Source organism: Dasypus novemcinctus, chromosome 31, assembly GCF_030445035.2.
Source record: "Dasypus novemcinctus isolate mDasNov1 chromosome 31, mDasNov1.1.hap2, whole genome shotgun sequence".
Taxonomy (NCBI): domain Eukaryota; kingdom Metazoa; phylum Chordata; class Mammalia; order Cingulata; family Dasypodidae; genus Dasypus; species Dasypus novemcinctus.
This window is the reverse complement of record NC_080703.1, coordinates 13,553,135-13,625,223: the sequence shown is the minus strand read 5'-3', so window position 1 is coordinate 13,625,223 and position 72,089 is coordinate 13,553,135.

Genomic DNA, 72,089 nt, shown 5'->3' with positions numbered 1-72,089 from the left:
CCAACAACACATTAAAAGAATTATCCTTCTTTATCAAGTGGATTATATACAAGGCATGTAAGTCTGGTTCAACACAAGAAAATCAATCAGGGTAATACACCACATTAATAAGTCAAAGAAGAAAAATCACATGATCTTATCAATTGACACAGAAAAGGCATCTGACAAAATACAGTATCCTTTCTTGAGAAAAATATGCAAAGAAATAGGAATTGAAGGAAACTTCTCAACTTGATAAAAGCCATAGAAGAAAAACCCACAGCTAACATTGTATTCAATGGTGAAAGACTGAAAACTTTCTGACTGACATCAGGGAAAGGACAAGGATGCTCACTAACCCCATTGTTCTTCAATGTAGTGGTAGAGTTTCTAGCTAAAGCAATTAGACAAGAAAAAGAAATAAAAGGCATACAAATTTGAAAAGAAGAATTATAACTTTTACTATTCGCAGATGATGATTATATATCTAGAAAGTCCTGAAAAATCTACAACAAAGCTGCTGGAGCTAATAAATTATTTCAGTAGAGTGTCAGGATTCAAGATAAATAAGCAAAAATCAGTAGTGTTTCTTTACATGAAAAATGCACAATCTGAGGAAGAAGTCAAGAAAAACACTCAATGTACAATAGCAACAAAAAGAATTAAATATTTAGGAATAAACTTAACCTAGGATGCAAAACACTTGTATTCAGAAAACTATAATGCGTTGCAAAAAGGAATTTAAAACACCTAAATAATTGGAATAACATTTCTTGCTCATGGATTGGAAGACTAAATATCATTAAGATGTCAATTCTACCCAAATTGATATACAGATTCAATGCAATACAAATAAAAATTCCACCAGTATTTTTTTTTTAGCAAATGGAAAACACAATTATCAAGTCTATGTGGAAGTGTAAGAGTCCCAAAATGGCCAGAAACATTTTCAAAAGGAAAAATGATGTTGGAGGACTCTCACTTACAGACTTTAAATCATATAATTAGCTACAGTGGTAAAAACAACATGGTATTGTCATAAACATAGACACATAGACCAATGGAACCGAATTGATGGTTCAGAAACAGACACTCACATCTATGGCCAAGTGATTTTTGACAATCCTGTCAAGCCCTCCCAGTTGGGGAAGAAAAGCTTATTCAAAAAATTTTGTTGGGAGAACTGGATATCCATAGCCAAAAGAAAGAAAGAAGACCCCTATCTCACATATTATACAAAAATAAACTCAAAGTTGAGAAAAGACCTGAATATAAAAGGAAGTACAATAAAGCTTCTAGAAGAATATGTAGGAAAATATCTTCAAGACCTGGTGGTAGGTGAAGGATTCATAAACCTTACACCAAAAGCACGAGCAAAAAAAGAAAGCATGGATAAATGGGACCTCCTCAAACTTAAACATTTCTATGATTCAAAGGGCTTCATCAAGAAGGTGAAAAGTCATCAAGACAACGGGAGAAAATATTTGGAAACCAATTATCTGATAAGGGTTTGATTTCCATGCTATGTAAAGAGATCATACAACACAACAATAAAAAAGCAAGCAATAAATTTAAAAATGGACAAAAGATTTAAATAGACATTTCTCCAAAGAGGAAATACAAATGACCAAAAAGCACATGAATAAATGTTTCATATCACTAGCTATTAGGGAAATGCAAATTGAAACAACAATAAGATATCATTTAACACCACATAGAAAGGCCATTATTAAAAAAAATAAACAGACAACAATATGTGCTGGAGAGGATGTGGAGAAACAGGAACACTCCTTCACTGTTGGTGGGAGTGCAAAATGGTGCAGCCTTCATGGAATACAGTTTGGAGGTTCCATAGGAAGATAAATATAGAACTGTCACATGATCCAGCAATTCCTCTACAAGGAATATATCCAGAAGAACTAAAAACTAGGCCATAAACAAAAATCTGCACACCAATGTTCATAGCGAAGTTGTTCACAATTGCCAAAAGATGGAAACAACTCAAGTGTGCCTTCATGATTGAATGTATAAACAAATGTGGTCTATACAAAGGAATATTATGCTGCAGTAAGAAGAAATGAAATTGGGACATATGTGATAACATGGATGAGTCTTGAAGACATTATACGAAGTGAAGTAAGCCAGACACAAAAGGACAAATATTGCATGGTCTCATTAATATAAACTAAATACAAATAATAAACACATGGAATTGTATATGTTATTAGGAGATAAGAGGAGTTTTGAGAATAAAGATGCTTAATGTATGTAGAAGTTTTTTTCTTTATTTTCTTTTACATGTTACATTAAAAAAATAACAGGCCCCTTTATACCTCCCACCACCCTCACCCCACTCCTCCCACAACAACAACCTCTTGCATCATCATGGCACATTCACTGCACCTGGTGAATACATTTTGGAGCACTGCAGCAGGACATGTACAGTGGTCTACATAATAGTTTACACTCTTCTCCAGTCCACCCAGTGGGCCATGGCACGACACACAATGTCCAGCATCTGTCCCTGCATCATTACCCAGGACAACTCCAAATCCTGAAAATGCACCCACATCATATCTTTTCTTCCTTCTCCCTAACATCAGCGGCTACCGTGTCCATTTTCTTCACATCACTACTACAATTTCTTCCCTTACTAATCACAATAGTTCCCCAGCAGAACACCAGTAAGTCAACTCTAATCTATATCCTACTCCTCCATCCTGTAGACCCTGGGATGGTTCTCTCCAGTCCACCTCTACATCAAGAAGGGGCTAACATTCCACATGGATGATGGATGCAATTCTCCTGCTTTCAGTTGTAGGCACTCTTGGCTCCCTGGTGTGGTGGTTGACCTTCTTCACCTCCCTGTTAGCAGGCCAGGATAAAAGCAATAATCCAGAGGGTAAGAGTTGCAAGCCTGCTGAGGCTCAGGGCCTGACTGTCACATGGACAGTCCAGAGATTCAGGCCTCCTGAGTATACCCGAAACCCAAAGCCAACTACAGGTCTGGTAAAAGTAACAGAAGAGGCATGTGTAGAAAGATCACATCTGAGTCTAACTCCATCTCACTCAGGAACGCAAACTCAAAGCAGGGCCAACTGACATGGCACTGAACTGCAGAGCCATCTGCCATGAACATAGGGTCTCTGTAGCCCTCAGGAGAACCAGTACCTGGGTTTCTATCTACTTTGGCTGTCTCTGGGACCCTTCTGAGATGTGCATAAACGTTACTCCACTGATGACCTCCCAACTGTTTTTGGAGAATCATAGCCATACAAACTCATTTGTCCTTTCCATTTCCCCCTTTTTTCCAAAGACAAAAAGCAGTTTTAAACACTTGATATTACATGTAGGCTGAGATATTCTGCTGGTCTGAGTTGACCCTTTTATTTAAGGTCTTTTTCTAATTACATCATCAAATGGTGCTTGGTAGTAATGCCTTGGCACCAGGGAGGTTCATCCCCAGAAGTCATGTTCCATGATGGGGGGAAGATAATGCATTTACATGCTAAGTTTGGCTTAGTGACCACATTTGAGCAACATGGAGGTCCTCAGGAGGTAACTCTTCGGCACCTTGCAGCTCTACGCCTAGTTCATATTTCAGGCACACAAGCTCATAATCATAGCCATCATTATCAAGGGCTCATTGCTGGGCCACCCATCTTTATTGGTTTTTGACATTGCACTTGGGGTATTGTTGCTGTTCAATTGGGAATGTGATAAGAGCTCCCCTGGATTGGAACTCAGCACTCCCTCAGTTGTCATTTTTAACTGAAACCACTACGAAAATATCCAAACATTTTCATGTACCCTGTGTAAACCCCATGGAGAACTCCCTCCCAATCACGTGCCCCCGTTCAATAACACACCACACCAGTATTCCTCCCCTGCCATAGTTGAACCCTTCTGTACTCCAAAACTTCTTTAAAAAGGAAGCCTAATATATTGCCAGATTCCATAAATAGCAAAATGGGATATAATGATGGGTTTAAAGGTTAGATATAGAATATATACTAATTTAGAAAAATTTTAAAAAGGAAAAATAAATTGGAGTATCAAAAAATGAAAAACTGAAAGTTTTGTTTTAACATTTTGCCTTTCATCACTGCTGTAGGTGTTGCCCTGCATGTACCGTGGCAAGGCAATTTCTTCAATTTCTTCCTCAGTGTCTACATACTTTCTTTTTTTTTCTTCTTCCAGCTATTAAGTTTATCTTTACATAAGTTTTAGATCACAATAATTCACATATACAATATATGGTACTCCCACATATCCAACATCAAACCCTTTGTCCCTTCACAAATATTGATCTTTCTACATGTTCATATTCTATTTGCTGCAGTTCATGTACAGATATTGAAACAATAGCTTTCAAACATGATTCTATTTGAGTTTCCATTATGGTTTATATTTTAGACTATACAATTTTCTAAATTTTTAGTTATCTTATGTTTTACATTATCATTTATATTTTAGCCTATAGATTTTAATACATTTTTGGTGTAATTTAACATGTCCTATATCCATCACTGCATGATCTTATGGAATACTTCCATTGACCCACAGTTACACTGATTCCATCTATTCAACACCTTTTTCCCAATCCTCTCAGGGCCCACTGTGACATTCAATCTTCATTACATGAAGGACCATATTCAGAGATACTTGCAACAATGTTGAGAGCTTGACATACTTGACTGCCCTAACCCACTGGGAGCCACCAATTCTCTCAAGAGGTAAAATTCCCTCTATTTGAGAACATCAGTTCTCCCCAGGATGTGGGTATACTTTCACCCTCATTGTATGGGTCTCCTCCCAATAGTATAACCTATTATGACACTCTCCCTAGAAGCTTTCCATGTGTCAGAAGCCCCCCTGCCTTAAGCATCTTAAAACAGGTAACCTTCCATACTATATTTTCTAGAGTTTTCTCTAATTTATAATTTCAACCACATATCTGACAGTTTCCTATGTTCAAATGTTCTGCCCACCGTCCCCCCAAAAAATTGGGCCATCTGTTCCATCCTTTCATCTCCAGGCCCCCTCATGCTCACAAAGCCCTGCCCCGAGGTATCCTTATGCCCCCATTTTATCCCTCCTCTGTACAAATACTTATCTTCAGCTTATCATAGATTTCACCCATGCAGGTGTCAGCTTGCACACTTTCTCTACTCCCCAACTTCCTTTAAGCATATCATCCAGTCACTCTGAAGCTGTTTCTATCTCTCTGAAACAGCTTGGTTTACTTATTTCTTATCAGAGAGGTCATGTAGTATTTGTCCTTCAATGCCTGGATTACTTCACTCAACATAAAGTTCTCAAGATTCATCCATGTTATCAAATGTGTTTGTAGTGTATTTGTTCTTATAGCTGAGTAGTATTCCATTGTATGTATACACATTTTATTTATTCATTCATCTCTTGATGGCATTTGGATTGATTCCAACTTTTGCCAACAGTGGATAGTGCTGCTATGAACATTGGTGTGTGTATATCAGCTTGTGTCCTTGTTTTCAGATCTTCTGGGTATATACCCAGCAGTGGAATTGCTGGTTTATATGGTAAATCTGTATCTAGTTTTTTGAGAAACTACCAAACTGTCCTCTAGAATGGCTGGGGCTTTCTGCATTCCAACCAGCAGTGGATGAGAGTTCTCATTCCTCCACATTCTCTCCAGCACCTGTAGATCTCTAATTTTTTGATAGCTGCCAGAATTATGGGAGTAATATTGTATCTCATTGTGTTTTGACTTGCATTTCCCTAGTAGCTAGTGATTTGGAGCATTTTTTCATGTGCCTTTTAGCTATTTGTAAAACTTCTTTTGAGAAGCATCTGTTAAAATCTTTTTCCCATTTTTAAATGGGTTGTTGTGTTTTTATTTTCAAGATATAGGAATTCTTTATAAATGCAGGATATTTCTCCCATAAGATATATGGTTACCAAATAATTTCTCCCAATGTGTAGACTCCCTTTTCACTTTCTTGACAAAATCCTTTGAGGTGCAGAAGGCCTTAATTTTGAGGAAGTCCCATTTATCTATTTGTTCTTTGGCTGCTCATGCTTTTGGTTTGAAGTTCATGAAGCCATTTCCTATTACAAGGTCCTGTAGATGCTTCCCTACATTGCTTTCCAAAGTCTTTATGGTCTTGGCTCTTATACTTAGGTCTTTCATCCATCCTGAGTTGATTTTTGTAAAAGGTGTGAATTGGTAATCCTCTTTCATTCTTTTAAATATGGATATCCAGTTCTCCAGACACCATTTGTTGAAGAGGCCATTCTCTCACAGTTGAGAGGTTTTGGTGGCCTTGTTGAATACCATATGGCTGTTTATTTGAGGATCTATATCAGAACTCTCATTTCAAGTCCATTGGTCAGTATGTCTATCCTTCTGTCAATACCGTGCCATTTTCACAACTATAGCTTTGTAGTATGTTTTGGAGTCAGGTAGTGTGATTCCTCCAATTTCATTTTTCTTTTTCAATATGTCTTTGGCTATTTGGGACCTCTTTCTTTTCCAAATAAATATCATAGTTAGTTTATCTAGTTCATTAAAGAATGCTGCGTGGATTTTTATTGGGATTGCATTGAATCCATAGATCAGTTTTGGTAGGATAGACATTTTAATGATATTTAGTCTTCCTATCCATGTGCAGGGAATATTCTTCCGTTTATTTAGGTCTTCTTTGATTTCCTTGAGCAGTGTTTGTAGTTTTCTGTGTATAAGTCCTTTACATCTTTAGTTAAATTTATTCCTAGGTATTTTTTTTAGTTTAATATTGGAAATGGTATTTGATTCCTGATTTCATCCTCAGATTGATCATTATTGGTATACAGAAATGGTATTGATTATTGCATATTGATTTTGTAACCTGTGACTTTACTGAACTCATTTATGAGTTCTAGAAGATTTCTTGTAGACTTCCCAGGGTTTTCTATGTATAGGATCATATCATCTGCAAATAGTGAAATTTTCACTTCTTCCTTTCCAATTTGTATGGCTCTTACGTCTGGTTCTTCCCTCAGTGCTTGAGCAAGTAGTTCTAAGACAATGTTAAATAGAAGGGCTGATAGTGGCATCCTTCTTTTGTTCTTGATCTTAGAGAGAAAGATTTTAGATCTTCAACATTGTAAATGATGTTAGCTGTGGGTTTTTCATATATGCTCTTTATCATGCTGAGAAAGTTTCCTTCTATTTTGATCTTTTGCATTGTTTTTATTAGGAAAGTGTGCTGTATTTTGTCAAATGCTTTTTCTGTATCTATAGATATGATCATGTGATTCTTTTCCTTCAGTCTGTTTATATGGTGTATTACATTAATTGATTTTCCTATGTTGACCCATCCTTGCATACCTGGAATGAATCTCACTTTGTCATGGTGTATAATTTATTTAGTGTATTGTTGAATATGATTAGCAAGTATTTCTTTGAGGATTTTCATGTCTAAGTTCATTAGAGGGATTGGTCTCTATTTTCCCTTCTTGTGGTGTCTTTGGCTTTGGTATTAGAGTAATATTGGCATCATAGAATGAGTTAGGCAATGTTCCTTGTATTTTTATTTTTTGGAAGAGTTTAAACATGATTGGTGTTAGTTTTTTCTGGAATGCTTGGTAGAATTCACCTGTGAAGCTGTCTGGCCCAGGGCTCTTTTTAGTTGAGAGGTTTTTGACTGATTCTATCTCTTTACTTGTGATTGATTTGTTGAGATCATCAGTTTCTTCTTTCATCAATGTAAGCTGCTTATGTGTTTCTAGGAATTTGTCCATTTCCTCTAAATTGCCTTTTTCTTGGAATATAGTTTTTCAAAGTATCCTTTTATAATAGTCTTTATTTCTGTGGGGTCAATGTTGATATCTCCTTTCTCATTTCTTATTTTGCATATTTGCATCTTCTTTCTTTTTTTCTTTGTTAGTCTAGGTAACGGTTTGTCAATTTTATTGATCTCAAAAAATCAGCTCTTGGTTTTGCTCATTTTTTCAAGTGCTTTCTTTTTTTCTATTTCATTTAGTTCTTTACTGATCTTTGTTATTTCTTTCTTTCTTCTTCCTTTGTATTTAGTTTGTTGTTGTTTTTTCACTAATTCCTCCAATTGTACAATTAGTATTTCAATTTTAGCTCTTTCTTCTTTTTTGATATATGAATTTATGGTTATAAATTTCCCTATCGGTATTGTTTTTGCTGCATCCCATAAGTTTGGATATGTTGTGTTATAATTTTCATTAGTTTTAAGGTAGTTATTAATTTCTTTTGTGATTTCCTCCTTGACCCACTGTTTTTCTAAAAGTGCTGTTTAACTTCCAACTCTTGGTGCCAAATCTCGGTCTCTGTCCCTTGAAGATTTCCAGCTTCATTCCACTGTGGTCAGAGAAATTATTTTGTAGGATTTCAGTCTTTCTGAATTCATTGAGCCTTTTTCTGTGGCCTAGCATGTAATTGGACAAGTATATGTCTTGGGTAGGCCTGTTGGAATTTATGCTGTTTGGAGTGCATTGTGCTTCCTGGACATGTACATCCATCTCCCTCAGTAGATATGGGAAGTTTTCAGCCATTATTTCCTCCAACACCCCTTCTATCCCCTTTCCCTTCTCTTCTCCTTCTGGGATGCCTGTAATGCATATGTTTGTGTGTTTTCCATTGTCATTCGGGTCTCTAAATCCCTGCTGGAATTTTTCTTTCTTTTTATTGATCACTTCTACTATCTGTTTGATTTCAGATATACTCTCTTCCACACCACTAATTATTTTCTGTGCCTCTTCGAGTCTGCTGTTATTTGTCGAGAGTGTATTTTTGATTTCTAGAATTGTGCTGTTCATCACCATCACAGCTGTTACCTTTTTGTGTATGATTGCAATTTCTTCTGTATTCTCTCTAAGTGTTTTCTTCATATTCTTAAACTCTTACTCCACCTCATGAAATTTGTCCCTAATATATGTTTTGAGAGCTTTAATTACTTGTTTGATGTTCTGTTACTCTTCCTGGTTTTAGTTTGTTCATTGGATTGGAGCATGTTTTCCTGATTATTATTTTGGTTTGTAATTTTTTGTTGCTGCCTTGTCATCATTTTATCTTGATGGCTTTAATCAGTTGCTTAGCTTCTTTGTCTAGTTTGGTGTTTAATTGGTTGTTTTTGCATATGTGTTAAGTCTTCTCTTTGTCACTTTGTTCTTCTTATTCTATTTCCTTGTTGGCTAAGTTCACTTGAAGGAAAATATTAAGGTCAGGGAAAGCCAAAGAAGTAAGAGAAGAAAAATGAACAATAGTAGCATTGATAATAAATATTAAGAGGAACCATGTGTGATCTAGGAGAATGGATATTTGACTTATGTAAGGTATGTATACTTATAACAGTATGAAAAGTAGTGTATGTATAATGAGACAGCAAACTAAATATGGGGAGGAATATAGTGTGAATTAAAAGGCCAGTGTGTTCAGGAGAGAGGGAAAAAGAAAAGAAAGGACCGTAATATAAAGAGTGAATATAAGACAGAAAACAGTGCAAAGGTATTAGAAATAAATTCAGAAAAATAAGGGGGCAAACAAAGAGATGTGTAATGTAAGAGAAACAATAAATGATGGAGGATAGAAAGATGTAGAGGAAAGGGGATAGAGTTGGTGGCCCAAATCAATATACACACAAAAGTGGAATGGAGAATGAGGAAATACAGCAAATGTGAAGCACTCCCTGCAGCACCTAATATTTTAAAGAATTTAAAAAAGAAGAGATGAAAGAAAGAAATGGAAAAAACGGGACAAAAAGGAGGGGGTAAGTAAGCAAGAAAAAGAAAAAGAGAAAAAAGAAAAAAGAAAGAGAAAAAGGACCTTGGGGGATAAAGAGGAAGAAAACAAGAAGACAACCCAATAAAATGCCAGACAAAGTTTCAAGCAAGGTATCTCTTTGCAGTTAAATAAATTGCTTAGGGATTTGACATTCCCCCCTTTTCCCTTCCTTACATCCCTGTCACCCAGGGCAGCAGGAAAGCTGCCTGAGAGGTCCAGTAGGAGATTCAAGTGGGTTGAACCAGCTCTGCACAGAAAACAGTGACTTTTGTTTTCCAGAGAGAGAGCACTCACAGCTCAACTGGAACCCCAAGTATGCTATTGGAAGCTTGGAAAGCACCTCCTACATTCCCTCTCTTTTAGGTGTGCTATGAGTGGGCTAGTTGATTTTCTGACTCCACCTTCTCCTAGACCAAGTTTCATATCACTGGGTATTTAGGTGAATTGGGTTTTGTCAGCAGATTCACTACTCCTTTCTTCCCAGGCTCTCCCCAAGCCAGCCGGTATGCTCCTCGAAGCACAGATACACAGAAAAAGGAGGGAGGAAGAACCAGAAAATTGAACCTGCACTCGCTTGGCCCCTTTGCTGCACCTCCTACCGAATCCCTCCCACTCATGGAGTCAGTCCAAAACTGGAGGGCTCCGGCAATCCCGGAACTCCAGAAGTGCTGGACTTGGGAAAGGGAAGCCCAGGACACTGCAGACTCAGAGTATGTAGGTGTGTGGAATGTGGGCTATGGAGCTTAGGGGACACAGACCTGGGGACCACGTATCTGGGGATCATGGTGCCCAGGGACACCACCACACAACTGACAGTTCTCAGGGAACATTGTGGCCACCAGCCATAAGTGGAAGGGTCCTGCCTCCCCACAGCTTTCAACCTCTGTGCTTGTAATCTGCAATTCTACCTTTAGCAAGCACTACTTCTGTCACTGTCTCTAAAAAACAGACGTCCATACACCACCTGCCTTGCAAGGTTCTGAAACAGCCTGCTCTGGCAAGACTCCAACACCACTTTGCTGCTTCTTTGCAGTTGCACTCACTCAGACACCATCTTGCCCTGCCTCCTCCTGTAGAAGTTTTAATTAACTGGACTTAAAAGTGTGGTGATGGGTAGAGTTGATAATAACACATTATAGTGAGTAGTAACTGGAGTATAAATGGGATTGTGGCTGAAAAATTTAGTCTGGGGAAGTAAATGTCAATAGAAAGAAAGCTAAAGAATAACTGAGGGGGAAGCAGACTTGGCCCAGTGGATAGGGCATCCATCTACCACATAGGAGGTCCGCGGTTCAAACCCCGGGCCTCCTTGACCCGTGTGGAGCTGGCCCATGTGCAGTGCTGATGCACGCAAGGGCATGCCCACATAAGGGAGCTCCATGCGCAAGGAGTGAGCCACATAAGGAGAGCCGTCCAGTGCAGAAGAAATTTCAGCCTGCCCAGGAATGGCAGGCAACACACAGCAAGATGACGCAACAAAAAGAAACACGGATTCCCATGCCACAAACAATAAGAGAAGCGGACAAAGAAGAAAACATAGGAGATAGACACAGAGAACAGACAACTGGGGCATGGTGGGGGGGAGAAATAAATAAATAAATCTTTAAAAAAAAATAAAAGAATACCTGAAGGACTGAAATACACAGTAAACCCAGAGGCAGTTGAGAATTGTGGTTAAGGGTGCAAATACAAGCAAGTTCTTCTGTGAGCTAGAGCAGATGTATATCACTATTGTATATACATGGAAAACTACAGATGGCGTGACCTATAGACTGTGGTTAACAGCAATACTATAATACTCTTGCATAAATGTCAAGCTGTACTGTGTTGATAAAGGAGGTGTATGGAAAAAGTGTGCTAAATGTATGCTATGGGCAGAGGACGTGGCCCAGTGGTTCGGGCATCCATCTACCACATGGGAGGTCTGCAGTTCAAACCCTGGGCCTCCTTGACCCATGTGCAGCTGGCCCATGCACAGTCCTGATGCACGCAAGGAGTGCCCTGCCATGCAGGGGTGTCTCCTATGTAGGGGAGCCCCATGCACAAGGAGGGCACCCCAGAAGGAGAGCTGCCCAGTGCGAAAGAAAGTGCAGCCTGCCCAGGAATGGTGCCACACACACAGAGAGCTGACACAATAAGATGACACAACAAAAAGAAACACAGATTCCTGTGCTGCTGACAATAACAGAAGCGGACAAAGAAGACACAGCAAATAGACACAGAGAACAGACAACTGGGGTCGGGCTGGGGAAGGGTAGAGAAATAAATAAATCTTAAAAAAAAAGAGAAAGATAAAGGTTTGCATGACGCTAAAAAAAAAAAAGGATGCTAATGGACCATGATTGGTAGTAATAGTCTGGTCATATTGTCTCATAATCTATAACAAATGTTCCGTCAGGGTGTGGAATTGTATGGGAAATTTACACATCTGTATGATTGCTTTGCAAGTCCACAATATTTGTAATAAAATATATTTTAAAAAATAGTATGGGTTGGGGAAAAAATACACCAAATGTAAGATAGTAACTATAGTTGGTAGTAATATTGTGATGATGTTCATGCACAGTTTGTATCAAATGTTTCACAATGCAAAGAGTTGGTGGAAGGGTGATGTATGAGACACCTGTGTGATGTTATGTATGTATATTTTGTAAGATCACAATCTTTAGTGTGCATGTTAATGTATGAATGATATACTTCCATAAAATATAAAAAGCTTTTTAAGAATAGAGTATTCAGAGATGAAGAAAGAGTTGGCCTTGCTGATTCTGAAACTTCAAGATTGAGAGCCACATACTCACACATTGTTGTGACTGGTAATGGAAGAAATTGAGCATTGATGTGGAGTAAGTGGCCACAGTAGTTGCTGAGGGCAGGGAGAGGGAAGAAAAGAGGTGATGTGGGGACAATTTTGGGACTTGGAGTTGTCCTAAATGATATTGCAAGGACAGATGCTGGACATTATATATCCTGCCATAACCTACTGAATGGACTGGGGGAGAGTGTAAACTAAAATGTAAACTATAATCCACGTGGTGCAGCAGCGCTCCAAAATGTATCCACCAAATGCAACAAATGTACCACAATGATGAATGAGGTTGTTGATGTGGGAAGAGTGGGGTAGGGGGTTTATGGGAACCTCTTATTTTTTTTATGTAATTTGTGATCTATGTATCAATACAATTAAAAATGATGCAGTTGGGAGTGGGGAGTGGGGTGTAAAGGAATTTCTTATATTTTTCAGTGTAACATTTTGGAAAAAAATCTACTCATTCCCTATAAATGTGTATTATTTTCATAATTAATTATCTTTAAAGACATTTTCAATGATATGTTTTAAACTTTAAAAAAGAAGTAATAGTGGATATGAATGGACTCTGTAAAATAAAGCCAAAAGAAACTATGAAAGTATAGTACTCTAATTAACAATGTACCAACCCACCATGTATGGATTAACAATTCTAATACTTCTATGCATTTGCACTGGAATCAAGTTTCATAGACAGTTGACAGATGAGGGAATATTTTTCACACTGTGAAATAGGTGATTATAGATAAGCAAGGGAGGAGGCTAGAATGTTCTATATGCTAATAGTTTAGATTTATTAACTCATGTATCGGTAAATATAGATAGAGTGTTGTATGTAGGCATGTTTATAAATGTGTATATACACACATATGTTTCCACACATTCTCTTCAGAGAGGCCTTAGAAGGCACAGTACCATGGAACTCAGAACATGGAATTTATCACCATTATCCAATAAGTGTCTTCTTAGAGAAATTGTTGACTCTAGGAGAGAAACGTGCAAGAAATGACTGGCACAATTTATAGTACCATAGAGTAAATATGTGCTAAAATAAAACTCTCAATGATGGGGTTGTACTACAGATAAAGAGTACAGCTGACAATTCACCCCCATGGCCAAAAGTGGAACAAATTAAACAACAAGAAAAGTAATATTGTATCACTACTAAAAGTATCATATAAATTTCATGAGTTCATCCTGATATTAATAAATAATTGATTAAATAAATAAGAAGAGACAAATCTCTCTTGCAGGAAAAAAATAAATAATTTATGTAGATATTTCTTTTTCAAGGCCATGGAGAAAAATCCCACTCTTGAAGTATGGGTTTCACTTAGTGACTTCTTCCCAAAGGTGATATAAGGAAGGTTAGAGAAATGAGGAACTTTATGCTGGGGAACCACAAAACATTGCTGAAAGAAGTCAATATCAACAATGATAAGTCATGTTGATAGGATGCACCCTGGTTGTGATGGTATGAAAATGATACTTTATTTCTGGTGCATTCTTCCCAAAACCCATAAACTCAGTCTAATCATGAAAAGAACATCAGAAAATTCAAACTGAGGGAAACTTTACAATATACCTTACCTACACTCCTCGAAAATATCCAGGTTATCAAAACCAAGAAGAGTCTGAGAAGCTGCCACAATCACAAAGTGACTAAGAAGTTATGACAAATAAATATAAGGTGTTATTTTGGATGGCAGATGGTACGAACAGGGGAAAGGAGGTAAGAGGTTCTTGGAAACTATCTATAACATCCTTACAGGATTTCTGCAACTCTAAAACTGTTCTAAATATTACAATTATTAAGAAGTAAAATTTTTAGTGAAATGCAAATTCCTGGGATCATAAAACTCCAAGATTCAATACCGACACAATTATATGCAATGGAAAATTACTCTGATTTCACAGAGTAATTGGAATAACTAAATAAAATGATAAACATGAAATGACTGACATTATGCCAAGCATTAATAGTGAATACTTTATGATTCAACCCCACATGTACTAACTCATCACACCTCCTTCCATGCATCCACTCTTCTATTTTCATCCCTTATCATCTTTCCAAAGTTTTTACAACAGGTAGAGTCATATTAATCCAGAGAAATATTTCTAATTGGCAAGGGCTTTCATGAACATCACTGTCTCTAAACCATACACAGATTCCAATAACCTAAAACATAAAGATCCAATTTGTGGACAGAATACAAGACTCTCTTTTACAAGGCTCATTTTCCACTTTTCATGAATGCCCATCATTGTTCATCAGATATTCAGAACTATTTCTAAAACTGCACCACATCCTATGGTTATACTGAACTCACATTTGTGTCCCTCTTATCTCTTTTTGTTGTGCTTCTACCTCCACTTCCTCATGGAATTATTCCAATTCCTCCTTCAAGGCTCAGTTCAATCATGAGGTCCCATATGATTCCTTCATTAACTCGCACAGCACAGGATGAGTCCAAAGTTCTAGACCCTCTTCACCAGGAATTAAGAGCCAGCTAAGGATATTGCATGTACTCATTTCTATGTCTCTTAAACTGTTTAGATATAATCTTTTTGTAAAAGAAACAATGTGTCACTCACTTCTTCAATCCCAAATTCATATTTAGTTCTTCACATTGTTTGATGACTAAATGTCAGTTGAATTACTAAAAGAAAAAATGGGTGAATGTGTTGAACCGGATTCTTCCCAAAATTTTAGAAAAAGAAAAAGCAGTGAAACAAAAATCTCTATCTATGAAATTATGTTCCAGTGTGTGTCTTCTCCTGTGTATCTTCATGAGTGAGTGTTCATTTATATAGGACTCCAAGGGGGCAGGGACTCAACCCTGAGTACCACCAGTGATATGATCAAATCAAAGCTCTAATCTTGATTTAATTAAGTAAATGCAAAAAAAAAAAAGGATTTAAATCAATCAAAGGATATGATATACAGAGGAACAGACCAGTTTACAATCATAATTGAAATCTCTTCTTGGAATTCATAAATAGTATCAACCTACCACAGAGACCTTTAGGGATTTCATTCACATGAAACTCATTAATGAATTATTCTTTTGTCTCTCTTCTTGATAAGATACATACTTCTCTGGAGGTAAGAAAGAAAACCACAAAGCAAACTCGTGCCAGTTTTGACCCTCAGAAGACAGATATGGAGAACCATGTCCATCTCTTATCCCACTGAACACCTTCCTTCCCTGTAGGAAGTCACCTTTCTTTAGATGTGAACTCTAATATTACAAAGTTTCCCAAAATGTTTTCTCTATCACTGATAGTAAAAAAGATTCTGGGTACACTAAAATATCTTGTTTCAAATCTGTCACCTTTGGAATCATGGGACTTCCCTCTCTTAACAAGATTTTCTTTTCTCTCCCTGCTTCTCCATTCTCCCCAAAACTTAGCAATATATGTGCAACTCACTCAATCATTTATTTCTTAGTCATTTGACAAATATTTATTCAACAATACTGTATGGTAAATAGTAAGTTATGTTCTGGGAATGAATAGAAGAGTGAGATATTTTGCTTCTGCTCAAACAGCTCACAGACTTTAGAAGGCATGAGATAAGCAAATAAGTAAATGAAACATAATAAGATGGTACTGGAGCCCTCCTGGAGTGTATTTCCATATAAATCAGGATCAGCTTTTCCATTTCTGCTAAAAAGGCTCTTAGGACTTAGATGGGAATTACATTGAAGCTGTAGATAACTTTGGGTAGTACTGACATCTTAACAATATTAATTCTCCCTATTCATGAACACAGAATACCTTGCCATTTACTTAGTTCTTTTATTATTTCATTCAACTTTTTTTTGAAGTTTTCATTGTGCATCCTGTTTAGTTAAAGTTATTCCTGTGCATTTTCTTCTTTTAGATGCTATGGTGAGTGGATTTTTTTATTGTCCATTTAAGAATGTTCTTTCTGTTGCATAAAATAAAACTTTTTTTTTCATGTAAACCTGATAGGTTTCATTTGGTTGAATTCATTTATGATCTCTAGGGTCTTCTTGGGGCAGCTTGTCATGATATAGATAAGGATCACCACATTTCTTAAAACAGATGATTTTACTTTTTCTTTCTAAATTGGGTAGACTTTATTTACTTTTATGGACTAATTTCTTAACTTCCAGTATAATACTGAATAGCAATATTGAAAGCAGTCATCCTTGTTTTGTTCCAGATCTCAAAGAGATAACTTCCACTCTTTCAGGATTGAGGATAAGATTACCTGTGTTTTCTTATATATTTTGTTTATTCTGTTTAGGGAGTTATTTATATTCTTATTTTTCTAAGTATTTTTATCATGAAAAGGTGTTGGAATTTATCATTCACATTTTCTGCATCAATTTAGATTTTCATGTGATTTCCTTTTCCTTAGGTTAATGGGTATATTACATTGATTTTCTTAAGTTGAACATTCATTTTGAATCCCATTTTGTCTTGGTGGGTAATTCTTGTAATATTCTCTTGGATTTGACATGCTAGTATTTGTTAAGTGTTTTGCATCTATATTTATGAGAGAAATTGCTCCTTGCTTTACTTTCTTTGATATGCTTTATGTAGTTTTGACATCAAAATAACTTTAGTCTCATAGAATGGGTTTGGAGGCTATATGTATCTTGACTTCAAGTTGGAAGGTTATGAAAAATATTGTCATTAATTCTTCTTTGAATATTTCATAGATTTCATTTTGGAAGATGTCTGATCCTAGACTTCTAGTTTTGAGAAGTTTTTGATAACTAATTGAATTTCTTTACTCATTATGTTTTTGTTGAGATCTATTTCTTTTCAGTCAATTTAGATAAATTGCATGTTTTTAGGAATTGTTCCATTTTCTTCTATTTTCTAGATTTTGGTAGACAATTATTCATAGATTTAATTCATAATCCCTTTAATGTCAGCAATATTTAGCAACATCCCCGATTACATTTTTTATTTTGGTAATTTGCATCCTCTTTCTTGTTTCTTTTTCAATCTAAATGAGCCTTTTCTATTTTATTGATCTTTTCCAAGAAACAATTTCATTGGTTCACACAATTGTTTTTTCTATACTCTAGTTCATTTCTCTTCACTGAAATCTATATTGTTTTTCTCCTTCTACTAGATTTAGGTACAGTTTGCGCTTCTTTTTCTATTTCCCACTAATCTGTAGTTAGGCTTTTTAAAAAAAAAATTTCTCTCCCCTTCCTCCCTCCCCCCTCCCCCCAGTTGTCTGTTCTCTGTGTCTATTTGCAGCATGTTCCTTGTTCACTTCTGTTGTTGTCAGCAGCACGGGAATCTGTGTTTCTTTTTTCTTGTGTCATTTTGCTGCGTGAGCTCTCTGTGTGTGCGGTGCCATTCCTGGGCATGCTGAACTTTCTTTCACACTGGGTGGCTCTCTTTATGGGGTGCACTCCTTGTGCATGGGGCTCCCCTATGCAGGGACACCCCTGCGTGGCATGGTATTCCTTGCATGCAATAGCACTGTGTGTGGCCAATTGGACACAGGTCAAGGAGGCCCTGATTTGAACCGCGGACCTCCCATGTCGACCTCCCATGTGGTAGACAGATGCCCTATCCACTGGGCCAAGTCTGCTTCCCTGTAGATAGATTTTTGATGTGTTGTTTTTTAAAATATGAGGATTCACACCTACAAATTTCCCTGAATATTTTAAATTCATCCCAAATCTGGCCTAACAGAATGAATTAGTTTAGCCACAAAATAAATAATAAAATGGACTGTGATGTGTAGTGGATTTCAAATGCCAGCTGCAGTTTTGAAAGACTGTCCACATTAAGGAATTTGAGATTCCATATTACTAAATATGTTCTATATGAAAATGAATTAAAAAATTCTCCTAAGTGGAAACTCTGGTAAGAGATTGCTGTATAAAAGATGGATCCTTAGAATTATAGTTGCATTGTAAAGGTTAACAAAGTATAAATACATTAATCAAGTATGTGTATGAAGAGACACACTTCTCCTGACCATGGTGCTACAAGTGCCAAAGCTCTCTGAATGAGGATCCAGCATGCAGTCTGAAATCACAGAACCAATGTGACCTTAAAGGCTCAAAGTGAACAACTTAACATTAAATTGTTTTAGCTTGCTAATTTCCAAATAATGTAAAATGTGAATATTCTCTTTTCCACTGAGACCTCCAAGAATTCACATAAATATGTACTCAAATTAAACAGCACAATTTTAAAACTCAGTATAACAATGGGTAAATTCTTCCATTGCTAGAATCACAATAAGTCCATAGTAAGATACCAGTAAATCTACTTTAGTCCAAATTTCATTCCCAAAACCAGAGGATTCTGGGATGGGGATGTCTACTCCACATCTAATAGAGAGGGGCTGTTATCCTTTAGAGCTGATGGATGGGACTATATTGCTTGCAGTTTTAGGCTTTCTCAGTTACTTGGTATGTAGTTGTCCATCATCACCCCTTGCCTGTTGTCTTGGGTGAAAGCAATGAACTGTAGAGTAGGTGTTGCAAATCTATTGAGATTCAGGGCCCAGCTGGCACATGGGCAGCCCCCAAACTTAAGTCACTTGTACATAAACCTACAAACTCTAGTACTAATTACAAGTACAAATGAAAGGACTGAAAAGCCACATGTAGGGAATCTGAAGGTAGTGGTCACTGGAGGTTCTGAGGGTAGGAAACAGTAAAAAGTGTTATAAGACAGGGGCATTTTTTGGAATTGGGAATTGTCCTAAAAGACATTGCTATAACAGATGCAAACCATTATATATCTTGCCATAACCTATGGAATTATGTCGAAGAGAGTGTAAACTACAATGTAAACATTTGTCCATGCTTAGTGGAAATGCTCCACAGTTTGTTCATCAATTGCAATGAATGTACCTCACTAATGAAAGATGTTGTTCATGTGGGAAAATGTGGGAAGTGTGGGGAGTGGGGCATATTAGAATCCCCTATCTTTTTCATATGATATTTGTGTAATCTAAGTATCTTTTCAAAAATTAAAAATATCTATACAGACCCTAAGAAAGCAAGTTATCATGACTAAAAGACAGAAAAAAAGACAGACAATAGGAATAAAAGCTTTTAAGTTTTTCAGATTTTGAAAATATTCAGAGAATATGAAACACTTTTTAATGAGTTTTAGAAGATTAAAAAGAATATTGCAATTATATAAAATGGTATATTTCAATAATTAAATAAATAGAACCTCTGAAGCTAAAATGTACAATGATGAAAATGTAAAATTTCCAAGTAGGAATGGGAGAAATTTATCTACAATGGAAATCAAAGACCCACTAATCCTGAAACAGAAATGGAAAATAAACCAAATTTATATCTGTGGACCTTCTACACTTGACATTTTATCCGTGTCCCTCCATTTACTGCCAGTAAAACATTCCCTTTCATATTTTCTTTGCACAGTGAAACAGATCTACAGGTTGATTTCAGTGATTTATTGTTCCACTGATGTTTTCCTTCTTGGATAATAAATAAATACAAAATATTTTCATTCAGGAAGCTTCAGGAAATGAAAAAAATATATATAACCACAGTTAGGGTGATGTATCTCAGAGCTATTAATATGCAGGTGCTTCCAATGACATTAGAATGTGAAATCCAGGACCCTCTCATTCAATACTGTTACTCTAGAATTTGCTTCTCTTGCAAACTCGGTTCTTGGCAGTGGAGGAAGGAGTAATTGCTCCTATGTTTGAAATATATTCACTTAGACATGGGCTACCTTATTACAATGCATTATAATAGGTAAGCATTCTGTTACAGTTTTCTACTTTCTCTTGGTTTAAATGATGTTCCTTGGACCTGGGTGTGTTTATTCTCACTTCCCCACTCTGGACAGTAAATCTTCAATTGGCAGTATTCATCTTTTCTAAATTTCTCATGTTAGGGTCCCAAAGTATTTATTCTACTCATACAACATTCAATTAAACAGAACAGAGCTCACGCAAAATGTATCTTGCCCTCCTTCTATGTAACATATATTTCATGGTTTTCAGACAGCAAATAAATCCCCCACTTATCCAGGAAAAAAAAACAGTTTTTCCCTCTGTAACTTGGTGTTTATCTCTCACTGAAATTATGGAAGTGTCCTTCAATGAAATCTATATTTTAGGAACTCTCTTCAAGGTTTCCCTTTTTTAAAAAAAACCTAACTGTACTTAAGTTTCACTGATAAAAGACAATATGATGCTTTTTTCCCTTATAGTCATTTATAGACTCTTAAGGAATAAACTTTGTTTAATATGAGAAAAAATTTTACCCTCAGTTTAGAGTGAAACATTGTTTCCACATATTTTAGGATCCTGGAGAAGAATAAAATTCTACTGACAAAACCAGGAATACTTTTTTATTTTAAAGGAAAAGAGAAGATGCAGGAATGGGGAAATAAGAAAAGATCTTTGTAATAACATAAGTTCTAGGAGAACATAATAGAGTTGAAAAGATCTCCATCACTCATATATGATATTTGCTTAAGAAAAATGTTACCTTATGAATCAGTGTACCAGTTAAATATTTAGAAAGGAAACAGGAAGTTTCTTAGGGGATTTTGAAAGATACCAATCACCCTCTCTTCATAAATACAATCAAAGTGTAAGTAAGTTTGGCATCCACAACTGAGTCTTCTTAGGGTGTGACATCAGTAGGGTAGGTGATTCTTAGCAGTCTTTTCTCCCTCTTTCTGGTTTGTATTCCTGTCCTCCAGATGGGGAAACTGCAGGTGGTGGTGCCTATTTAATCAATACTGAAGACATGAGCCTGCTTCTCCCTGACTGCAGAAAGGGGGCATATTTGTGTGGTCAATAATTCCAGTGGAGTCTTCTTGATTATACAGTGTCCCTGATTATAACAGAAGTATCACTTTTCTTAGCTGGACTGTTTTTCACTCTTTTCTATACTTCCAATTATTGAAAGACATAACTCTAGTTTCTTCAGTAAGATTAGTGTTCATGACTACCACGTTTTTTCTCAAGATTCTTTTTCAAAATTTTCTTAACGTTTTTATTTTTAAAGAAGCTTTAGATTACATAAATGTTACATTAAAAATACAGGAGATTCCCATATGCTCCAGCCCCTGAAGATCCCACACTTTACCACATTAACAACTTGTTTCATTAGGGATGTACATTTGTTAACATTGAAGAACACATATTGAAGCATTGCTACCAACCATGGACTACACTGTAGATTATAGTTTACCCTCAGTCTCAGACAATTTTGTAGGCTGTGACAAAATGTATAATGGCCTTGTTTCCATCATTGAAAGGTCATGTAGGAGAATTTCCATGTCTCCAAAATGTCTCCATATTACTCCTATTCTTCCCTTCCCTCCCCTCAAAAACTCTGTTGGCCAATGCCTTTATTTCAATGATAAAATTCTTCAATTACTATAATAATACATGTATAATAGAATAATAATGTCTAGTTATTATAATGTACAATGGACTAAAGTCAAAATTCTTAAAAGCTTTTATTTGGAAAGAGATTTCTGTTCAAAAATAAGCCTTTCATGTAAACTATTTTGTACAAGAACTGATATCAAAATAGCAGTCTTGTAGGGTAGCAATTGGGAACTGATACGTCAAGTTGTTGGGAGTGAGAAGACCACTGACACTATTTCCATGTGATAAATGTACATAGTTGCTCTTGTATAGCTTGGAAAAAATGATTCACAATATATTGTTTTCAGTAACATTTAAAGAAACCACCTAGGAAAGGTATTGACAAACTGGTTTATGTGAAAAATGATTTTACTGAGAATCCTAATTCAAGTTAATGTGGAATAAGGTGGGGCTCTTACTTGTACTGGAGAGAATTCCAGAAAAAAGGGACAAGGTGAGGATTTTTAATTTTCAGATTAAGGTGTAAGCAAAACATAGACTTTTTATAAAACTGCATGAATGAAATATCTTTTCCTGAAATTTGCAGTTCTGATAAGTGTATGACTCACATCAGAGACTGAACCTGTGTGTTAATAAATTACAAGTGAAAATGAATTCACAGCTTTGCCAAAGAATTTGAAGTGAATACAAATATGTAAGCAATTATTAACATCTTCAAATATGACCATTAGCTCAGAGAAATCATTAATTCCAAAATGCCGCTCTGGTTTGCCATTTGTAGTGATGGCAAGGAAATCAGTTGGTGAATGAAGTATTCACCTTAGTCTACCCAGAAGAAAACAGCAAGCTTACATAAAAGTCTGAAATTATGTCCTAATATCTGGGTTTAATATAAGAATAAGATACAGTAGGAAAGGCAGACAAACACATATTTGCTTTTTATGATCCATATATGAGGACTATTGTTTTAGGGAGTGCTGAAAGAAATTTCCAGAAAATATCCTTCAATATGGAAATATTTTTTAAAGGGCAAATTTATGTCGCTGGAAGAATGATAGAAATTATTGAAACCATCATTGTTTGAAAAATCAGGGAATGTGTTGTTGATTACAACCTCACTTGAATTATAATTTTGAAGGTGCAGGAGAAAGGCACATATTGGAGATAGAATGTGGATTACTATAAAGCAGTCAGATGACATCTCCAGTTCAGGATGTGACCTCTTTCAGGAACTAATGAATAAACCTTGGTAGCTGGTACAGAGCCTTTGCTAGGAGAGCTTATTTTTCACTAATACCATAAAACAAAAGCAGTTTCTTTCATCTGGGAGTGACTGCAGTACACTTTCATCCCTCCAGCACCTGCTATAATTTTATACATACAGAATAAACTGAATGAAATATTTTACTGCTGAAAATCCAGGATGCAGTTTCTATCTTCAATCCTGAATCCAGGAATACAATGAGAGAACACATGATGTAAAATAATACAAAAGAAATAGGAATCCGTGATATACCAAAATGAAACAAATGTAAATTTTTATTAGGCAAATGCAAGATTATCTCTCTATACACTTACAAAGTACCTAGATTAAGATCTCCTCTAATCCAAATTTTATTCCTCCACCTTGTGTACCCTGGGATGGTGATGTCCACTCCACCTCTAAATTGAAAGTTGGCTTAGATCCCACATGGCTGATGGGTGGAATTCTCCTGCTTGCACTTGTAGACTCTCTCAGTTCCCTGGTATGGTGGTTGACCATCCTCACCTCCCTGTTAGCTGACACTGGCAAATCCAATGAATTGGAGAGCAGGTGTTGCAACTCTCCTGAGGCTCATTCAAGTCTCCTGACCATACAACAACCCCAGCACCAACAAAAGGTTGAGTAAAAGTCACTGAGAGGCACATGTAGAAAGATCACATCTGAGTCCAACTCCATCACACTTCAGGGTACAAATTCCAAAGCAGGATATTCTGGCAAGGCACAGAACTCCAGAATCATCTGCCATGACCATAGGAATGAAGTGTCCCTGTAGTCCTCAGGAGAACCACACTACCTGGGGTAGTACTTACTTAGGCTGTCTGAGATCCTGCTGAAAGGTGCATAAGTCCAACTCATCTGAAGACCTGACACATTTTGAAGTCTCTTAGCCATATGAACTCATTTGTCATTCCCATTTCCCCTTTTTGTTCAAGGTATTTTTCTAATTGTATCACCAGCTTGTGGTTGGTAGTAATTCCTCAGCACCAGGGATTCTCAACCCAAGGAATATGTCCCATGCTGAAGGGAAGGTAATGTTGAGTTGACTTAGGGAGTGGCCACATTTGAGCAACATGGAGGCTCTCAGGAGGTTACTCTTAGGCACCTTGCATCTCTAGACCTAGTTGAAATTTCAAGCACACAGGCCCATAAGCATAGTCATCAGTATCAAGGGCCCATCATTGGACCATCCTTCTTCATTGGTCTTTGTTCTTGCATTTGGGGAATAGTTGCTCCTCAACTGGGGAGTGCAACATCGTTTCCCAGAATAGGAACTCAGCACTTCCTCAGTTGTCATGTCAAACTCTACCTACTATGACAATTAATATCCAAAATATATTTATATACCCTGCATGAATGCCCTGGAGAACTGCCCCCTGCCCATGCATCCCCCATCAATGACATCCCACACCAGTACTCCTGCCCTGCAATTGTTGAACCAGTCTGTGATTCAAAACTTCTTCAAAACTATATGCTAATATATTTCTAAACTCAATTAACAGGAAAATGAAATATTAGTGATAGGTTTAAAGATAAAAAATAGAATATTTTTATTCTATATTTAAGAAAAACTAAAAGTAAAAAATAAATCAGGGTATTAAAATGCAAAATATCATAAAATATATTTTACATTTTGCCTTCATCACTGTAATAAGTGTTGCTGTGTATGTACAGTAGAAAAGCTCTCTCTCCCATTCTTTTCTCAGGGTCTTCATCCTTTGTTTAAAAAAAATTATAATGTCTTCAAAAAAGTTTTAGATCACAATAAAGTCACATATACAATATAAGGGAATCTGATATGTCAACATCAAACACTTTTCTCTCTTCCCCCCGCAATTATCTTTTTAATGTGCATATATTTGCTATAGCTGATGAACAGATATTGAAACATAGATACAAACCATGGTTTCACTATGGTTTACATTATGGTTTATATTTTAGATTGTACAATTTTATAAAAATTTGGTTGTACTATGGTTTACATTTAATTTTTTGGTGAAATTTAACAAGGCCTATATCCATCACTGCATAATCTTGTGGAACACTTCCACTGTCCCCAGTTGCCCCCTCTTCCATCTATTCTATTCCTCTCTCCTCCACCCTTTGGGGCCCACAGTGACAACCAAGCTTCACTGCCTGAAAGACACGATTCACAGATACTTGCGACAATGCTGAGGATTTGACACACTACTCTGTTTGGAGACAGTGGCCGTGGGAGTTGCTGAGTGATGGGAGAGGGAAGATGTGTGATATGGAGGCATTTTTAGGACTTGAAGTTGGCCTGAATGATATAGTAGGGATAGATGAAGGACATTACATATCATGCCTTAAAGCATTGAATGGACTGTGGGGAAGTGCAAACTAAAATGCAAATGATAATCCACACAACCAGAAGTTGTTGGTGTGAGAGGAGTGGGGGTGGGGTGGGGAGTGGTATATATGGGAACCTCATATTTTTAATGATACATTTTGCATTATCTATGTATCTTCAAAAAAAGACAACAAAATATTTCATTTTCAAAAAAAGAATCTTCTAGTGTTTCATCTCTGTTAATCATGAGCACTTTTGTAAACTTGAGACAAAGTATCCTTTTATAGACAGAATGTTTCCCAGCTTTTTAAAGGCCTGCTTTATGTCCTTGTTTCTAAGAATGTAAATAAAGGGGTTCTACATGGGAGTAATCCATGTGTACATCACTGAGGCTATTGCATTTGCCTTTGAGTTTTTGGTAGCAGCAGAGCTAAGATACACTCCAATACCTACCATAAAACAAGGTCACTAATGAGAGGTGAGATCCACAAGTAGAAAATGCTTTATATTTACCACGAGCTGTTGAGATTCTCAAAATTGAGGATATAATTTTATAGTAAGAGAAAAAGATCCCAGTGAGTGGTATAACCCCCAGAAGTCCAGCTGCAAAATACATCACAAGGTCATTGAGGAAGGTGTCAGAACAAGCATGTCTGACTACCTGATTAAGTTCACAGAAAAAGTGGGTCATTTCCATCTCTGTACAAAAAGACAATTGCAAAACCATTAAGTCATGCAAAAGAGAGTCTAAAACACTCAATAACCAGGATGCTAACAGCAGGAGACCACAGAGCCACGGGTTCATGATGACTGTGTAGTGCAGGGGGTGACAGATGGCCATGGAGCAGTCATAGGCCATTGCAGTCAAGAAGGAGTTATCTAATTGTCCAAAAAGCATGAAAAAATATATCTGGGTGAGACAGTTTTCAAAAGTAATGATTTTGTTGCCTTTCTCAATCTTCAGCAGCAACTTTGGTTTCGTGGTGGAGGTGAAACAGATATCAGTAAAAGAAAGGTTGGAGAGGAAGAAGTACATGGGTGTGTGGAGAAGGGAGTCCAAGATGATGGCCAGGATGATGAGCAGGCTGCCAATGAATGTAACCAGGTACATAGACAGGAACATCCCAAAGAGGAGGGACTGCACCTCTGTATTTTCTGAGAGCCCCAGGAGGATGAATTCTAAAGCATATGTTTGGTTTTCTGTTTCCATGTGGATGATGAATTTCCTGGAGATATTCAAAACAATGCAATTTATCCTCAAGCCATAATCAGAAAAATATAATAAATGGTACTGTTTGTATTGTAATTACATTAAGTTAATATTTTTATGGATTTTATAGAGATCTAGTACCCTTTTCTGAAAATAGGGAAAACATATGTTCCTGCTTCTCCTTGATAGTTGTGATGGCTAGAAACCCTGGGCCATAATAGAATACACTTTGCCAACGCAATAATTTCAATGATAAATTCTCTCAGACTTTATTTTAAGCAACAAACATTATGACCATGTTTTTGTACCCTGTGACAAAATAGAAAAGAAGAACAAAGTAGTAGGAACCATGTTATTTGGTTGTAACAGTTATTATAAAAACACAATAATTTAAAAAATCTTTTTGGTGAAATGGACAAATGACCCACACAAATGTGTTCCACTAATGTTTCACAGAGGACAAGGGTAATTCAGTGTAGAAAGTATGATCTTTTCAAGAAGTGGTGTTGGAACAGAAGTGAAGCAGGCTAGTAAGATAGGGAATAGATGGATCTAGAACCTGACAGAGTCCAAGTGGACATCAAAACCCCCTAAGATGGCTGCTGGAGGAATCTCACCCTGGGATTCTGCTACCCAGAACAAAGCCTCCTTCCTGAGAATATGGAAAAGCCTGGATCTTCAATAGGAACTTTATCACTGGGTCTTCACTAAGGAATTGATGGGCAGGGTAATCAATCCAAAGAGCAAACAGCTGGAACCCCCACCCTGCCATTAGCAAAGGGGTGGAATAACTAACAGTTTAAAAGCAAACCATGAGGATTGAGCTTGCTCTTGCCTAGCTTTTTGCCTATGGACCCCTCTTGCCTTCTGCGTGTCACTTTTATCATTTTTCCTCTGCCATGTGGCCATGCAAGTTACCCTGGGGACTTATAATCTATAAAGGGGAATTGTAGCTTGTAAATTAGTCCTCTTCATCACTTTTCAGCCCCTTCCTCAGTACCTGCTGGGGCCCTGCTCTGTTATTTTCTCCCATTTCTCTTCCCTTCCTACCTGAATTAATTACTGGCCTAACTCACCTGGCGTGTTCTTGAAATTCTCTTCTGCAGCATAGCCAAGAACTTAGTTAGAATCTGGTAACAATGGATGCACTCATGCCAAACAAAAAAAGGAACTTAGGCACTGATTGAATTCATTTCACAAAAATTAAATCAAAATGAATCATACCATTTTAAAGTAAAATGCATTGTAAAAGTGCTAGACTAAAATGTGAAGAAAATCTAAGGGCCCATAGTTTGGAAAAGAGTTTTTAGATATAGTAATGGAAGCATGATTCATGAGAGATTAAAATTTATAAGTCAGTTTTTATTCAAATGTAAAATATCTACTCTGTGAAAGACATTGGTAAGGGGTTGTAAGAAAACATACAGATTTTGAAAAATACTTACAAAACACATCTGATAAATGATTTGTATACAAATGTAGAAATTAATATTAACACCACAAAATAAGAAAACATGTGCTGAATTAAAAAATCTGCAAAAGATATAAACAGAATCCTAACTTAGGAAGAAATTCAAAATACAAATACAAAATATAAAAAGAAATTCAACTTCACTGGCACCTAGGTATTATGACCAAATGCCAACTAGCAATGTCTCTGAAAATGACCTTGACCAAAAAGGGGAAATATTCAGTGCAGATGAGATTTTATGATTAAGAGATTTCAAAGTGAGTTTGGTGGTCATTCCAGAGGTTATCCTTATGCTCATCTCAGCAGAATCTCACTATCTGTTACAGTAAACAGTGCCTCAAACAGTAGGGATCCTGATGGTTCTAGAGATATCTAGACACTATAAGTAGTGCAGGGAATCTCAGGAATTTGGCACCCTTTCAGTAGACCTTACTTTGGAATTTATGCTCCCCAGTTTAAAAGAGTTAGCCTCATTTGTAGATTCCCAACATGTGGCTCTTCTCTACATGTTATTTACATAAAGCCATGTGTTGGCGCTATTCTTGTTAAATACATGAGCCAGAGCCTTATGTTTTTGGTCTGTTCATGTGCCAGTTGAACCCTTAATCTAAGCAGAGTTTCAACACTTACTCGCCAGGTCATTGGACCTATGTAGAACATCTAATAAGGAGATGGTAATGGACAACACCTATCCCAAGGAGCAAAGAATGTCTGCACCTCTAAGCAAGCTAGTTCCACCCATATATCCCAAGGGATCTAAGCCCCCTCTCAATTAGAATTAGTGGGCATCACCATCACAAAATCCTGAATATTGGGGAATGAACAATGGACTAAAGTAGACATTATTTTTATATTATAGACTTACTATTCTAGCAATGGAAGAATGTTTATCATTGATATAAAGGCCATGGCCACCAGAGATTCTGAGAGGAGGGAGCCGGCAGAATAGGTGTAATATCAGGGCATTTTCAGGACATTGGGATTGTTCTGCATGACATTGCAATGATGGATATAGGCCATTATATGTTTGTCATTACCTAAAAGTGTGCAGGACAGGCTATTAACTATAATATAAACTATAATTCATGGTTAGCAGCATTGTTTCTATATGCATTCATCAATTGTAGCAAATGTACTATACTAATGAAAGATGTTGTTACTATGGGAAAGAGTGGGAGGGTGAAGGGGTGGGGCATATGGGTCCCCTCTATATTTTATGTAACATTTATGTAATCTAAACCTGTTTTAAAATTTAAAAATTTAAATAAATAAATGAATTAATAAACTCATTTAAAAATCTTTTAAAAATTAAACATCATCTGTCATTAGGGAATTGGAAGACTATGAACACAATAATATATGACCACATGCTTCTTAGAAGAGATAAAAACCTAAAAACTGAGAATACCAATTGCTGTTCAGTATATGGAGCAATACATCTCTCATTCACTGCTAGTGAGAACACAAAATGGTTCATCCAGAAGACAGTTTCTTTTAAAACTAAACATTGTCTTACCATACAATCCAGCAGTTTTGCTTTTAGGTATATATATATATGATATGAAAATTAGAGTCCACACAAAAGTCCACACATGAATGTTTACAGCAGCTATATTTGTAAACTCCAAATCTGAAAGCAAACAAAATGTTTGTCAACCACCACAACAGGGAACAGAGAGAGTCCACAACTGCAAGCAGAATTCCATCCATCAGACATGTGGGATCTAAGGCCCCTCTTGATTTAGAGGTGGAGTGGTCATCACCATCCCAAGATCCTCAAGATAGAGGAATAAAATAAGAATTAGAGTGGACTTAATGGTATTCTACTATCGACTTATTGTGACTCTAGCAATGGAAGAAATTGTGTCACTGTCATGGAGACAGTGACCACTGGAGTTGTTGAGTGCAGGGAGAGGGAAGAAGAGGGTGTGATATGGTGGCTTTTTTGGGGACTTGGGGTTGTCCTGAAATATATCACATGGGCAGATGCAGGATATTATATATCCTACCATATCACGCTGAATGGACTGGAAGAGAGTGTAAACTAACATGTAAACAATAATCCAAGCTTTGTAGCAATGATCTAAAATGTATTCATTAAATAAAAGGAATGTGCCACACTGATGAAAGGTTGTTAATGTGGGAGGATGGGGAGTTTAGGGAGTGGGGTATATGGGAACGTCATATTTTTTAATGTAAAATTTATTGTCATCTATGTATCTTAAAAAAAAAAGACCATAATAATTTTTGCTAAAGAAATCTCATAGCGAATTTATAAAAACAAACAAGAAAAATCTTTACCTCTCAGTGAACATACTCTAATAATGACTGAAGTAATAAATGCACAATTATGTCATTATGGCAAATACAACAAATTTTACATGTCACAGGAATTGTATGCTTTTTTTTTAAATTAAAATTATTTATTTTTACAAATTATATTAAAAAAATACGAGGTCCCAATCAACCCCACCGCCCCCACCCCCCATGCCCCCCACAGCAACACGCTCTCCCATCATCGTGAGACATCCATTGCACCCAGTAAGTACATCTCTGAACATCACTACACCCCGTAGTCAGTGGTCTACATCATAGCCCACACTCTCCCACGTTCCATCCAGTGGGCCCTGGGGGGATCTATGATGTCCTGTAATTGTCCGTGAAGCACCACCCAGGACAACTCCACGTCCCAAAAATGCCTCCACATCTCATCTCTTCCTCCCATTCCCCAAACCCAGCAGCCACCATGGCTACCCTTCCCACACCCATTCCACATTTTCTCTGTGGACATTGGATTGGTTGTGTCCATTGCACATCTATGTCAAGTGGGGGCTTAGATTCCACATGGATACTGGATGCACTCCTCCTGCTTTCAGTTGTAGACACTCTAGGCTCCATGGTGTGGTGGTTGACCTTCCTCAACTCCATGTTAGCTGAGTGTGGTCAGTCCAATAAATCAAAGTGTAGGAGCTGAAGTCTGTTGACGCTCTGGGCCTGGGTGTCTTATTATCAGTCCAGAGATTCAAATCCCCTAAATATATCTTAAACCCCAGCACCAACAACAATTCCAATAAAGTAGCATGCAAGTCTTGTGGGAAGAGATCCCCTCCGAGTTCAATTCCATCATGTAGAAACACCAGCTCCAAAGAAGGGCCATCTGCCATGGCAGTGAACCCCATCTGCCATGACCATAGGACCCATGGGTCTCTTTATCCCTCAGAAGAACCAATACCTGGGGCTGTATCTACTTTATCTGTCTCTTAGACTCTGCTCAGTTGTGCATAAGGGCATTCCTTCTGACAACCTCCAGACTCATTTTTAGAGACTCATAGCCTTATAATCTCATTTCTCCTTTCCATTTCCCCCTTATATTAGGTCAAACAGCATTTTGAAGTCATGTTATTATATGTAGACAGGGATATTCTGCTGATCCGTATTGAACCTTTAATTCAAGGTCATTTTCTAGTTGCATCTTCAGCTGGTATGTGGTAGTGATCCCTTGGTGCCAGGGAGGCTCATCCCTGGGTGTCATGTCCCATGTTGGGGGGAATGCACTGCATCTACATGCTGAGTTTGGCTGTGAGAGTGGCCACATTTGAGTAACATGAAGGCTATCAGGAGGAAACTCCCAGGCACAGTGCTACTCTAGGCCTTGTTCTTATTGCAGATGTATAGGCTCAAAAGCATAGCCATTAGTATCAGGAACCCACTGCTGGGCCCTCCTTCCTTCCTGGTTCTTGCCGTTGCCCCTGGCGGACTGCCGCTGCTCCCCAGGGTCCATGACTGTGACCCCCTGGCCAGGCGCCCAGTACCCGCCCCAGCTGTTGTTTTTAATTGTTTCCACTATGAGTATATCTAGACATTACTATATACCCTGGGCATATGCCCTGTATAACTCCCTGTCAGCCATATATATCCTGTCAATAACATCCTGTATCAGTATTCCTCTGCTGCCATTGTTGAACCAGTCTGTGATTCAAAACTTCCTGTAAAGTGAATCCCAACATAATGTCAGCTTCACAAGAGTCTTAGATCACTGAAATTCATATATACAATATACAGTACTTCCCCAGATCCACCATAAAACCTTTTCCCTTCCATAGCGATAATCTTTTAGCTTATTCATATCATATTTCCTGATACTGATGTACAGATTCCGGGACAATAGCTTTCAAACAAGGTGACATCTGTGCTTACTATGTGGTCCATGCTTTAGATTGTACAGTTTTCTAAATTTTTTAGTTATCCTATGTTTTGCCTTATGGTTTACATTATTAGTCTGTTGTCCCCTATATGTTTCTGGTGTAATATTACATGTTTTATATTCATCCTCGTGTACTCTCACAGAAATCCTCTCTTGCCCCCATATTCACCTTGGTTCCATCCATTCCACATCCATTTTCCCCCTCCCCTTGAGGCCCACAATGCCAGCCAAACTCTATTTCCCAAGAAGCCATGTCCAGAGATCCTTGCAGCAGTATTCAGGGGCTGACTTTCTCAACTACCCTAATGCCCTGGGAGCCATCCTTTCTCATGAGAGATACAGTTCTCTCTATTTGATGGCATTAGTCCTCCCCAGGGTGTGGGTCCACCCCAACTCTCACTTCTTGGGTCTCTTCCCAATGGTACAACCCACCTTGGCAAAATGAGTCTTCAGCTATTCCCCCAGAGTCCGTCCTGCATCAGACTATACCCCCTGAGCATCCTAACCAGGTGTCCCTCCTACTTATACTTTGATACGATTTTCTCAACTTTTTGTTCTCAATGGACACCTACACTCTCCCATGTTTGTATGTTGCCCCTCCCTCCCCTGAATTTTTGGACAATATTACCCCTCTTCCCATTCCCAGCCCCCCTCAAACCAACAAAGCCCCACCCGAAGGCAACCCCTTGCCCCATTTTGTCCCTTCTTTGTGCTCATACTTACCGCCAGCTCATCACAGATTCCACTCCTGCAGACGTTAACTCACATCCTTCCTCCACCCCCCGCTTTCCTGTAAGCCTCTTTTCCAGACTCTAGCTCTCTGAGGCAGTTTGCTTATTTCACATCATTGAGGTCATGTAGTATTTGTCCTTCAATGCCTGGGTTGCTTCACTCAACATAAGGTTCTCAAGATTCATCCATGTTATCACGCGTGATTGTAGTGTATTTGTTCTAACAGCCGAGTAGTATTCCATTGTGTGTATATACCACATTTTATTGATCCACTCATCTGTTGATGGGCATTTGGATTGATTCCAAATTTTGGAGATAGTGAACAATGCTGCTATGAACATTGGTGTACATATATCGGTTTGTGTCCTTGTTTTCAGTTCTGATGGGTATATACCCAGCAGTGGTATTGCTGGGTCATATGGCAAATCTATGGTTAGGTTTTTGAGAAACTGCCAAACTGTCCTCCAGAATGGTTGGATCCTTCTGCATTCCCACCAGCAGTGGATGAGTGTTCCCCTCTCTTCACATCCTCTCCAGCATTTGTATTCTTCTGTTTTTTTCATAGCTACGAATCTTATGGGAGTAAGATGGTATCTCATTGTGGTTTTGATTTGCATTTCCCTGATAGCTAGAGATTTGGAGCATTTTTTCATGTGCTTTTTAGCCATTTGTGTTTCTTCTTTGGAGAAGTGTCTGTTTAATTCTTTTTCCCATTTTTTAAATGGGTGGTTTATCTTTTTGTTTTCAAGATATATGAGTTCTTTATATATGCAAGATATAAGTCTCTTATCAGATATATGGTTGCCAAATATTTTCTCCCATTGTGTGGGTTCCCTTTTTACTTTCTTGACAAACTCCTTTGAGGTGAAGAAGGCTTTAATTTTGAGGAAGTCCCATTTATCTATTTCTTCTTTTGCTGCTCATGCTTTTGGTGTGATATTCACAAAGCCATTTCCTATTACAAGGTCCTGTAGATGTTTCCCTACACTGCTTTCCAAGATCTTTATGGTCTTGGCTCTTATATTTATGTCTTTGATCCATCTTGAGTTGATCTTTGTATAAGGTGTGAGATGGTAATCCTATTTCATTCTTCTACATATGGCTATCCAGTTCTCCAGGCACCATTTGTTGAATAGGCCATTCTCTCCCAGTTGCGAGGGTTTTATGGCTTTATCGAATATTATATGGCTATATACATGAGGTTCTATATCTGAACATTCAATTCGATTCCATTGGTCTGTGTGTCTCTCCTTATTCCAATACCATGCTGTTTTCACTACTGTAGCTTTGTAGTATGTTTTGAAGTCAGGAAGTGTGATTCCTCCTATTTCATTTTTCTTTTTCAGAATGTCTTTGGCTATTCGGGGCCTCTTTCCTTTCCAAATAAATTTCATAGTTAGTTTTTCTAGTTCCTTGAAGAAGGCTGTGTTGATTTTTATTGGGATTGCATTGAATGTGTAGATCAGTTTTGGTAGGATAGACATCTTAATAATATTTAGTCTTCCTATCCATGAACAAGGAATATTCTTCCATTTATTTAGGTCTTCTTTGATTTCCTTGAACAGTCTTGTATAGTTCTCGGTGTATAGGTTTTTTACCTCTTTAGTTAAATTTATTCCTAAGTATTTGATTTTTTTATTTACTATTGTGAATGGTATTTGTTTCTTGATTTCCTCCTGATGTTGCTCATTATTGGTGTACAGAAATGCTACTGATTTTTGCGCATTGATCTTATAACCTGTGACTTTGCTGAACTCATTTATGAGTTCTAGAAGCTTTGTTGTAGATCTCTCAGTGTTTTCTATGTATAGGATCATGTCATCTGCAAATAATGAAATTTTGACTTCTTCCCTTCCAATTTGAATGCCTTTTATATCTGGATCTTGCCTCAGTGCTCGAGCAAGTATTTCCAAGACAATGTTAAATAGGAGCCGAGACAATGGGCATCCTTGTCTTGTTCCTGAGTTTAGAGGGAAGGATTTCAAGATTTCTCCATTGTAAAGAATGTTGTCTGTAGGTTTTTCATATATACTCTTTATCATGTTCAAAAAATTTCCTTGTATTCCGATCTTTTGGAGTGTTTTTATCAAGAAGGGGTGCTGTATTTTGTCAAATGCCTTTTCTGCATCTATAGATATAATCATGTGATTTTTTTTTCCTTGAATCTGTTTATATGGTGTATCACACTGATTGATTTTCTTATGTTGAACCATCCTTGCATACCTGGAATAAATCCCACTTGGTCATGGTGTATAATTCGTTTAATGTGTTGTTGAATATGATTAGCAAGTATTTTGTTAAGTATTTTTCATCTAGGTTCATTAGAGAAATTGGTCTGTAATTTTCCTTTCTTGTGGTGTCTTTGTTTGGCTTTGGTACTAGGATAATGTTGGCCTCATAGAAGGAGTTCGGCAATGTTCCTTCTTTTTCGATTTTTTGGAATAGTTTCAACAGGATTGGTGTTAGTTCTTTCCAGAATGTTTTGTAGAATTCACCTGTGAAGCCATCTGGCCCTGGGCTCTTCTTAGTTGGGAGATTTTTAATGACTGATTCTATCTCTTTGCTTGTGATTGGTTTGTTAAGATCATCAATTTCTTCTTTCGTCAATATGGGCTGCTTATGTGTTTCTAGGAATTTGTCCATTGACTCTGAATTCTCATTTTTGTTGGAATATAGTTTTTCAAAGTATCCTCTTATGATAGTCTTTATTGCTGTGGGGTCAGTGGTGATATCCCCTTTCTCATTTCTTATTTTGTGTATTTGCATCTTTTCTCTTTTTTTCTTTGTTACTCTCACTAAAGGTTTGTCAATTTTGTTGATCTTCTCAAAAAACCAGCTCTTGGTATTGTTTATTTTTTCAAGTGCTTTTTTAGTTTCTATTTCATTTAGTTCTGCTCTTATCTTTGTTATTTCCTTCCTTCTTCTTCCTGTTGGGTTACTTTTTTGTTGTTTTTCTAATTCCGTCAAAAGTGCAGTTAGTTCTTCAATTTTTGCTCTTTCTTCTTTTTTGATATGTGAATTTATGGATATAAGTTTCCCTCTCAGTACTGCTGTTGCTGCATCCCATAAATTTTGGTATGTTGTGTTATCATTATCGTTTGTTTCAAGGTAGTCATTGATTTGTTTTGAGATTTCCTCTTTGACCCACTGTTTTTCTAAGAGTGTGCTGTTTAATTTCCAAATTGTGGTGTGAAGTCTGGGCCTCCGTCCCTTGCGAATTTCCAGCTTCACTCCACTGTGGTCAGAGATATTGTTTTGTATGATTTCAATCTTTCTGAATTCATTCAGCCTTTCTTTGTGGCCTAGCATATGGTCTATCTTGGAGAATGTTCCATGTGCGCTTGAGAAAAATGTATATCCTGCTGTGTTTGGGTGTAATGATCTATATATGTCTATTAGGTCCAGCTCTTCTAATATACTGTTCAAATGTTTTGTTTCCTTAGTGATTCTCTTTTGAGATGTTCTGTCCTGTCCAGAGTTGATAGTGGTTATTAAAATCCCCCAGTATAATTGTAGATGCATCTATTTTTTCACTTAGTTTTCCAGCGTTTGTCTCACGTATTTAGAATCACCCTTGTTAGGAGCATAAATATTTATGATCGTTCGATCTTCTTGACAGATTGTCCCTTTCACTAAAATGTAGTATCCTTCTTTGTCTCTCACAATTGTTTCTCATTTAAAGTCTATTTTGTCTGATATTAATATAGCTACTCCTGCCTTTTTTTGGTTGTTGTTTGCTTGTATGATTGTTTTCCAGCCATTCACTTTCAATCTCCATGCGTCTCTGGGTCTAAGATGTGTCTCTTGTAGACAGCATATAGATGGGTCATATTTCCTTATCCAGTGTCCCAGTCTGAATCTTTTGATAGGTGAGTTTAATCCATTGACATTCAGTGTTATTACGCTCATAGAATTATTTGTGGTAGCCATATTTTGGTTGGATTTGTGTTTGTTATATTTTGTTTGTATTATTATATTTTCCCCTTCTAATTTTGTCTTTTTTGTTGCTCTTATGCTCTCCTCCATCTCTGACTGTCCTGTTTTTTCCTCTCTTCCTGCAGAACTCCCTTAAGAATTTCTTGAAGGGGAGGTTTCTTGTTGACATACTCTTTCAGTTTCTGTTTATCTGGGAATATTTTGAACTCTCCATCATTTTTGAATGCTAGTTTAGCTGGATAGAGTATTCTTGGTTGGAAATTTTTTTCCTTTAGTACCTTGCCTATATCATACCACTGCCTTCTTGCCTCCATGGTTTCAGATGAGAAATCAGCACTTAATCTTATGGAGCTTCCCTTGTATGTGATGGTTTTCTTTTCTCTTGCTGCTTTTAGAATTTTCTCTTTCTCTTGAGCATTGGATAATTTGACAAGTATATTTCTTGGGGTGGGCCTGTTGGGGTTTATGACCAGTGGAGTGCGCTGTGCTTCTTGGATATGTACATCTGTCTCTTTCAGTAGATTTGGGAAGTTTTCAGTCATTATTTCCTGCAACATTCCTTCTGACCCCTTTCCCTTCTCTTCTCCTTCTGGAATGCCTATAATACGTATGTTTGAGCGTTTTGCATTATTATTCAGGTCCCTAAGTTCTATCTGGATTTTTTCTACCTTTTTATTGACCACTTCTACTATCTGTTTGATTTCCAATGCACTGTCTTCCACATCACTAATTCTCTGCTCTGCCTCTTCTAGTCTGCTGATATTTGCTGCAAGTATATTTTTGATTTCTTGAATTGTGGCATTCATTTCCATCATATCTGTTATTTTTTTGCGCATGTCTGCAATTTCCCCTCCAAGTGTTGTCTTCATGTTGTTAACCTCTTTCATTACTTCATCAAATTTGTCGGTGATAAATGTTTTGAGATCTTTCATTGCTTGTGCGAAGTTCTGCTCCCCTTCCTGATTTTTAGTTTTTTGATAGGATTTAGTCGTGTTTTCCTGATTACTGGTTTGGTTTGTAGATTTTTGTTGCTGTCTTGTCATCATTTTTCCTTGATGGGTTTAATCAGATCTGTAGCTTCTTTGTCTAGTCTTGGAGATTAATTAGCTGTTTTTTTTTTGCGTAAGTGTTATATCTTCTTTTGTCACTTTGTTCTTCCTATTCGAATTTCTTATTGCTGGTTAAGTTCACTTTAAAGGAAAGTATTAGTGCTGGGGAAAGGCAATTGTGTAAGGAAGGAAAAAGTGTAAAGTAGTATTTGTGATATATGTTAACAAAGCATCAATATGAGTTCTGGGAGGATGGAGGTTAGATCATGTAAATTGTGTAGAGTTGTAGTAGTAGGAAAGTACCTATAATAAGGTAGATGACTGAATATGGTAGGAATATGGTACATACTAAGAAGCTATTGTTTTTGTGAGAGAGGGAAAGAGAAAAGAAAGATAATCGTTTCAAGGGCAGATACCAGATGGAAAACTGAACAAAGGTATTAGAAATTAAGAGTTAGACGCTTAGTGGATCAAAGAAAGGGAGGTGGAATGTAGGAGAGATAGTAGATGGTGGAGGATATCAAGTTGTAGGGGAAAGGGGTTAGTGTAGATAGCCTAAATCTATTCACAGAGAAATGAGGCAGTGGAGGATGAGGAAACCCAGTAAATGTGAGGTGTTTCCTGCAGGACCTATCGTATTGTTAAGATAAAATAGAATAAGAAGAAGATAGGGGACAAGAAAGAGAGGATAAAAAAAAAAAGGAAAAAGAGACTTTGGGGCATACCCTGGGAGAAAATACTAGGGGATAATGCAATGCCAGGAATCAGAACATTAAAAAACTGGAATAAAAAAAAATAGAAATAGAATAAAAATAAAAGCAAAACAAAATAAAATAAAGAAGAAAAATGCAAACTTTGAGGGATGGGATATTCAAGGGCCTCAGATGAACCTCAGGGCGTGGTGGATTCAGGGATGGACAGTCTGAGGTATTAAGACCTCAAGCAGTGTGAGTATCTGGCGTGTTGGCCACCAGAGTCCAGGGAACTCAGATCTGGCAACCTTAAGTCCAGTTAACGGGAATCCTGGGAGCACCACAGTGCTTCACAGCCTTCAGGTATCCCCATAGCTGGGTGCCAGCTCTATGGGTGAGGTCTCATCCACAAGCTCTATCCTGTGTTCTGTGTCCTACAATTCACTCACTTACTAGGGTCTATTGTGTGGATATATCACCAATTGACTTCAGTAACCCTCCCACCCTGTGGTCCCTAGGAATGTCCACCTGGGGGCTCCTCTAGGCTGCAGCCAATTTAATGACTCAGATCAAATATCCAGGTCCAGGGGAGGGGCTCCAGCCAGAAATGCTAATAGCAGAGTCCAAAACCGAAATTCCCACGCTTCGCAAAATATTCCCCTAATCAGTTTCCAAATGTCTGCCACCCCATGAAACCCTGGTAGCATCTCTTTGTTGCTACCACTTTGAGACTGCTGTAGTTCCGCAGCAGGGGTGAGGGGGGTGGGGGCGTGGCTCTAGGCGGAAGCGCTATTGTTTGTGTCCGCAATCACAACTTTCCCCCGCTTTGCCCTAAAACCCCCGTCTGTCTGCCCAAATGGGTCTGCAAGCACCTCCCTTCCCACAAACCCCCAATAGGCCACCCAGGGCCCAGGAACTCCCCAGTACTGTAGAGGCTCCAAAAAAAAAATAAAAATAAAAAAATAAAATAAATAAAAAAATTAAAATAAAACAAAGAACAGAAACCCCGCCGCAGGCCCGGCTCTGCCCGCCGCTGCCCACCGCCGCAGCCCCAGCCCAACTCCAGTGTCTGCCGCCTGCCACCATGGCCCAGACCGGCTCCGCCCGGCTCCGCTCGCTACAGCGGCCCAGCCCGGCTCCTGTGTCCACTGCCCGCCGCCGTGGCCTGGTCCGGCTCTGCCCGGCTCAGTACCCTGCCACGGACCAGCCCTGCTCCGCTCACTGCCGTGGCCCGGCTCAGACCTGCCCGGCCCCCTCACCGCCGCTGCAGCCCGTCCCGGCTCCATATGCTGCCGCGGCCCCGCCCGGCTCTGGCGTCTCCCACTGCGGCCCCGCCTGGCTCAGCCCCACTGTGCGGAGCTAGAATCCTTGGCTCCGCCTACCCAAGGAGGGAATCCTCCACAAGTAGCTGGGATCTCCGTGTATATTTCACAGACGGATCCTCTCTGTTACCTTCCCTCCAAATCGATGTCCAGACACCTCCGGACAAGCAAAAATCCCAAAACAATCCAGTCCCAAAAGCTGTATGCTTTTTAATATGTATCAATAAACTTCATTTCTTTTTTAAAAAGAACTATTTTTAAAAACTCACCACACCATATACTTATTGACTCCATATTTGTGTCCATGTCATCTCTTCTTCATGTACTTCTAGTCTTTTCTCCTTCTGAAATTACTCTAAATCCTCCTTCAAGCCTTATTACAATTAAAATCTCCCTTGTGATGCCTTTACTAACCTCCCCAGGATAAGTCTGTAATTTCTGATCCACTTCACTAGAATTCCAGAGCCACATATATTGAATGACTAAAAGAAAAAAAATGAATAAACACAGGTAAACAGATAATTCCTACAAGTGTAGAGAAAGAAGAATGAGTGAAACAAGGAAACAATGCTTCTGAGAGAGGGAAGACCCAAGAGTAAGAGATCAGAGGAAACAGATTGGGAAAAAAAAAAATCTATTTTAGTTTACCTGCTATTTTCACTCAGGCTTTTTAATAAGACAGGACTTAGTGTTTTAAGCTTTCTCTGTGGTCATAATCTGCTGATTTCCTTAAAGCTTCTATGAATAAAAGGTGTCCATGGAGTCAAAAATATATTCCCCCAGTACCTGTGAAGATTCTATAAGTCGCTCTGAAATTATCAAGTCAGGCTCTAAGTTCACCAATGCAGGTTCTTCCTTGAATGATGAAAGAAGTTGGAAGCTCTGTTCCCAAGAAGTGAAGTGAGATGGAACGAGTCATAAGGTCTGTAGAAGACAAATTGTGTTTTCTTTGATATAGTGAAGGAGAAGCACATAGAGTATCTGAGCAATTAGGGATTCCATTCCCATGAACCACATTAATGAAGTATTCTTTTGTCTCAATCTCCCTGAGATAATTATTTCTCTGGAGATAAGAAAGGAAAACACAATGCAAATTTGTGCCAGTTTAGTCCCTTGTGACCGCTTTGGAGCTCCATGTTCATCTCTTATCCCTGTGGACACCTACCTCCCAGGAGGAGGTCACCCTTATTAAAGTGTGGGCTCTAGTCTTGTAAGGTTTTCCATACTGATTTCCCTCTTGTTGCTTCTGGAGAAAGATTCTGAATACATTAAACTATCTTATTTCCCAATTTTTCTCCTCTGGATTTGGCTGTCATGAATGGAGACACCCACTCACAAGGGAATTTCCTCTTGTCTCACTGCTTCTCCTTTCTCCCCCATAATTAGCAATATCTGTTCAACCCACACAACCATCTGGTTTCTCAGTCATTCAACAATATTTATTCAGCAATACTGTATGGTAAATCCTAAAGTACATTCTGGGAATGAAGAGAAGACAAAGGTACTGTGTTTCCTAACAAACTGTTCACAGTTTTAAAAAGCCAAGAAATGAGCACTTACACAATCCTTAGAAGTCTGCCCCTGGTGCACCTTGTGCCAGATGTCCACCATCCAATACCCTAAAACAGTAACCCTTCCTTATTATATCATCTACAGTGTTTTCTCAAGGATGGATATAAGACATTTAAAATTACACAAAAAATATATAGGGGCTGATAGGCTAAATATAAATCATAACGTAAAACATAAGATAACTAAAAATATAGAAAATTGTATAGTCTAAAAAATAAACCACAATGTAAACACAAATGTTACCTTATTTGAAAGCTATTGTCTCATATCTGTACATCAGTTTTAGTAAATATGGTATGACTATGTTAAAAGATTACTGCTGTGCAAGGGAAAAGATATTATGTGGGATATGTGGGATTACTGTATATTGTATATATGAATTACTGTGATCTAAAACTCTTGTGAAGATAAGCTTAATAATTAGAAAAAAGAAAAGGAAAAGATAGGATTTTGAATTTTTCCAACTTAATATGTACTCTATATCTAACCTTTAAACTCATCGCTATATTCCATTTTATTATTAAGGGGACCTGGCAATATATTGGGCTTCACTTTTTAGGAAGCTTTGGATCACAGAGAGGTTCAACAATGGCAGGGGAGGAATACTGGTGTGGGATGTTATTGACAGGGGACACATGGTTGACAGGGAGTTCTACAGGGCATATATCCAAGGTACATAAAAATGTTTGGATATTTTCATAGTGGAAACAATTAAAAACAACTGAGGGAGTGCTGAGTTCCTAGCAAGGGGAGCTCTATCACAGTCCCTAAAGAAACAGCAACAATCCCCCAAGTGCAACAACAAAGACAAATAAGAATGAAGGTCCAACAATGAGCCCCTGATACTAATGACTATGCTTGTGAGCCTGTGCACCTGTAATAAGAACAAGGCCTAGAGCAGCAATGTGCCTAAGAGTTACCTCCTGAGAGCCTCCGTGTTACGCAAATATGGCCGGTCTTGAAGCCAAACTCAGCATGTAAATTTGTTGCCTTCCCCCCAGTGTGGGACATGAATCCCAGGGATAAGCCTCCCTGGTGCCAAGGGATTAATACCAAGTAGCAGCTGATGATGTAACTAGAAAATGACCTTGAATAAAAGGTTCAACTCAGACCAGCAGAATATCTCTGTCTACATATAATAACAGGAGTTAAAAATGCTTTTTGACCTAAATCAAGGGGCAAAGGGAAAGGGCAAATGAGATTATATGGCTATGAGTCCACAAAAGAGCTGGGAGTTTATCAGAGGGGTTGCCCTTATGCACAACTCAGCAGAGTCTTAGAGACAGATAAAGTAGATAGAACCCGAGGTATTTGTTCTTCTGAGGGCTACAGAGACCCACAGGTTTTATGGTCATGGCAGATGGAGTTCAGTGCCATGTCAGTTGGCCCTTCTTTGGAGTTTGTGTTTCTGTGTGATGGAGCTGGACTCAGATGTGATCACTTTTCAGAAGCCTTTCCTATTACTTTACCAGAATTGTAGTTGGTGCTGGGGGTTAATATAAACCCAGGGGATCTGAATCTCTGGACTGACCATATGATAGCCAGGCCCTGAGCTTCAGTAGACTTCAGCTCCTACACTCTGATTTATTGGACTTACCCCACTCAGATAACAAGGAGTTGAAGAAGGTCAACCACCATACCATGGAGTCAAGAGTGCCTACAACTGAAAGCAGGAGAATTGCATCCAGCATCCGTGTGGAATCTAAGCCCCCTGTTGACATAGATGTGGAATGGACACAACCAATCCAAGGTCCACAGGATGTAGGAATAGAATATGGATTAGAATGCACTTACTGATATTCTACTCATGAACTATTGTGATTAGTAATCGAAGAAAATGTGGCATTGGTGTGGAGAAACTGGCCATGGTGGCTGCTGAGTGTGGGGAATGGGATGAAGAGATGAGATGTGGAGGCGTTTTGGGGTCTTGGAGTTGTCCTGGGTGGTGCTGCAGGGACAATTAGCAGACATTGTAGGTCCTCCCATGGCCCACTGGATGGAACATGGGAGAGTGTAGGCTATGATGTGGACCATTCACCATGAGGTGCAGCGATGCTCAGACATGTATTCACCAAATGCAATGAACGTGTCATGATGATGGAGGAGAATGTTGCTATGGGGGGAGTAGTGGGGTGCCGGGAGTAGGGGGTATATGGGGACCTCGTATTTTTTGAATGTAATATTAAAAAAATGAATAAAGACCAAAAAAGTGAAAATAAAATAAAGATGCAGAATCAGGATTATAGTAAAAAAAAAAGTGTTTTCTCAACATTATAATTTCAACCACGCACACATCAATCCTGCGTGTTCACCTTTCCACCCCCAACATACCCACAATTCCATGGACCATCTGACCCAGTGTGTTATATTCGTGGGCGTAGAGCAATACAATGAGCAAGAATTGTTCTACTCCGATAATGAAGAGGACACATAGATGTTCTCAAATAGAGGGGAGAGTATCTCTCAAGAGGAAGGCTTGCTCCTAATGGGACAGGATAGACCAGTTTGTCAAGCCCTCAGCATTGTTGCAAGTATCTATGAATCTTGTCCTTCAAGCAATGAAGCTTGGTTGCCAATGTGGGCCCCAAGGAGAGGGAGAGAGAGAGAAAATAGATGGAAGAGGGGGTAACTGGGGGTAAATGGAAGTGTTCTGTATGATCTTGCAATGATGGATACAGGCCACGATAAATTTCAACAAAAATTTATAAAAGTGTATGGTCTAAATTGTAAACCATATTGTGTACTACTGAGCATGGTTGGTAGCTATCCAATATTTGTACATCAGTTGTAGCATATGTAACATCCACATGTAAAAACATCATTGGTGAGGAAGAGGGAGGATGTTGGGTATATGGGAGATACCTATGTTCTGTGCATGACTTTACTGTGACCTTAAACTTTTTTGAAGATATAATGAAAAATAAAAGAGGCAAGACACTGAGGAAGAAATGGAAGAGATTGCCTTGCCACTATATATAAAAGACAACACCTATTAGAGTGATGAAAGGCAAAACCTTAAAAAAAATTATAAAAATTTTCATTTTTGTTTTCTTTACATGAGGTCCTCATATACTCCCTCTATATGAGGTCCCCATATACCCCCCACACCCTCACCACACTCCTCCCCCCATAACAACAATCTCCTCCATCATCATGAGACATTCATTGCATTTGATGAATACATCTCTGAGCACCACTGTACCTCATGGTAAGTGGTCCACACAGTAGTGCACACTCCCACATTCCACCCAGTGGGCCATGGGAGGACATACAGTGTCTTCTAACTATCCCTGCAGCACCATCCAGGACAACTCCAAGTCTGAAAATCGCCCCCACATCTCATCTCCTCCCACTCACTACCCCAGAAGCCACCATGGCCACTTTCTCTACACCAATGCCTTATTTTCTTCGATTACTAATCACAATAGTTCATGAATAGAATATCAGTAAGTCCACTCTAATCCATACTCTATTCCTCCATCCTGTGGACCTTAGAATGGTTGTGTCCACTCCACATCTATATCAAGAGGGGGCTTAGATTCCACATAGATGCCGGGTGCACTTCTCCTGCTTTCAGTTGTAGGCTCTCTTGGCTTCCTGGTGTGGTGGTTGACCTTCTTGACCTTCATGTTATCTGAATTGGGTAAGTCCAATAAACCAGAGTACAGGGGTTGCAAGTGTGTTGGGGCTCAGGGCGTGGCTATCAGATGGTCAGTCCAGATATTCAGGTCCTTTGGGTATACACTAAACCCTAGCACCAACTACAGATCCAGTAAAAGCAACAGGAGAGGCTTGTGGACAAAGAACACATCTGAGTTCAGCTCCATCACACAGAAACACAAACTCCAAAGTAGGGCCATCTGACAAGGCACTGAATTCCATCTTCCATTACCATAAAACCTGTGGGTCTCTGTAGCCCTCAGAAGAACCAATACCTGAGGTTGTATCTACTTTATCTCTCTCTGGGACTCTGCTGAGGTGTGCGTAAGGGCAACCCCTCTAATAAGCTCTCAGCTATTTTGGAGACTCATAGCCATATAAACTCATTTGTCCTTTCCATTTTCCCTTTTTATTCAGGTCAAAAAACATTTTAACTCCTGGTATTCTATGTAGACTGATATATTCTGCTGGTCTGAGTTGACCCTTTTATTCAAGGTCATTTTCTAGTTAAATCATCAGCTGGTACTTGGTAGTAATCCCTCAGTGCCAGGAAGGCTCATCCCAAGGAGTCATTTCCCACGCTGGGGGGAAGGCACCACATTTACGTGCTGAGTTTGGCTTTGAGACTGGCCACATTGTAGCAACACGGAGGCTCTCAGGAGGTAACTCTTAGGCACCCTGCAGGTCTAGGCCTTGTTTTTATTTCAGGTGCACAGGCTTAAGAGCATAGTCATTAGTATCAAGGGCTCATTGTTGGACCTTCCTTCTCTTTTGGTCTTTGCCATTGCACTTGGAGGATTGTTGCTGTTCATTTCAGGACTGTGATAGAGCTCCCCTGACTAGGAACTCAGCACTCCCTTAGTTGTTTTTAATTGTAAGCACTATGAAAATATCCAAACATTTTTATGTACCCTGGATATATGCCCTAGAAAACTCCCTCCCAAACGTGCATCACCTGTCCATAACATCCCACACCAGTATTCCTACCCTGCCATTGTTGAGCTTCTCTGTGATCCAAAACTTCTTCAAAAATGAAGCCCAATATATTGCCAGGTCCATTAATAGTAAAAAGGAACATAGTGATGAGTGTAAATGTTAGATATAGAATACATATTAATTTAGAAAAAATAACGTACAAATAAATTGGGGAATCAAAAAATTAAAAAATTCAAAGCTTTGTTTTTGATGCTCTGTCTTCCATCACTGCAATAAGTGTTGCACTGTATGCACATTGGCAAGGCAACTTTTTCTGTCTTTTCCTCACTGTCTATGTCCTTTCTTTTTCATTTATTTCCTAATTATTAAGCTTACTTTCACAAAAGTTTTAGGGCACCGTAATTCACATATACAATATACAGTACTCTCACATATCCAACATTAAACCCTTTTCCGTTCCACAGCAATAATTTTTTTTTACATATTCATACTATATTTACTGAAACTGATGTACAGATATTGACACAATAGCTTTCAAACAAGGTAACAGTTGTGTTTACATTGTGGTTTATATTTTAGACTATACAATTTTCTAAATTTTTAGTTATCTTATGTTTTACATTATGATTTACATTTTAGCCTATCAGCCCCTATACATTTTTGGTGTAATTTAACATGTCTTATATCCATCCTTGCATAAACTTGTGGAACACTTCTATTGCCCACACAGTTATATTGGTTCCATCTATTCAATACTTCTTTTCCCCTCCCATCAGGGCCCACAGTGACAGCCAATCTTCACTGCTTGAAGGGCCATGTACAGAGATACTTGCAACAGTGTTGAGGGCTTGACATGCTCAACTGCCCTAATGCATTGGGTGCCACCATTTCTCTCAAGAGATACAATTTTCTCTATTTGAGAACATCAGTCCTCCCCAGGAAATGGGTATAACTTTGCTCTCATTATATGGGTCTCTATCCAATGATATAACCCGCTATGGCAAAATGAGCACTCACACACTGCCTAGAAGCCTGTTCTGCATCAGATTATCACCTTTGAGCATCTTAAATAGGTAACTTTCCTTATATTTTTGAAAAAGTTTTTTCAGCATTGTAGTCTCAACCAAATACCTGACAATCTCCTATGTTCCTATGTTCCCCCACCATCCTCCTAATTTCTTGGGCAATATTACCCATCCTCCCATTGCTAGGCCCCCTCAAGTCCACAAAGCCCTACCCAAATTTAGCCCTATGTCCCATTTTACCCCTTCCTTGTGCAAATATCTTCAGCTTATATAGATTTCTCCCATGTAGGTCTCAGCTTACATCTTTCCTCTACCCCCCAATATTCTTTAAACCTATCATCCAGTCTCTAGCTCTCTGAGGCAGCTTGGTTTACTTATTTCATATCATTGAGATCATGTAGTATTTGTCCTTCAATGCTTGGGTTGTTTCACTCAGTATAAGGGTCTCAAGATTCATCCATGTATTCACTTGTGTTTGTAGTGTATTCATTCTTAAAGCTGAGTAGTATTCCATTGGATGTATATACCACATTTTATTTATTTATTTATCCATTCATCTGTTGGTGGGCATTTGGGTTGATTCCAACTTTTGGCAATAGTGAACAATGCTGCTATGAACATTGGTGTGCAAATATCGGTTTGTGTCCTTGTTTTCAGTTCTACTGGATATATACCCAGCAGTGGAATTGCTGGGTCATATGGCAAATCTATAGCTAGTTTTTTGAGAAACTGCCAAACGGTCCTCCAGAATGGTTGGATCCTTCTGCATTTCCACCAGCAATGGCTGAGTGTTCCCATTCCTCCACATCCTCTCCAGCACTTGTATTCCTCTGTGTTTTTGATAGCTGCCAGTCTCATGGGAGTAAGATGATATCTCATTGTAATTTTGATTTGCGTTTCCATAATATCTAGTGATTTTGAGTATTTTCATATGCTTTTTAGCCATTTGAATTTTTTATTTGGAGAAGTGTCTGTTTAAGTCTTGCCACTTTTTAAGATGTGTAGGTTGTCTTTTTATTTTTTGAGATATAGAAGTTCTTTATATTTGAAGGATATTAATCTCCTATCATATACATGGTTACCAAATATTTTTTCCCATTGGGTAGGCTCTCTTTTCATTTTCTTGACAAAGTCCTTTGAGGTGCAAAAGGCTCTAATTTTGAAGAAGTCTCATTTATCTATTTGTTCTTTTGCTGCTCGTGTATTGGGTGTGAAATTCATGAAGTCATTTCCTATTACAAGGTCCTGTAGATGTTTCCCTACATTGCTTTCTAAGGTCCTTATTGTCTTGGCTCTTATATTTAGGTCTTTGATTCACCTTGAGTTGGTTTTTGTATAAGGTGTGAGTTGGTAATTCCCTTTCAGTGTGTTTGGTGGACTTCGGAATATCACGTGTCTGTATCTATGAGGATCTATATCAGAATTTTCAAATTGGTTCCATTGATCAGTGTGCCTCTCCTTGTGCCAATACCATGCTGTTTTCACTAGTGTACTATGTTTTTAAATCAGGTAGTGTGATTCCTCCAATTTCATTTTTCTTTTTCAATAATCTTTGTATATTCGTGGCCTCTTTCCTTTCCAAATAAATTTCATAGGTAGTTTTTCTAGTTCCTTAAAGAATGCTGTGTTGATTTTTATTGGGATTGTATTGAATGTGTAGATCAGTTTTGGTAGGATAGACATCATACGAATATTTAGCCTTCCTATTCATGAACAGGGAGTATTCTTCCTTTTGTTCAAGTTTTCTTTGGTTTCATTGAATAGTGTTGTGTAGTTTTCTGTGTATAAATTTTTTACACCTTTAGTTAAATTTACGCCTAGGTATTTGATTTTTAATTTACTATTGTAAATGGTATTTTTTTCTTGATTGCATCCTCACATTTTTCATTATTGCTGTACAGACATGCTACTGATTTTTGCGCATTGATTTTATAACCTTCAACATTACTGAACTCATTTATAAGTTCTAGAAGTTTCGTTGTAGACTTCTCAGGGTTTTCTATGTATAGGATCATATCATCTGCAAACAGTAAATTTTGACTTCTTCCTTTCCAATTTGAATGCCTTTTATGTCTGATTCTTGCTTCAATGCTCACCCAAGTACTTCTAACAAATATTAAATAGAAGGGGTGATAATGGGTTCCTTGCCTTGTTCCTGATCTTAGAGGGAAAGATTTTCAGATTTCAAAATTGTAAATGATGTTAACTGGAGGTTTTCATGTATATCTTTTATTATGTTCAGAAAGTTTCCCTTTACTCCAGTCTTTTGCAGTGCTTTTATTAAGAAATAGTGCTGTATTTTGTCAAATGCAGTTTCTGCATCTATAGATATGATCATGTGATTTTTTTCCTTTAATCTGTTTATGTGGTTTTTACATTAATGTATTTTCTTATGGTGAACAATCCTTGCACACCAGGAATGAATTCCACCAGGTCATGGAGTGTAATTGATTTATGGTGCTGTTGAATATGATTAGTAAGTATTTTGTTGAGGATTTCCACATCTATGTTGATTAGAGAGATTGGTCTGTACTTTTCCTTTCCTGTGGTCTTTTTGTTTGGCTTTCATATTAGGATAATTTTGGCATCATTGTATGAGTTATGCAATGTTCTTCTGTTTCAAATTTTTGGAAGATTTTCAGCAAGATTTGTGTTAGTTCTTTATGGAAAGTTTGGTAGAATTCACCTGTGAAGCCATTTGGCCAAGGGCTCTTAGTTGGGAGGTTTTTAATGACTGATTCTATCTGTTTACTTGTGATTAGTTTGTTGAGATCATCAATTTCTTCTTTCATCAATATAGGCTGGTATGTACTTCTAGAAATTTGTCCATTTCCTCTGAATTGTCATTTTTGTTGGAATATAGTTTTTCAAAGTATCCTCTTATGATAGTCTTTATTTCTGTGGGGCCAGTGGTGATATCTCCTTTGTTATTTCTTATTTTGTGTATTTGCATCTTCTCTATTTTTTTCTTTGCTAGTCTAGCTAAGGGTTTGTCAAATTTATTGATCTTCTCAAAGATCCATCTCTTGGTTTTGTTTATCTTTTCAAGTGCTTTCTTATTTTCTATTTCACTTAGTTCTGCTCTTATCTTTGTTCTTTCTTTCTTTCTTCTTCCGGCGGGGTTAATTTGTGTTTTTTTTTCTAATTCCTCCAAATGTTCAGTTAGTTCCTCAATTTTTCCTCTTTCTTCTTTTTTGATGTATGAATTTATGGTTATAAGTTTCCCTCTCAGTACTGCTTTTGCTGCATCCCATAAGTTTTGGTATGTTGTGTTATAATTTTCATTAGTTTCATGGTAGTTATTAATTTCTTTTGAGATTTCCTATTTGACCCACTGTATTTCTAAGAGTGTGCTGTTATTTTCCATATCTTGGTGTGAAATCTGGGCCTCTGGCCCTTGCAGATTTTCAGCTTGATAGTGGTGTATTAAAGTCCCCCACTATAATTGTAGAGACATCTATTCCTTCCCTTAGTTTCTCCAGTGTTTGCCTCAGATATTTGGAGGTACCCTTGTTAGGAGCATAAATGTTTATAACTGTTCTTTCTGTTTGAATGATTATCCCTTTCACTAATATGTAGTGTCCATATTTGTCTCTCACAATTGTTTTGCATTTAAAGTCTGTTTTGTCTGATATTAACATAGTTACTCCTGCCCTTTTTTGGTTATTATTTGCTTGTAAGATTCTTTTCCAGCCATTCATTTTCAACCTCCTTGAATCCCTGGGTCTAAGATGTTTTTCATGTAGACAACATATAGATGGAACATACTTTCTTATCCAATTTTCCAGTCTGAGACTCTGGACAGGTGAGTTTAATTCATTGACATTCAGTGTTATCACTTTCAAGGAATTATTTATACTAGCAATTTTTTCTTTGGATTTGTGTTTGTTATATTTTGTTTGTTCTTTTTAGTCTTTTTAGTTGTTCTTACACTCTTCTCCAACTCTGTCTCTCCTGTTTTTTTCTTTCCTTCTATAGAAATTCCTTTAGTATTTCTTGAAGGGCAGGATTCTTGTTGGCATATCTATTAATTTCTGTTTATCTGTGAGTATTTGAACTCTCTATCATATTTGATTGTTAGTTTAGCTGGAAAGAGTATTCTTCTTTGGGAATTTTTTTTTCATTTAGTACCTTGACTTTGTCATACCACTACCTTCTTGCCTCCATGGTTTCAGATGAGAAATCAGCACTCAATCTTATGAAGCCTCCTTTGTATGTGTGTTTTTTTTCTCTTGCTGCTTTTAGAATTTTCTCTTTGTCTTGAGCATTGGATAATTTGACAAGTATACGTCTTTGGGTAGGCCTGTTGGGATTTATGCTATTTATGGTGCATTGTGTTTCCTGGATGTGGACGTTCATCTCCCTTACTATGTTTGGGAAGTTTTTATCCATTATTTCCTCCAACACCCCTTCTGTTCCCTTTCCCTTCTCTTCTTTTTCTGGGATGCCTATAATGCATATGTTTTCACATTTTGCATCGTCATTCAGGTCCCAAAGTTCCTGTTGAATTTTTTCTCTCTTTTTATCTGACAATTCTACTAACTGTTTGATTTCAGATGTACTGTCTTCCACATCACTAGTTCCTCTCCCTCTTCAAATGTACTGTCATTTGCTGAGAGTGTATTTTTGATTTCTTGGATTATGCTGTTCCTTCCCATCACATCCGTTGTCTTTTTTTTTTCATGATTGCAATTTCTCCTGCATGCTCTCCAAGTGTTTTCTTCATATTCTTATCTCTTACTTCACCTCATTAAATTGGCCCCTATTTAATGTTTTGAGAGGTTTAAATACTTGCTTGATGTTCTGCTGTTCTTCGTAATTTTAGTTTGTTCACTGGATTGGATCATGTTTTCCTGATTATTGGTTTGGTTTGTAGATTCTTGTTGCTGTATGGTCATCATTTTATCTTTTTCGTTTGATTAACTTCTTTGTCTAGTCTCAGGGATAACTAGTTGTTTTTGCGTGTGTGTTAAGTCTTCTCTTTGCCACTTTGTTCTTCTTATTCTATTTCCTTGCTGTTGGCTAAGTTCACTTGAAGGAAAATATTAGGGCAAGTGAAAACAAAACAAGTAAGAAAAGAAAAAAGTAGAATAGTAGTATTGATAGTAAATGTTAGCAGAAGAACCATGTGAGATCTAGGAGAATGGGTATTAGACTCATGTAAACTGTGTAGAGTTAGAAAAGTAAGAAAAATGGAGTATCTATAATGAGACAGTAAACTGAATATGGGGAGGAATATAGTATGAATTAAAAGACCAGTGTGGTCAGGAAAGTAGGAAAGAGAAAGGAAAAGACAATAATATGGAGAGCGAATAAAAGACAAAACCACACAAAGGTATTAGAAATGAAAATTGAGGGCTAAATTAAGAGCAGTGGAATGTAAGAGAAACATTAAATGATGGAGGATAAAAAGATGTAGAGGAAAGGAGTTAACATTGGTAGCCAAAATCAGTACACACAGAAAAGAGGAAATCGAGGATGAGGAAACACAGCAAATGTGAATCACTTCCTGGAACACCTAATATAAAAAAAGAAGAGAAGGAAAAAAGGGGGGAAGGGGGAAAACGGGGTTGGAAATGCAAGCAAGAAAAACAGGAAGATGAAGAAAAAGAAGAAGAAGAGGAGGAGGAGGAGGAAAGGGCTGTCGGGGTATAAAGAGGAAGGAAAAAATAAGAAAATAAACCAATAAAAAAGACCAAAATTTCAAGCAAGGAATCCTTTCTGCATTTAAGTAAAATGCTTAGGAGTCTGGCCTTCCCTCTTTCTCCCTTTCTCACTTCCCTCTCTCCCAGGGCAGCAGGGAAGCTGTGTGATGTGTCCAGTAGGAGATTCAAGTGGGTCCTTGGTGTACCAAATCACCACAGAAAACAATGTGTCTTAATTTCCAAAGACAGAGTGCCCCCACCTCACCAGAAACCCCAAATATGCTAATGGAAGTTTTCAAAACACATCTTACAGCTATCTCCCTTAGGTGTGCTACAGGAGGGGCAGTTAATATTCTGACTCCACCTTCTTCCAGACCAAGTTTCCTAACCCAGCATTTTTAGGTAAATAGGGCTTTCTCAGCAGATTTGCCTCTCCTTTCTTCCCCAGCTTTCCCCAAGCCAGCTGGTATGCTCCTCCAAGTTAAAAAAAAAAAGGGGAGGGGCAGGACCTGAAAATGAACCCGCACTCATTTTGCCCCTCTACACCTCCCACCCAACCCCCCAACTCACAAAGTCAGTCCAAAACTGAATGGCTAGTGTATTCTTTTACAGCAGGGAGCTCTGGATTTGGGAGTTAGAAGTCTGGGATATTGCAGACTTAGGGTATGTAGGTCTGTGGAACGTCCGCTGTGGTGACTTAGGGGTCATGGCTCTGGAGACCATGCTTCTGGGGAACACAGGGCCTATGAATGCCACCACACTACTGACAGTCCAGGGAATGCCTAAGGGGGAAGAGTCCCACCTCTCCACAACTTCCGACCTCGGTGCTAGAAATCTACAATTCTACCTTAGCAAGCATGATTTCTGTCTCTCCAAATCAATGTCCAAACACCTCCTGCCTTGCAAGTTCCCAAAACAGCCCACTGCAGCAAGATTCCAACCCTACTCAGCCGCTCTCCTGAGGGCGCAATTATGAAGTGCATTCACTCAGATGCCATCTTGCCCCACCCATCAGCTATCATCTTTTAATATCTCCATTTGTTCACCCCAGCTTGTCCTTAAAGGGAAAGTACATCTGCCTCATTATCTAATAAAAGATGAAGAAATGCACATGCTGGCTGTTCTTTAATCCTCTCCTGGTCAGCCATGTATATCACTCTGGCTGCTTAGATACTCCCAACAGTGAACTCAGACACTTGTTCTTGCTGGATTTGGGAAGTATCAGGTCTCGAACCTAATGCCAGGTTGCCTAAGTTTGTTTTTGCATTACTTTTTTCCTCTGGGTAGTAACGCTAAGAAGCATTTCTACCAACTGCAAGGCACAAGGCAGAAAGTACAGTGAAGAGAATGCAGCACATATGCAGAGTATGTTGGAAAACCCAGTAACGCCCATGCTCACTGACCCCAGGAACTCAGACTGGGTGAAAGCAGCTTGAAATGAGCCTCTATAAACCCTTCACACACCTTCCATCCTGTGCAAAACACCTGGTCATTCTGGGAGAGGTGTGAAGATAAGTCAGCCTGGTTGTTGTCCACAGCCACCTGCTAAGGCCAACAAGGCAATCCTTAGTATTGTCTTAAAGTTCTTAAGAACTCCAGGGGTGCCATACGAAAGGAACTTGTCCCACGGCTGCTGGAAATCCTGGTGTGCCTGTGCTCCAAGTCACTTTACAGGACGGGGAGGACAGAAAACCTCCCAGCATGGGCTCAGGGCTCCTGCTCCCACACCATGGCTAGCCAGAACCAGTCCGCCATACCCGAGCTTCCTCCCACTGCTGCCTTCAAGCTTGTCCATTTCTGGCATGGTCACAGGATGCCCTGGTCCACTGTGGCCTTCACTTCTGTGGAAAGCATCTCCTCCAGTATGGCTCCTACACTCCTAGGTTAACAAGAAGCACAAACAATGGCCAGTGATAAAGTTTTCAGTGTTTGGTACTGTGATAGTTGGATAGCTCTTTAGTTTAAAAATAAATTTGTATCTTCCCACTTCATTGTAGACAAAAGAAAATTCTGGATGCATTTTAAAAGGTGAAAAAACAGCTCTAAGGGTCTTCTAATCATCAAAGCAATGGGGAGAAATCACAAAAAAATATCAACCACTTTGACTATATGTATTAGTCAACTAAAGGGGTACTGATGCAAAGTACCAGAAAGCTTTTGATATTTACAAAGAGGGTTTATTTTGTGTAGAAGCTTACAGTCACATGATCATAAAGTGTAAGTTACTTCCCTTACCAAAGTCTGTTGCCACATGTTGGAGCAAGATGGCTGCTGGTCTCTGTGAGGATTCAGGCTTCTTCTTCACACTCCATGGTCCCAGCTTCTTCTGGTCTCAGATGTAGACTGACGTAGGGCTTGTCTCTCTATCTTGCACTTGTTACTTTATGGGCTTGGCTTCTCTGGTCTCTCCACAAGGTCAGCTGTAGACCCTGAGGTTATCTCTCTTCCTAGGCCTCTGCCATGTCTACGGAGACATCTCTATTTCTCTGTGTTCTTCTCCTGTGTGTTTACTTCCCCAGGTTCCAGCATCAAAACTCCAACTACTTCCTTTGCCATGTCTTTCTCTTGCTGAGTCCCTGCCCACCAAGGGGGTGAAGACTCAATGTCCTACTGACATGGGCCATTCAAACCCCTGATCATAATTTAATACGTAAAAATGAAACCTATGAAGTTAATACAATCTATCATGCCCAGAGGAACAGAACAGTTTACAAACATAAAACAATATCTATGTTTGGAATTCATAAACAATATCAAATGGCTACACTATATAAAAATTAAAGATATTTGAATTAAATCAAATAAAATGCAACAGTTTAAAAAACGTAATGCACCATGGAGAGATCACATTATCTTTAACATACATAACGTAGGATGTTGATTGGCCGAGAGTCACCTCTAGCTAGCAGTGTTATGTCCTCTAGAAGGAAACTTTGTAGGTAAGCCCCTAGACCAGAAGGCCCTTCAGGAGCCCAAGGAAGCCCAAGCACCCAACCCACACTCCTGGGATGATGGAAGGTCAATTCTCCAAAGAAGAAACTTGGTCTCCTGTCAGGCAAAGTTCTGGAATCCAGAGGTTCAGAGTTACTGCCCAGCCCACTTGAGGCCAGCTGGCAAGAAAGAAAGATGACATGCTCTCCATCACTCACACCACTTCAATATGCCCAGTAAATTAAGGACTTAGAAGGGAGCTGGGCTCCTGGTCATTCTGTGGCTTAAGTCACTCCTGGCCAGCCCACCCGTGGAACACATATGTGGCTGGAGAACACATAGACCAGGCCTGCAGGCACCTGGTGGAGAGGTGGGAGGCACCTTCCTCTCTCAAATCTGAAAGCCTGGTGCCAAAGTGGATAGGGCAGTAGGTCAGCCAGCTGGGGGCAGCACTAACAGTAGGGGAACAGGGAAAGGGAAGATCCTCATGGAAGAGGCTGGGCTTGTGCTTTCCTCTGATCCTTTTGAGCTGAGTAAGCCCCTAGGGTTCTTATTCTGAGGGGAAGATCCTAAAGGGGAAGAAGGGACTCAAGAACAGAACATGCAATCAACCTACACTGAATGTGAGAGCAAATGGCACTTTATTTTGTTCCCTAAGCTGGAGAAAATCAGCATAATAGAGTATGATATGCAACACGACAGAAAAATGCCCATTTCTTCTCCTTCTAATTAGTTCTAAAACTCTCTTTAATGTGAGAATGATAAGAAAGCAGCAATGCCTGCCTCCCAAGCCCTGGATTAGTTACCAGGAGGCTATCATAGCTCAGAATAACCTTCCTTAACAATGCTGGTTGATGTTATCAGAATCTTAGATAGGTCTTCTTTGTGGGGATTTCATGTCTTCAGAAATTTTGCAGAACAAAATGAAATTTTTTTAATCACAGAAAAATAAAGAAAATAGTATTCATCACCAGTCAACCTCAGTTAATAACATGGCTATCCATTTCCGACAACTAATCAAACTGAAAAATCTGCTTTTCCTTGATTTGTGTCATCAATTTTTCTTCTTTCCTCTTTTTTTTTTTCTTTCACTACTTTATGGATTGAAGCAGAATGTCATTAATAAAACTGATCCAGATTTAGATGCTACCACAAAACGGAGCTTCTGGGTTTACTGGTACTTCATTATTACCATTTCTCAAGGGAGTTCTTGTTTCACAAAGGATGTTGCTTTTAAAACACAAAGCAAGGTTATACTCAGGTAAGACGGCATCTGAGTGAGTGCACCTTATAACCTCTCCTGCAAAGAAGCAGCTGAATAGGGTTGGGATTTTGCTGGACTGGGCTGTTTCAGGCATTTGCAGGGCAGGAGGTGTCTGGATATCAAATTAGTGGCACTGTGAAAAAGAAGATTCATGTATAATGTAGAATTTTGCGTCTCTTTCATGGAGATTGGGGCTGCTCGTATTAAGCTTCCCCCTGGGGTGGGCAGTCCTGGAGACTTTGCTGCACCAGGGAATTCCCAAGACCTGAGCGGGCTATTTGGGGGCTTGCAGGGTGGGAGGTGTCTGGAAGTCGATTTGGTGAGACAGAGATGGAAGCATTCTTGCAAGACGTGGAATTTTGGGTTTCTGACACAGAGATCAGAGCTTCCAGCTAGAGCCTCTCCAACTAGAGCAGACAGCCCATCTGTGGCATCCCCAAACTGCTTGTAGTACAGCGGTGCCCCCATCAGGCTGTTTCAGGGGCTTGCAGGGCAGGAGGTGTCCTGAAGTTGACTTGGTGAGACAGTGACAGAAGAGACTCCTGTGAGAGGGGGAATTTTGGGTTTCTGACATAGAGGTCAGAGTTTGTGGGCATGACCCCTCCCCATAGGGCTGGTGCCAAGCTGCGGGGATCCCTGAAGGCTGTGTTGCACTGTGGTGCTCCCAGGCTCCCTGTTAACTGGATTCGTGGTTCCCAGGTCTGTGCCCCCTAAACCCTGGTGGCTCACACCCCAGAGACTCACACCTCTTGAGTCTGCAATATCACAGACTTCCTATCCCTGAATCTTCCATGCCCTGAGGGCCATCAGACGTCCTTGACTGTCCTAGCCCTTGGAGTTTGTGGGGTTTTTTTTTCCTTTTTCCTTTTTTAAAATTGTCTTGGTTGCTAATATTGCATTATCTCCTGGTCTTTTCTCCCATTGTATCCCCCAAGGTCCTTTTTTGTTTATTGGGTTTTTTTTTCTTTCTTCTTTTCTTTTTCTTGCTTGTTTCCCTCTCTTTTCTTTGCCCACCCCCTTTTTTCCTTCTCTTTTTTTCTTTTCTCTCTTTTTCTTCCTATTTTAAATTATTTTATTTATACAATAGGTGCTGCAGGGAGCGCCTCACTTTTGCTGTGTTTCCTCATCCTCCATTTGCTCAGTTCTGTGTGAATTGATTTTGGTCACCTACACTAACACCTTTCCCCCACATCTTTCTATCCTCTACCATCTACTGTTTTTCTTACATTCCACCTCCATTTCTTTTTCCCCAAATTGTCTAACTTTTTATTTCTAATACCTTTGTTCTGTTTTCTGTCTTTTATCCACTCTTGATACTATTGTCTTTCTTTTCTCTTTCCTCTCTCATGAAAACACTGGCCTTTTAATTCATACTATATTCCCCCCATAATCAGTTGACTGTCTCATTATAGGTACTTTAATTACTGTTATAACTCTACACAACTTACATGAATCTAATATCCATTCTCCCAGATCTCATATTGTTGCTCTGTTAACATTTATTACCAATACTACTTTAAACATTTTCTTTTCTTACACAATTTACTTTCCCTGGCCCTAATATTTTCCTTCAAAGTGAACTCATCCAGCAACAAGAAATTAGAATAAGAAGAACAAAGTTACAAAGAGAAGATTTGACACTTATGCAAGAACATCAACTAATTAATCTCCTAGACTAAACAAAGAAACTAAGGATGATTAAACTCATGAAGATAAAACGATGGCCAGACAGCAAAAAAAAAGCTACAAACCAAAAGAATAATCAGGAAAACATGCTGAATCCAATGAACAAACTAAAAACCAGGAAGGGGCAGAACATTGGACAAGTAATTAAAAATCTCAGAACATATATTAGAGACCAACTTAATGAAGTAAAGGAAGAGTTTAAAAATATGAAGAAAGCACTTGGAGAGGAAATTGCAGACATACATAAAAAGATAACAGATATGATGGGAATGAATGCCACAGTTCAACAGTTCAAGAAATCAAAAATACACCCGCAGCAAATAGCAGATTAGAAGAGGCAGAGGAGAGAATTAGCAACGTGGAAGGCAGTACATCGGAAATCAAACAAATATAAGAATTCATCGATAAAAAGATAGAAAAAATCCAGCTAGGACTTAGGGACCTGAATGACAATGCAAAATGCACAAACATACGTATTATAGGCATCCCAGAAGGAGTAGAGAAGGGAGAGGGGTCAGAAGGGGTGTTGCAGGAAATAATGGCTGAAAATTTCCCAAATCTACTGAGAGAGACAGATGTACATATCCAGGAAGCACAATACACCCCAAACATCATAAATCCCAACAGGCCCACCCCAGGACATATACTTGTCATATTATCCAATGCTCAAGACAAAGAGAAAATTCTAAAAGAAGTAAGAGAAAAGAAAACGATCACATACAAGGAGGGTCCATAAGATTAAGTGCTGATTTCTCTTCTGAAACCATGGAGGCAAGAAGGCAGTGGTATGCTATAGTCAACGTACTAAAAGAAAAAATTCCAACCCAGAATACTCTACCAAGCTAAACTAGCATTCAAAAATGATGGAGAGTTCAAAATATTCACAGATAAACAGAAATTGAAAGAGTATGCCAACAAGAAACCTCCCCTTAAAGAAATACAAAAGGGAGCTCTGCAGGAAGAAAGGAAAATACAGGAGAGACAGAGTTTGAGGAGAGTGTAAGAGCAACAAAAAAGACAAAAAGAGAAGGAAAAAAAACAGACAAAATATGACAAACCCAAGTCCAATCAAAATATGGCTAACATAAATAATTCCTTGAAAGTAATAACACTGACTGTCAATGGATTAAGCTCACCTATCAAAAGATTCAGACTGAGACATTGGATAAGGAAATACGACCCATTTATATGCTGTCTACAAGAAGCACATCTTAGACCCAGCAATTCATGGAGGCTGTAAGTGAATAGTTGGAAAACAATCTTACAAGCAAACAATAACCAAAAAAAAAAAAAAGAAGAAAAAGGCAGCAGCTATATTTTTATCAGACAAAATGGACTTTAATTGCAAAACAATTGTGAGAGACAAAGAAGGATACTACATATTAGTGAAAGGGGCAATCTCTCAAGAAGAATGAACAATCATAAATATTTATGCTCCTAACTAGGGCGCCTCCAAATACGTGAGGCAAACACTGGAAAAACTAAGAGAAAGAATAGATGCCTCTACGACTATAACGGGAGATTTTTTTTTTAAATATTACATTCAAAAAATTTGAGGTCCCATTCAACCCCACCACCCCCACCCCCCACTCCTCCCACAGCAACACTCTCTCCCATCATCATGACACATCCATTGCACCTGGTAAGTACATCTCTGAGCATCACTGCGCCCCATAGTCAATGGTCCACATCATAGCCCACACTCTCCCACGTTCCATCCAGTGGGCCCTGGGAGGATCTAAAAGTCCTGTAATTGTCCATGAAGCACCACCCAGGACAACTCCACGTCCCGAAAATGACTCCCCATCTCATCTCTTCCTCCCATTCCCCGCACCCAGCAGCCACCATTGCCACCCTTCCCACACCCATGTCACATTTTCTCTGTGGACATTGGATTGGTTGTGTCCATTGCACATCTATGTCAAGTGGGGGCTTGGATTCCACATGGATACTGGATGCACTCCTCCTGCTTTCAGTTATAGGCACTCTAGGCTCCATGGTGTTGTGGTTGACCTTCTTCAACTCCATGTTAGCTGAGTGGGGTAAGTCCAATAAATCAGAGTGTAGGAGTTGAAGTCTGTTGAGGCTCAGGGCCTGGCTATCATGTTGTCAGTCCAGAGATTCTAATCCCCTAAATATATCTCAAACCCCAGCACCAACTACAATTCCAGTAAAGTAGCATGCGAGTCTTGTGAAAAGAGATCCCCTCTGAGTCCAGTTCCATCACGCAGAAACACCAACTCCAAAGAAGGGCCATCTGACATGGCAGTGAGCCCCATCTGTATAATGGGAGATTTTAAACACCACTATCAACTTTGGACAGAACATTTCAAAACAGAATCACTAAAGAAAGAAAATATTTGAACAGTATATTAGAGGAGCTGGATCTAATAGACATATAAAGATCATTACACCAGAATACAGCAGAATATACATTTTTCTCAAGGATACATGGATCATTCTCCAAGACAGACCATATGCTAGGCCACAAAGAAAGGCTTAATGAATTCAGAAAGATTGAAATCATACAAAATAATATCTCTGACCACAGTGGAGTGAAGCTGGAAATCTGCAAGGGCCAGAGGCCTAGATTTCACACCAAGATATGGAAATTAAACAGCACACTCTTAGAAAAACAGTGGGTAAAAGAGGAAATCTCAAATGAACTTAATATCTACCTTGAAACTAATGATAATGATAATAAAACATACCAAAATTTATGGGATGCAGCAAAAGCAGTACTGACAGGGAAATTTATAACCATAAATTCATACATCAAAAAAGAAGAAAGAGCAATAATTAAAGAACTGCACATTTGGAGGATTTAGGGAAAAAAACAACAAAGTAACCCCATAGGAAGAAGAAAGAAAGAAAGAACAAAGATAAGAGCAGAACTAAATGAAATAGAAAATAAGAAAGCACTTGAATAGATAAACAAGACCAAGAGCTGGTTGTTTGAGAAGAGGAATAAAAATGACAAGCCCTTAGCTACACTAACAAAGAAAAAAATAGAAAATATGCAAATACACAAAATATGAAATGAGAAAGGAGATATCACCCCTGACCCCACAGAAATAAAGACTATCATAAGAGGATACTTTGAAAAAGTATGTTCCAACAAAAATGACAGTTAATAGGAAATGGAGAAATTCATAGAAACACATAGGCAGCCTATACTGACAAAAGAAGAAATTACTGATCTCAACAAACCAATCACAAGTAAATAGATAGAGTCAGTCTTTAAAAACCTCCCAACTAAGAAGAGCCCAGGGCCAGATGGCTTCACAGGTGAATTCTACAAAACATTCCAGAAAGAACTAACACCAATCTTGCTAAAACTCTTCCAAAAAAATGAAACAGAAGGAACATTTTCAAACTCATTCTATGATGCCAACAATACTCTAGTACCAAAGCCAAACAAAGACACCACAAGAAAGGAAAATTACAGACCAATTTCTCTAATGAACTTAGATGCAAAAATACTTAACAAATACTTGCTAACCATATTCAACAACACATTAAATGAATTATACACCATGACCAATTGGGATTCATTCCAGGTATGCAAGGATGGTTCAACATAAGAAAATCAATGAAAGTAATACACCATATAAACAGATTGAATGAAAAAAATGAGGTGATTATATTTATAGATACAGAAAAAGCATTTGACAAAATACAGCACCCTTTCATGATAAAAACACTGCAAAAGATTGGAATACAAGGAAATTTTTTGAACATGATAAAGAATATATATGAAAAACCCACAGCCAACATCGTTTACAATGGTGAAATCCTAAAATTCTTCCTCTAAGATCAGGAACAAGACAAGGATGTCCACTATCACGTCTTCTATTAAACATTGTCTTAGAAGTACTTGCTCAAGGACTGAGGCAAGAACCAGATATAAAAGGCATTCAAATTGGAAACGAAGGAGTCAAAATTTCATTATTTGCAGATGACATGATCCTATACATAGAAAACCCTGAGAGGTCTCCAACAAAGCTTCTAGAACTCATAAATGAGTTTAGTAAAGTCGCAGGTTATAATATCAATGCACAAAAATCAGTAGCATTTCTGTACACCAATAATGAGCAAGCTCAGGAGGAAATCAAGAAACAAATACCATTTACAATAGTCAATAAAAAAATCAAATACCTAGGAATAAACTTAACTAAAGAGGTAAAGAACTTATACACACAGAACTACACAAGATTGTTCTAGGAAATCAAAGAAGACCTAAATAAATGGAAGAATATTCCCTGTTCATGGATAGGAAGACTAAATATTATTAACATGTCTATCCTACCAAAACTGATCTACACATTCAATGCAATCCCAATAAAAACCAACACAGCATTCTTTAAGGAACTAGAAAAACTAACTGTGAAATTTATTTGGAAAGGAAAGAGGCCTGGAATAGCCAAAGACATATTGAAAAAGAAAAATGAAATTGGAGGAATCACACTACCTGACTTCAAAACATACTACAAAGCTACAGTAGTGAAAACAGCATGGTATTGGCATAAGGAGAGGCACACAGACCAATGGAACCGAACTGAAAGTTCTGACATAGATTCTCATATATATAGCCATATAATATTTGATAAAGCCACCATACACTCTCAACTGGGAGAGAATGGCCTATTCAACAAATGGTGCCTGGAGAACTGGATATCCATATGTAAAAGAGTGACAGAGGATTACCATCTCACACCTTATACAAAGATCAACTCAAGATGGATCAAAGACCTAAATATAAGAGTCAAGTAATAGGAAATGGCTTCAAGAACTTCACACCAAAAGCACACGCAGCAAAAGAACAAATAGATAAATGGGACTTCCTGAAAATTAAAGCCTTCTGGACCTCAAAGGAGTTTGTCAAGAAAGTAAAAAGGGAGCCTACACAATGGGAGAAAATATTTGGTAACCATATATCAGATAGGAGACTTATAACTTGCATATATAAAGAAATCCTATATCTTGAAAATAAAAAGATAAACAACCCATTTAAAAAATGGGGGAAAGTTTTAAATAGACACTACTCCAAAGAAGAAATACAAATGGCTAAAAAGGACATGAAAAAATGCTCCAAAGCTCTAGCTGTCAGGGAAATGTAAATCAAAACTACAATGAGATACCATCTTACTCCCATAACATTGGCAGCTATGAAAAAAACAAAAGAGTACAAATGCTGGAGAGGATGTGGAGGAATGGGAACACTCATCCACAGCTGGTGGGAATGCAGAAGGATCCAACCATTCTGGAGGACATTTTGGCTGTTGCTCAAAACTAACCATAGATTCGCCATATGACCCAGCAATTCCGCTGCTGGGTATATACACAGCAGAACTGAAAACAAGGACACAAACGGATAGATGCACACCAGTGTTCATAGCAGCATTGTTCACTGTTGCCAAAAGTTGGAATCAACCCAAATGCCCATCAACAGATGAATGGATCAACAAAATGTGGTATATACATACAATGGAATACTACTTGGCTTTAAGAACAAATACACTACAAACACATGTGATAACATGGATGAATCTTGAGAACCTTATATTGAGTGAAGCAACCCAGGCATTGAAGGACAAATACTACATGACATTAATCATATGAAATAAGTAAACACAAGGTGCCTTAGAGAGCTAGAGACTGGATGATAGGCTTACAGGAAATCGTGGTGTAGAGGAAGGATGTAAGCTGACATCTACATGGGTGAATCTGTGATAAGCTGGAGGTAAATATGTGTACCCGGAAGGGATAAAATTGGGGCATAGGGTTACCTTTGGATGGGGCTTTGTAGGTTTTAGGGGGGCTAGGGATAGGCAAATGGTTAATATTGCCAAGAAATTGGGGGGAGTTTGGGGCAACATACGAACATAGAAGATTGTCAGGTATTTGGTTGAGAGTATAATGCTGAGAAAACCTTTTAAAAAATATAATAAGGAAAGCGACCTGTTTAACATCCTTAAAGGGAATAATCTGATGCAGGACAGACTCCTAGGGAATATGTGAATTTCCATTTTGCCAGAGAGGGTTATATCACTGGGTAGAGACCCATATAATGAGAGTGAAGGTATATCCACATCCTGGGGAGGACTGATGCCATCAAATAGAGGGACCTGTATCTCTCAAGAGAAATGGTGGCTCCCAGGGCATTAGGGCAGTTGAGCATGTCAAGCCCTCAACACTGTTGCAAGTATCTCTGAACATGGCTCTTCAAGAAATGAAGATGGACTGTCACTGTAGGCCCTAAGGGGAGGGGGAAATAGGTATTGAATAGATGGAACCAACATAACTGTGAGGGCAATAGAAGTTTTTCATAAGAGTACGCAAGGATGGATATAAGACATGTAAAATTACACCAAAAATACATAGGGGCTGATAGGCTAAAATGTAAATCATAATGTAAAACATAGGATAACTGAAAATTTAGAAAATCGTATAGCCTAAAGTATAAACCACAATGTAAACACAAATGTTACCTTGTTTGAAAGCTATTGTCTCAATGTCTGTACATAAGTTTCAGTAAATATGGTATGACTATGTTAAAAGATTATTGCTGTGGAAGGAAAAAGGTTTTATGTTGGATATGTGAGATTACTATATATTATATATATGAATTACTGTGATCTAAAACTCTTGTGAAGATAAGCTTAATAATTAGAAAACAGAAAAGAAAAAGATAGGATGTTGAATTTTTCCAAATTAGTATGTACTCTATATCTAACCTTAAAACTCATTGCTATATTCCATTTTACTATTAAGGGAACCTGGCAATATATTGGGCTTCACTTTTCAGGAAGTTTTGGATCACAGAGTAGTTCAACAATGGCAGCAGAGGAATACTGGTGTGGTATGTTATTGACAGGGGACATATGGTTGACAGGGAGTTCTACAGGGCATATATGTTTGGATATTTTCTTAGTGGAAACAATTAAAAATAACTACTGAGGGAGTGCTGTATTCCTAACCAGGGAGCTCTATCACAGTCCCTAAGGGAACGGCAACAATCCCCCAAGTGCAACGGCAAAGATGAAAAAGGAATGAAGTTCCAACAATGTGCCCGTGATCCTAATGACTATGCTTGTGAGTCTGTGCACCGGAAATAAGAGCAAGGCCTAAAGCAGTAGTGTGCCTAAGAGTTACCTCCTGAGAGCCTCCGTGTTGCTCAAATATGGCAAGTCTCGAAGCCAAACTCAGCATGTAAATGCATTGCCTTCCCCCCCCCCCCCCCAGCATGGGACATGACTCCTGGGGATGAGCCTCCCTGGTGCCGAGGGATCACTACCAAGTACCAGCTGATGACGTAACTAGACAATGACCTCGAATAAATGGTTCAACACGGACCAGCAGAATATCCCTGTCTACATATAATAACAGGAGTTAAAAACGCTTTTTGGCCTAAATCAAGGGGGAAATGGAAAGGACAAATGAGTTTATATGGCTATGAGTCTCTAAAAAAGAGCCTGGAGGTTATCAGAGGGTTTGCCATTATGCACACCTGAGCAGTCTCAGAGACAGATAAAGTAGATACAACCCCAGGTATTGGTTCTTCTGAGGGCTACAGAGACCCACAGGTCTTATGGTCATGGCAGATGGAGTTCAGTGCCAAGTCAGTTGGCCCTTCTTTGGAGTTTGTGTTTCTGTGTGATAGAGCTGGACTCAGATGTGATCTCTTTTCACAAGCCTTTCCTGTTACTTTATCAGAATTGTAGTTGGTGCTGGGGTTTAAGATATTTCTAGGGCATCTGAATCTCTGGACTGACCATGTGATAGTCAGGCCCTGAGCCTCAACAGACTTCAGCTCCTACACTCTGGTTTATTGGACTTACCCCACTCAGATAACATGGAGATGAAGAAGGTCAATCACCACACCATGAAGCCTAGAGTGCCTACAACTGAAAGCAGGAGGAATGCATCCAGCATCCATGTGGAATCTGAGCCCCCTGTTGACATAGATGTGGAATGGACACAACCAATCTAAGGTCCACAGGATGGAGGGATAGAATATGGATTAGAGTGGACTTACTGATATTCTATTCATGAACTATTGTGGTTAGTATTCAAAGAAAATGTGGCATTGGTTGGAAAAAGTGGCCATGGTGGCTGCTGGGTGTGGGGAATGGGAGGAAGAGATGAGATGTGGAGGGTTTCTCAGGACTTGGAGTTGTCCTGGGTGGTGCTGCAGGGACAATTACTGGACATTGTAGATCTTCCCATGGCCCATTGGATGGAACGTGGGAGAGTGTGGGCTATGATGTGGACCATTGACCTTGAGGTGCAGCGCTGCTCAGAGATGTATTCACCAAATTCAATGAATGTGTCATGATGATGGAGGAGAATGTTGCTATGGGGGGAGTAGTGGGGTTAGGGGGATGGGGGGTACATGCAGACCTCATATTTTTTTAATGTAATATTTTAAAAAATGAATTAAAAAAATAAAAACACAAAGCAAAACAAACTCCATTTACCTTTCTCTCTTGATAGCCATTTGGCCCTTTGTGTTTTGAGTATTGTTGAAATTCAGTGTTTCCTGATCCTGTTTTGGCCCTTGTTGTGTACCATCAGTTTTCCCTCAGGAAATAGCTGAGGTGTGAACAAAGTGCAGGGTGACACAGAAGGAGGGTTGCTGATGTTGGTGGTGCTGGGGGTAGGAAACGGACATGACAGTGGAGGAGACCTTGGTACTGCAGATAGAGCTGCTGGCTGAGAAAGGGCACTTGGTAGGAGAAGCAAGGGCTTTCCATCAGTGGGAAATGGAGCCAGAGACCCAACCCTGGAGGGCACTTCAGGATCAGCTGAGTGGTAGATGGCACCAATAGCCAATTCTCCTGCACTCCCGGCCACCCACAGGAATAACCATCCCTGCTCCTCTGCTAGGTGCTTGCATGTGATCAAGGAGCCATGTGTGACTCTTCAGGCAGAAGCATGTAAGCACCCATGGCCAGGAGCTCCAAAGACTTCACACTGAAAGGACAACAGCCTGACTGGTGACCCTCCCTCCACCTGGGTTCCTGAGACTGGACTGAGCAGAGCCTCCCTGCCACACACACACACACACACACACACACACACACACACACACATCCCTTGGCATGGGAAGTCTATCTTTACTTTTAGCCACTGTCTCAGTTTGCCAGGGCTAGTCTGACAATACCCCAGAACTGCTTATTTAAGCCCCCAGGTTGAAGGTTCTATCATGTGCCTCACTGACAGTGACCAGATCAGGAAGGAAAGGCTTGGCCCTGTCGACCCAGTCCTCAGCAAAAGGGCACTGACCATCACTAGCCAAAGCCAATTAGTCTATGGGGTGTAGCAGTGTTCCAAAATGTATTCACCAAATCGAATGAATGTGCCACACTAATGAAAGAGGTTGATGATGTGGGAGGAGTGGAGTGAGGGGGGTGGGGGTATATGGGAACCTCTTATATTTTTTGAATGTAACATTTTTTGTGATCTATGTATCTTTAAAAAATACAACTAAAAAATTGATGGGAGTGGGGAGTGGAGTATATGGGAACCTCTTATGTTTTTTAATGTAACTTTTTGTGTGATCTATTAACTTTAAAAAAAGATAATTAAAAGATTAAAAATTAAAAACCAAACAGTAATTAGAGCTCCACTGACCCAGGGCTTACTGTGAGCCACTGTATGCATGCTAATTACATTCATTCTTATAAGTGGTCCATGAGGTCTGTTCTGTTTGATCTGTCCTAGAATGGCAAAGTGAGTCAGAGAGGCTGTGACTTGTGAAGGCTCCACAGCTAGTCACCGTAGCGCTGATACTTCCACCCGGGATTCCTCAGCCTGGGATGCTAACCAACACACTGACTACTGTTAACTGTGCTCCAAGGAAATTGACTTAGGAAGTAATTTGATCAGCTTTGTTAGGGGCTGAAAGTACCTGCAATGAATTTTGGGGCAGTTTGGTCCTTCAGCAAACCTGTAGTACATAATTCACCCTCTTTATGGTCAATGATCCCAAGGTCGGAGAAACTGCTCCTGGAGCTCTGGAGTTGATCAGATACCAGTGCCCATAATCCCAGTACCATGGTGAGAACATTGGTACAAATGGACTTTGAAATGCCTTTTGCTGTTCTTGTTGTTTTTAAGGTTCTTTTCTTTAGATTTTAATTAATATTTATTTCAGTTGCATCATTTCCTTTTGGCATACACAAAGCCCCAGGACTTGAATTTGCCTGTAACCCCAGCTAATCAAAACGGCCATGAAATGCTTTAAACACATAAAATCCCATTTGAATGAATGTATTCTAAGGACAATTCCCATTTTCCAGGCAGCAGTAAAGCATTAGAGGAGGAGTCAGCGACTTTCTCTGTGAAGGGCCAGGTGGGAACTTTCCTGTCCCAGGGGCTCTGCCACTATCACTCAACCCCAACATCCTACACAGGGAGGATAGAGAAATGAATGGGTGTGGCTATGTCCTAATAAAACTTTATCAAAACTGGCTGGGGGCCAGATTTGGCCCACGGGTTTAGTGTGCTGACAGTGTCATATAGAAAGGCGTGCTTATGGAAAATTCTTGATTTCCCTCCAAGGGGCAGAGCCCCAGTCACTTCCTACCTCCAGGCCCCACTCCGGCCCTTGTTCAGTCAGCGCTGGAAGGTGGGACTGCTTATCAGACCGGCAAATTCAAAAAGGAGATACTGAGTCTTCAGGCTCACTCTGCCCTTCTCCGTCTTGGGCCTGGCCCGCAGGGGGCAGGGGTTCTGCTCTGCTCTTCACCACATTTGAGATTCAGAAGCTACAAGCCCCACTGTGCAGTCCTCAGCGGTACTTTCCATCAGTGATACCCTATCAAGGAGTAATCTACAATCCACCTTAGGGTGCTATGGAAAGGGACTCCTCAAAGGTACAAACAAACCGGTGTAGCATGAACTCTCTTTGTTATTCTGAAAATCTAGATGAATTTTATATTCTCTCGATAAAGAAGCATTGAACAACTTCAGACACCAAGAGTTCTGGCTTTTTCACTATTATCACATGATGGCCATCAACTCACTGGAAATATCATAGGTACCGTGGACTCAAAATGTAAACCCCACTTAATAAGTGAAACTATTTACAGTTGTTCAAAACCTATTGCTTACAGGAAGAAAATAAACGAAGTGTGTGTTGGCAGAAGGTCGGGAACCCTTCCGTTCCACCCCTCTCCTGTTTCAATGGCCAGCAGAGACAGGTACCTTGTCAGATGCTCCCAGAAGTCCCCTTCCTTCCTTCCTCCATCCAGTCCTTCCACATGCTAGAAGCCAGGCAGAGGGGTACCTCGGATTCAAGAGACATCCCGGGGAGCAGGCTGAGGGTCATGGTTGCTTCAACTGGAAACTATGCTTCTATGTGTGAAGTGAAGCTCATGAGACTCAAGAGGCCTCCCACTAGTACTCCAGCAAGAGTTGACCAGAACTGGGGACTCATCTGGGCACCACTGATATTGGGTGGCTAGGAGAAGAGCAAGGAGGCATTTTTTGGGATTATTTCACACACCATTAACTTCCTTTCCAAGGGAATCTGTGTTCCACGTTATGGGTTGAGCTGTGTACCCCAAAAAGATACCTTCAAGTCCTAATCCCAGGTACCTGGGAACATGAACTTTTTGCAAAAGCATTATTGCAAGCAGAATCATTTAAACTGAATGAGGCTGACTGCAGTGGGTGGACCTTTAGTCCAGGATGGCTGGTGTCTTTAGAAGGGGGGTGTGGGCACAGATAGAAGGGGAGGGCACCATGGGAAGAGAGACTGAGCAGGCCATAGGGTGAATGAGGAGGCACTGAAAACCGAAGGCTTGCTGGCCAAGGGACAGGTGCCCCAGCGGCCAGGACTGACCCACCAGCACAGCCCATGCACTTGAAGCTTCAGTCTGCAGGGCTGAGAGAGCGGTTCCTGGTGTTTTTAGCCACCTAGTTCGTGGCACTTGTGACAGCAGCCTGAGAAAAGTGAGGTGTCCCTCTTCTGGCAGTCCCATCCCTCCAGGAGGCCTGAGGGATAGCCCAGGTGCCCAGCTGTCCTCCAGGCTGAGAGTTTCCAACCAAGGCTTTTATCTAATCAGATGCCCTGAGGAACGCCCTGGGGACAGACAGAAACAATGTTGAAAAGAAAGGAATGGGTGACCTGGACAACTCTGAACACCCTTCTCTTCCTTCCTTCCGCCCTCTCTTGGGTGCTTCGGCTGCTTAGACCCCAGAGCTCTTCCCACCACGCACACCTTCCCAGAGGGGCCGAGCCAGAAGGTGCAGACCTATTCCTGGTTGTCGGTGGGTGGGAAGGCGGCCCGAGCGTTCCCGTGGTGGCACAGGACCGTCCATCAGCCTGGCTGCTTATTCACAGCCCCGGGAACCACCGCACATACTGCTCAGGGGGACGCATACTGCACGCTCCCTTTCTAGACTCTTCGAGCACCCCCGGATTGCCGCGGGGCCCCTCCAGCTCTGGGGGGAAGGGGTGCCTCTGTGTCTCTCAGTACTAGAAGCTCTGCTCTTTCGGGTCCAGGTGCCCGTCCCAGCGACCCCGCCAAGCAGCCCCTGCCCCCTCCACCCCCGGGCGCCCCATGGAGTCTTCCTGGTGAGCACTCCCTCCTTGCCCCCCACCCCCCCACCGTCACTTGACCTCCCCGGTAGCCCTTTCCTACTATGAAGTCCTGCTCCCACCCCCACAGAAGCATCCCCCACCCTGCCCGGGCCCCGCCCCCACCCCCTGCCTGGTCCCCAGACCCCTTCCACGCGGTGCCGCTGGGTGTCCAGTCCCCGCTCCGGGTGACACAGCCCCGCCCCAGCCCCTCCCTGGCAGGGGACCCCTGCCCCCAGCCCCGCCTCACCCCCGCCGCTCGATGCCGCCCCTCCCCTCTCACCCTGGCCTGGCGGGAGAAGTAGCTGTGCTCCTCGGGGTCCAGGCGCCGCGGCGGGAAGTAGCTGAAGGCGACAGCACCGAGGTGGGCGGCGGCCGGGGCTTGCCCCGCAGCGTGGCGGCGGCGATCTCCTCGTCCTCCAGGCCCCCCCGATCCAGCTTCTCCGCCCCTTCCAGGTCGGTCCCACCCGGCCAGGGGCGCGGCCCGAGTCCGCCGGCCAGGCTGCCCCGCGCCCGCGTTCGGCAGTTGCCGGGAAACCGCAGCCTCACGTCACAAAGCTGGGCGGGGAGCGCAGGGCCTGGGGCGCAGGGCCGAGGGCGCAGCCGGGATGGGGATGGGACCGTGCCCTCCCGTCTCCCTGAGGGTCCCTGGAGCGCCCACTTGGGACGCGAGGAGCCGCG